The following is a 60948-nucleotide window of genomic DNA, read 5'->3' as shown; positions in this document are numbered from 1 at the left end:
GCACAAGCATTACCTGCATGTCTAAAATCAGTAGCAGCTACTGCACAAGCTATTAGACATAGCGATGCTATTGTATTGGGACATCATCTGATAGTCCAGGTCCCACACGCTGTAGAACTTCTGCTAAACAGAACACAAACACAGCATCTGACAATAGCCAGACTCACCGGATATGAGATGACGCTTTTTAAGCCACATATTGAGATTAGACGATGCAACATTTTAAACCCAGCAACACTGTTGCCACTGACCTCTCCTACTGAACAACTTCACGATTGTATTGACATAATTGATTTAGTGACCAAACCCAGACCAGATTTACAAGATACTCCCCTTTCTAAGGCAGAAATGACACTTTTTGTTGATGGTTCTTGCATGAGACTCCCCACTGGAGAACTAGCAGCAGCCTATGCCGTCACAAATGGTACAAACACTTTGGAAGCACACAAGATAGAGATACTATCGGCACAAGCAGCCAAACTCATAGCACTAACACGAGCATGTCACTTAGCAAAAGGAAAATCAGTTAACATTTACACTAATTCACAGTACACTTTCGGGGTTGTACACAACTTCGGCACATTATGGAAAGAGAGGATTCCTCACATCACACGGGTCTAAAATACAGCATGCTACACTCATCACTGCCCTCTCAGAGGCCAGTCAGTTACCAGCAAAAGTTGCAGTATTAAAGTGTAAAGCGCACACAAAAGGAACTGATGAAATATCAAAAGGAAATGATTCCGCAGACAGTGCAGCCAAATTAGCAGCTGCTACTTATCTCGGCGTAAAAATAACGGCTAAACTACAAGAAATTAACAACATAAACTACAATGAACTAACTAAATCAACCAGCTTACTTTTAAAAAAATGGCATAGACTACCTCTGAATCTAATTGGCAGAATTAATTTAATTAGGATGAAGGTTTTGCCTAAATATCTGTATCTATTCCGCTCCATACCACTAGCGTTAAATAATCAATTTTTTAAAAAACTCGATGGAGTATTCAGTAGTTTTATCTGGGGATATAAAAAGGCAAGAAGATCACTGGCTCTTATGAAAAATAATGCGGATCTCGGCGGGCTAAACTTCCCAGACTTCAAATTGTACTTCTGGTCCGCCTTTGTTATCCGCCTCCGTTCCCTATTAAACGAAAAAAATGCTTTGTTTTTCCATTCTTTTATGTTAAAATCAGACTCGAACTTGTTTCTGTTCAGAACTAATGACCCCAACTACTACAAAAGGGTTAGATTTAAGACTGCAAGAGACCTAATAAAGATCTGGGGTAACATACTTTCTTTTTGCAACACCAGTTTTTTCCACCCTACGCTTCCGCTATGGGGCAATCCCGGCCTCCCAAATATTTTTAACGACAGCATTACTCGCTGTTGGCTAAGATCAGGAATCACAGTTCTAGGGGATCTATATGGCACACAAGGTTTTTTAGATTTCAACACCCTCAAATTATTGTATGACTTACCTGAAAACATGAGGTATAAATACCTACAGATACATGATTATCTGATCAATAAAAAACAAATACTAGAGGTTACTGAATGCGATATCTGGCCTTGTCTATATTCATCCAAAAACAAATCTACAATAAGCGAAGCATACAAGCTTTTCGTTGGATTTAAATCCAATGACTGTATCAAGCTGGCTGACAAATGGAGCAGAATGTTGGGCTCAAACATAACACCTAAACAGATAGAGAACTCTCTTACAAATATTAACAAACAGGTACGGTCATCCAGTCTAAGACTACAACAATTTAGAACAACCTGCATGCTATACTACACCCCGGAAAAAATCTCTAAATGGTCCTCTAATAATATTTACAGCAATCGCACAAAATGCCCTAAATGCTCCACTGAAGCAGCCGACTTGGCACACATTTTATTTTCCTGCCCGAATCTTAAAACTTTTTGGCTAGACATCGAAAAAGTACTGAAACTGAAACGTATTCAGTTGCCCATACTCACGGCCGCCTCTGTCTTGCTAGACATTTATCCCGTATCATTCCCGGAGGCCGCTTTGGTCACGATACTAATGTCCTGTGCTAAGCTAACTTTGGCCAGAGCCTGGATTAGCTTAGAAACACCTAAGGTTTGGGATTGGTGGGCCTTGGTAACTGCGATACACTCTATGGAATTAGCTTTAGCTAACATCAGGGGCACACGAACATTGAACAAGCATGAAAAAATTTGGGGTACTTTTGTAGAAGGTTGATGTTTTAACTATATTTTCGTGTGGAACGGGGGAAGGGGGATGGAAACCGGTTAGTCTATACAATTTGTATCAATGTTGAAAAGTAATTGCTACTGTCTTCTTGTTTGCTTACCCTCTTCTTTTCATTTCTTTCTGTTATTTGCTTGTGTTTAGGCTCTACAAAGAAAGAATATATGTATGCTCAACTATGAACTTATGCTTTAATGTATTTATTCCTCATCTGTCTGCAACAATAAAAACTTATAAAAAAAAAAAAAATTTGCAGCAAACACAGAATTGAATATACTACACCGCCAATACGCAATACGAGACCCCTTTTCTGACATCCAGGACGTCCAAAGTCACGCCACACCACAGGAACTGCTAGAATGGAAGGAAAAAGGAGGGGTCCTTACAGATCAGGGTTGGATGACACCTGAAAGAGCAGTATGGTTTCTGCCGGATGCTATGTTACAGGTTATAATAAACACCATACATTGACCAGCGCATCTGGGAGAAAAAGCAATGTTAGACAGCATACAGAACATATGGCACAACAAACATTTGAGAGCTGCAGCCAAACAAAAAGTTAAAACGTGCATGATTTGTAATCAGTTCAACCCAGGTAAAGGCACAAAGGTGGAGCATGGTGGATTCCAACTCCCTGACCATCCATTTGAAGTTCTCCAAATGGACTATATCCAGATGGAGAGATGTAGAGGTCTCAAGTATGTGCTAGTTGTAGTATGTGCTCTGACCAGATGGATAGAAGCCTATCCCGTCCCAGATTACACTGCAACGACAACTGCTAAGCAACTAGTAAGAGAATATTTCCCAAGATATGGGTTGCCCTGCGTAATCTACTCAGACAACGGCCAGCCCTTCTCCTCTGAACTCATGAAGCAAGTGTCTCTTCTGTTAGGGTACACTTGGAAATTTCACTGTGTAAGACATCCTCAGGCAGCAGGTCTAGTAGAGAGACACAACCAGACTTTGAAGACAAAATTGGCCAAGATATGTACAGACAAAGGCGTGGACTGGATAGTAGCCTTACCGGTTGCCCTCTTCTACATGCGTATGGTAGCACATTCCAGAACCGGAAATATTTTGGACAAAGAGACACTGTTGCCGGCGACACTGCCAACCCTAGTGACATTGTAACAGAACAATCTTTTGTGCCCTTGGAACTGACCCCACAACAAGAATATAAATCAAAGTTGAGGTCTGCCATCCGGACTCCGGCTAATTAAGTCCACTGGGCGCAGGTCCAGTGGTGAAGCGGTTGGAGCATGGGGATGGATTTAAACACCTTGACTATGTGGGAAAAATATAGAATGAAACGCAGAAACAAGAACTTTAAGAAATTGCGTAGTGGTTCTATCATATGTTTAATGATATTGTTTTTCTTCATAACCATTATGACGTGTCTTGGTTGGATCCTCCACACTGTTTTTCCTCCAACACCACACACCTCTCATGCACCCAACAGCACTCAGGAACACACATATCATGACCTACCCCCTCATGAACAAGCCCATAGACTAGCCTTGCAAAACAATACCTTTATACAGATGTTACACTACACTCATCAGGCCAGCAATAGCACAAATTGCTGGATATGTGGCCGCCTCCCACCTCATCAGAAAAAGGGAGGGATGCCTCTTTTCCCCTTTCCATTTTCCTATAATGGGACTTGTGAAGCCTGGTTCGCCCTAATAACAGCTGACGATACTACGCCCACCTCCTGCCCTGACGGAAATAATTCATGCAAGAATGGGTGGCCTTGGGGGGACTTAAACAAGGTACTTAATGCTGCCTGTTACCAAATGAGGATGGAAATCCTCAGGCGACAGGTACAGTCCTAGAAAGTGAAGAATACAAGCAAGGGAACATGACCATGTCCTACAAGATGTTAAATACCAAACCTAAAAAGAATGCTGGTCCCCCTTCCATCTCGGTCTCACCAGTAAAAGGACACCTGTGCATCCAGAAAAATGGCTCTGTTCTATTAGGACACAGTGACTGTCATACCACTATAAGTTTTGAAGACAGAGGAAAGTCCTCATTTCTAGCATCTCGCCATACTTATTTCGTCTGTGGCCAAATGGCCTATGTGCAGCTGCCCTTGAACTGGGGGGGAACTTGCTATATAGCATTCCTGTTACCCCCTGTCTTTGTGGCCCCATCCACTTACCACCGAGACCTCCTAGTGCCCCATGTCAGACATAAAAGAACGATCGATACCTCCTTGGTTGACCAAACAGAAACCTCATGGGAACAGTATACAGATTTTAACAAAGGGTTCTTCTTCTTTGTTGGCCCTGTACAAAACAGCAAGCTTATACGCAGGTTGACAAGGACCTTAGAGGCTGTTGTAAACCAGACAGCGTCTGCCCTGGGGAGCTTAACCCAGGAGCAGTCCGCCATACGATTGGTTACTCTCCAAAATCGCCTTGTCCTTGACATCATCCTGGCTGACAGAGGCGGAGCCTGTAAAATTATAGGCTCTAGCTGCTGTATATTTATTCCTGATAATTCCCCATCTGTATACACGTTCATAACAAAATTAGACAAGATAGCCGTAAGTTTACATCAAGAACCTGGCACTTGGACGTGGTCTGATTGGTTCTGGAAGATAATATCGTCCTGGGGATGGCAACTGCTGTCAGCAGCAGGTGTAATATTCCTGATAATAACTGGATGCTTCCTTTGCATCCAATGTGGTCCTGCCCTGTGCGGACTATGCGCTGCAAACTGCATTCCTAAACCACTTGTCCAGCAGAGAGAAAGGGAAAGAATTATGCTACAAGAATGTATAGATGATCTCATGCAAATTGAGATATAATGTAGGTACACTCTGGGGCAAGGAGGGAATGTGGAAATAAAATTGACAATTGTGCCCCGTCATTTCCCTGTTTCTGCCTGACAGCCATTTTTTTCATTCAGACAAGCACCCATTTTGTGTGTGACATCCATTTTGTCTTCAGACCCACAAGCAAGACACCTTGCCTCTGGCACCCCCGTTCATTGACCACACATTTCTGTGCTTCAGCCAATTCCCAGAACCAGCAGATAGTTCCTGTTTTAAGAAATAGTTCCTGTTCTTGACTGCAAGCCAGAGAGCAGATGGTCTCTGTTTTACACAAGATAGTTCCTCTTTTTGACTCTTGTGGTTCAGCCAATTCCAAGAACCAGCAAGATAGTTCCTGTTTTACACAAGATGGTTCCTGTTCTTGACTCTAAGCCAGAGATAAACCCCCGAATGAGGAAGGGCCTTCAACTGAAAGAGAACACATTCCACACATCGCATGCCCTCTCACGAGACACAAGACACGCCCCTACCTTGACACATCTGTTGGAAATTTCTGCTTGTCACTTCCCTTTTTCTTGTCACTTCTCTTTTCTTCTTTTGCCTATTGACTGAAAACTGTATAAATATTCTGATGTGTGAATAAAGCTGCAGACCACTCCTGTACCCGCTTGGTGCTGGAGCTCTCCCCTTAACTCGAGTTACTGGACCTTTTTTTTGTACTCGAGCACCACGGACTCCTCTCTTTGCTTTGACTGAAATTATGATTATTAAGTATAGAAATTCTGAGGTAATATTGAATTAATTTACCACATTACACATACGACTCTGCTATCAGGGCATTCGGCTTTTGTTGTAAATTCTTGTACCTGTTCCACAAATCCTCATGCACCTGTCATCAGTGCCTGAATTCGGTTAAAATGTTCACAAATTAACCCTTCTGGATCCTAGAAATGCATGTTTACCTAATGGATTCCGCTTCCATTTCTGTGCATCTGTGTTTAGTGCTCGCACAAGCTGAGACCAGCCCTAGATTGCACTGTCCAGGCCACATTTCATGGTCCCAACCCTTTGCAACAGTTTCGAAAAATGTTTTTTCTATTTAGTGTCACAAGAAATATTGGCAGGTACACATATGTAAGAGCCTCGGAGAGTTCCAGGCGCTTAGTTTTGGAGTGACCCCAGCCCCACCATGATGGGTGCACGGACTTAACACTCTCCAGGCAGTCCCAGGATCAAGGGTGAAGATTTATTCCTTCAGAATGACTGTAATGATTTGCATATGGTTTGTACCCTTTTGCAACCTACAGAAACCCTGACTAATTATTACATTTAATGCATTTACAGAGCCATCACAACCATCTTTCAGACAAGCTCACCATCTCTGGTGGGTCTCGGAGCATGCGCAGCCAGGCCACCATCAGACTGCAGAGTAAGAGGTGTAAGAATAACAAGCATTAAAAATGCAATAGGTCTCGCCTTTTATTAAGTTAAAGCCATTTGCTTTGCTATACAATACCATTAGCATCGCAAATGGCTTTAACTTAGTCAATGGCGAGACCTATTGCATTTTTAATGCTTGCAGTATATATCAACGGGGGTCTGCAGACGCTGGGTTGCACTTTATGGGATAATTTGTTAGAATGACACCTTTTAAGGAGGAATTTCTGTTTATTGCCGTCTGTTCACACTTCTGCAGTAAGGATTAGGGAATTATCAATGGATGTACTTGCTGTATTACGCCATGCTGTGCTATGTTATGCTTCGCTGTGAAAGGCTGCACTGAGCTATGTTGTATTTAATTTTCTTTTATACCACACTATCTGCGCAGCATTTTGTGAAGGTTTACTGCGTTGTGCTAGGCTGTGCTATGTCGTACTGTGACATGTTATTTTATACAATGCAATCTAGTGTAAGACTACACCATGCAGCATTACGCTGTTTCTATATGGTAGATTCTGCTGCATTATGTTACACTATGCTGTATTCTGTTTTGCTCTGTTTTAATTATACTACGTAATATAAGGTTTGTAACGTGCCACTTGCATTTTCATCATTATTAACTATATGCTAACGTAATTACACTTCTGCTGTTCAGGTTGTGTTTATTCCCATTTTGGTGAATCGGGCTGATAGTGATTACCCCAGAGATACAGAATGTGGTCAACTGTAGAAGCTGGCATCGGAGATCCGGTTATCTCCAACTTGGACACTAGATAAGATTGCTCCAACAAACGATGATAAAAACAAGCATTGGCATAGCCAATAGGTCTTGCCTTTGGGACCTTAGAAGTATTTAGTTATGCAGTACAATATCCTTGGTGCAACAACATCAACTGTTGCCTGGCTAAACACTTATAAGGCCCCAAAGGCAAGACCTATTGGCTATGCCAATGCTTGTTTTATATGTTGCACAGCATTTCAAACATCAGGGTGGGGAAAAAAGAGGCAACAACAATAGCTGACAACAACGAAGGACAACGTGGAGACACACTGAAAGTACACATAAAACATTAAAAAAAAATAGTAAGTTATAACTCTTTTGAATGTTTTTTTTTAAGATGGCCTAAAGTAAATAAAAAAAAGGACTATATGCATTTCCGATGTTCAGTTTGTGTGGGGCCCTAAACATGTAGATATTTTATAAATAGGTGGTTTTGCGGCATTATCTGGTGTGGAGGTGCTGATGGGTCCGGGAAGCAACTGCTCTGGCGATGTTTGTTCGATGCCTCAAATACCTCGCTGTCTGACTTCATCTCAGCGCTCACGTCTTTGCCGCATCAACGAATCTCTTAACTGTGGCAGGTTCAGGACTATATATAAAAAAAAGCACAGAGCAGCGGTTTCCTAGAAACCAGAAAACATGAGCATGAAAGGCTGTTTCTGCGGTTACGTTAACATTTCAGCATTGTTATGATCAGAGCTGCACTGCAAGAAAAATCAAATGTCATAATTGCTGTTAGTTTGAGAGCGCTTGGAAAAGTGGGGAAGAGATTGATTTAAAAAAAGAGTACCTCCAGAAGCATGTATACAGCGGAAGGACACTGGCCGCCAGAAGCAGTACTTTGTCAAGGCTCCACGGCACGATGACGGAGGCGAGGAGTGGGCACTTAAGTTGAGGAAGGACACACCATAAAGAATTATTGTATGGATCTTCTTTAAGTAAGACGGTGCCACGAAACCCCATCCCCACTCTCTGCATCAATCCAGCTAGGGCTTCCAACTGTCCACCCAAGCAGCTTCAATAATAACATTCCAGGGATGTTGCACGTGTTACAGGTCAGTGCATCATCCCCCAGATACAGAGTTTTGGTAATGAATACAGGATACAACAGAAGCGCTAATCAGAAAGGAAACAAGAGTGGCGTGGAAGCTAGCCAATGGTAAGTAAAGCATCAAGGACCCACGTGGGAGCCAGCCAATGGTAAGTAAAGCATCAAGGACCCACGTGGGAGCCAACCAATGGTAAGTAAAGCATCAAGGACCCACATGGGAGCCAGCCAATGCTAAGTAAAGCGTTGAGGACCCACGTGAGAGCCAGCCAATGGTAAGTAGAGCGTCAAGGACTCAAATGGGAGCCAGCCAACGGTACATAAAGTGATGTGGGAGCCAACCAATGGTAAGTAAAGCATCGAGGACCCACGTGGGAGCCAGCCAACGGTACATAAAGTGATGTGGGATACAACCAATGGTAAGTAAAGCATCAAGGACCCACATGGGAGCCAGCCAATGCTAAGTAAAGCGTTGAGGACCCACGTGAGAGCCAGCCAATGGTAAGTAGAGCGTCAAGGACTCAAATGGGAGCCAGCCAACGGTACATAAAGTGATGTGGGAGCCAACCAATGGTAAGTAAAGCATCGAGGACCCACGTGGGAGCCATCCAATGGTTAGTAAAGCATTGGGGACCCACATGAGAGCCATCCAATGGTAAGTAAAGTGTCGAGGACCAACGTGGGAGCCAACCAACGGTAAGTAAAGCATCGATGACCCACGTGGGAGCCAACCAACGGTAAGTAAAGCATTGAGGACCCACGTGGGAGCCAACCAACGGTAAGTAAAGCGTTGAGGACCGATGTGGGAGCCAGCCAATGGTAAGTAAAGCGTTGAGGACCCACGTGGGAAACAACCAACGGTAAGTAAAGCATCGCAGACCCACATGGGAGCCAGCCAACGGTACCTAAAGTGATGTGGGAGCATACCAATGATAAGTAAAGCTTCGAGGACCCACATGGGAGCCAGCCAATGGTAAGTAAAGCATCGAGGACCCACATGGGAGCCAACCAATGGTAAGTAAAGCATCGAGGACCCACATGGGAGCCAACCAATGTAAGTAAAGCATCGAGGACCCACGTGGGAGCCAACCAATGGTAAGTAAAGCATCGAGGACCCACGTGGGAGCCAACCAACGGTAAGTAAAGGTAAGTAATGGGTGGGTTCTAAGCCCTCTTTAAGATTTAAAAAAATATATAATAGATTTCGCAAGCGCAGTGCAGGTGAAACCTAAAAAAGAATACAGACAATATTTTACATCAGTCTACTTAAGAATTATGCCTGGGTAGAGTGTTAAAACATGAATAGAAGGCCGGTATTTTCCCCTGGGAAAGGTGGCCACCCTAAGTAACATAGAACATGTAAAACCGATGTATGCCACAGCTAACCACATTCTTTCAGCAGAACATACCCAGGTTATTCCCAGCAGCCTATGTTCTAATATCTCCTCTTATGTCGCCACCTTTGTTAAGCACAGTCAAATGACAAATAAGCATTGCATGTCTTCAGTTGTCTGTTGTTCATAAATATGATACACCATTTAGTGAATTATCTTATGCTTACAGGTTTAATATTTCATTTAAGTACAAACTCTTCTTTTTAAAATCACTTACTGGAAAATGTCCGTTAAAATGAGATTTCCATACTGGTTCTTCAATTTCCACTGTCTGTTTGGTCTGTTCCTCTCAGGTTTCTTTTATATCGGTAGGTCAGTCTCTTAAGATGCTGTTTTTAAAGCTTCCAGTATGTTTTCTTTGATGATAAACTAGATGACTTTTCTGTATGAAGCTTTTTTCACATTCTGTACATTTATAGGGTCTCTCCCCTGTGTGAATTCTAATGTGTTCGTTCAAATAATCTTTTCGATTAAATCTTTTGTGACAGAAGGTGCACATGTATGGCTTTTCACCTGAGTGTATTCGACAGTGTACAATAAGGTGAGTTTTCTGAAAAAATCTTTTCTTACATTCAGTACATGCATACGGCCTCTCTCTTGAATGTACTTTTAAATGTCTTGTATAGTCCCCCTTCACACAGTAATTTTTATCAGTAGAAGACATGTATATTTTCTGATCTTGCTCAGTGATTTCTAGATCTTTACACAAGTGTGAGTTCCGCAGATTGCTGTTGCAGTTAACATATTGCTCCGATCCGCCTCTTCCTGGGTCTGATCCCCCTGTTCCTTGGTGGATATTGACATGCCCTGGATAGTTGAGAATACTTTCACAATAAGAAGTGTTCTCTTCGATTCTTTCTGGATAGCTTTCTTCCCATATAAGATTTCTAAGTTGTTCTTCCTTATCACAGCTCGGAAAAACCATCATATTGATTCTCTCTGAAACCGTTTTCTGTGGCAGTCTTTTTGCAGGATCTTTTAAAGCGTCTTCGTCTTTTTTTTTTCTGGTCATCCTTTGATCATCTGTTAATGCAGAACAAAAAGAACAGAGTGCAGTTAGAATCTTACTGGACAGTATACTAATGAGAATGTTACAGCATCAACAGATCTACGGAAAACAATAAATTGGAGTTTAATACAAACAACACTGCAGGTATCATTAAAGAAAAACAACAAACAAAATACACGTCTAAGCTAAAATAAAAACGTACAGGATTGGCTTTAGAGCACAGGTCTCACAAAACGAATTAGTCAATCATGAAAAAAAACAGTAGTTTCTGTTCATCCAATGAATCACTGGAACCCAACGTACACAGAACATTTTGAATTTGATACCTAAGGCCGCTAATGTACAGGATCACATGGGCTCAGGTTTAGACATTCACTGAATACCAGAACACCAGCAGAGCACCCATTCAAAAGGCAAAACCTCACTTTGTATGAGACTTTGAAAAATCCAGAATATTGTGAGTCATCTTGGCAGTGGCTGGTTTTAAGCCGAATGTTTATAGAAGCCTTGCCTTGCTTCACAAGCTTTCTGAAGAGTTTAGGGCCTCTAGCAAAATATTGCATTTTTGCTTGGACTGCCTTACCTGGCTCACGATTCTGGACCGTATCTATGACCTTTCTTGTAACTCTTTGCTTGTACTGTGGCAACACAGTGCCTGAAAAGGAAAAATAAAACAAAATGAAACAAGGCAAAGACTAGAAGTAAATGGAGCCAATATGTCAGGCTTTGGCACCCAACTTTTGGGTCTGTGAATGTTTTAACTAAAACAGTACAAGGGGACTTTTTTGTTTGTAGTAAATTATGCAAGAGTAGAGTCCATACTCACAGAGAGGTGAGCCAGAGACATTCACTGAAAAAAACACAGTTCACTTTACAAAATCCTCAAACTGTAGTCACAGAAAGAAAAGTAAATGTAGGAAGACAAACTGACTTTTGACCTCTAACTGTGAAAGCAGAGAAATGTGTCAAGATAACAAGATTTAAAGGCATCTTTATTGCTCATTCACTTTGTGAGCAAGCAGAACACATGTTGTCAACTCGTCAGAACAGGCGAGTAGGCCCTAAAAACAGCTCTTCCTGATTAAATCTGGCTTGCTATTGCGAATGGGCGAGTGGATTTTTCGAGCCCTGCATCTCCTCTGCAATTCAAAAACGTATTGACTTAATTAGAAACACTTTCGACCACACTATTCAATCTGAAATATACAAAAGGGCATGACAGGCCATCAGTCTCCCTTGTTTAATTCCCACCTACTGTTGCCAAAGAAAGGAATGAAAAAGATTAGAGAGGAAATGGAGAAAGTCTTATGACTCCATGAGTAAGCAGGAGTATAAAAAAGCAATGAAAAAAGCTACCATTCTGAGATTAGAAAGGCCCAGGCCTTCTATTATGCGTCCATGATAGACAAGGGTTTTAATTCAGCAAGAGAAATCTTTCAAATAGTTAAGTCATTCAACCAGCAAAGACCTGCCAGCATGCTTCCTGAACCTATGGTGGAGCGTTGCAATGATCTAGCCAAACTCTTTTTTTTAAAAGAAGGTCACTGACATTTACTTATCATTTTTTGATTAGAACTGGACTCCAGGACATACTACTTCCCCCTGGCAACCTGGGAGTCCTGGGAGTGCATCTTTTGGCGTACCCCCTATTGGTACAGAAGATCGAGCCGCAGTATTTATTTCGGTCAAATCTGACTCTCCACTGGATCCCGCTCCGCCTTACATTATGGAACAGGAGGCAGAGCGTATCTCCCCAGTTTTGCAGGAACTGCTCAATCTTTTTTTAAAGGACGGGTTTGTCCCCTCCCCTTGGAAACATGCAACGGTAAAACCTGTGCTAAAAAAGCTACCTTGGATACGCTACTTTCTGAAATCTACTGACCTATTTCCCTACTAAGAAGTTGGGAGGTTACTGGAGAAGCATGGGAACCAACATCTTTTGCTATTTCTAGAACCCAATGAGATCCTCCACCCCACACAAACTGGTTTTAGACCACAATATAACACTGAAATCCCACTACTAAAATGCTTGTGGGCCAAGGGGGGTCTGCAGCAGTTATACTTTTAGACCTAAGGGCAGCATTCAATACTGTAGCCCACTCAGTCCTCATACAGAGACTTGCAAACGTGGGTGTAAGTGACCGGGTGTTAAACTGGCTTACTTCATTTCTTGAGCATAGGAGTTTCCAAGTCCTAGACAAAAGATGCTACTCGAATATATGTCCCTTGAAATGTGGAGTACCTCAGGGCTTGTCATTGAGCACAACTCTTCCATCTTCATATGCGCACCCTGGCGAAGATTGTACAAGCATTTGCTCTTTCAATAGTCACATATGCAGAGGATACTCAAATAGTTATCTACATATTTCCAGATACTGTCTTAAACTTTATGGTCATAAAACTAAAATCATTATGGTGGGTGATAACGTCAACAACCAGCCTTTGTTAGGCTGGCCTCATTCCTTAGGAAATTCTCCTAGCCCCAAAACACCTAGGTGTCTAACTAGACAACACACGCACCTTGGAAACTCAAGCTAGGAAACTGGATTACTCAGAATGCTTAGGAAAATTCTATATCTTCTTCCTCTTCCATCTACAAGGCTTTCCATACAGGCGCTGGTGAGCTTATGCCTTGACTATGGTGACTATCTCTACCTAGGTTCCCCTTCCTATGTAGTCAGGAGGCTACATGTGGTTCAAAATGCAGCGGCTCGCCTTTTACTGAACATTCCTAGACATCAGCCGGTACAGAGCTCGCTGCCGTGCTGCACTGACTTCCGATAGAAAAACGGGTACAATTTAAGCCCATTTGCATCTTTCAGAGGGCATTTTTCAAAAGACGCTCTCGGCTGTTACAATCCCTGTTGCAGCCTTACACTGCTGGGGGTCGCCTTGAAGTCTGAAAAGCTCCCGACTAATGATTATTCCACAAATCTGTAGGGTGCGGTGTGGAGGGCGCTCTTTTTCTTATCTGGTTCCTAAGCTATGGCATTCCCTACCGATAACTAACCAAGGGGCACATCAGCAAGGCCTGGCGATAATTATCGCTCAGCGCTCTTAGCGCTAGGATAATTATCGCTGGCTAACGCTGGATTGTATCGCTGAGATAGCGTGATAGCGTGCTATCAGCAATGCTTATCTCAAAAGCGATTCAATTCCAAGCGCAAGCTGCCAAAAGTGTGATTATCACTGGAAATCCAGCGATAATCGCACAACGTTTGGTGATAGCTTGATGATAAACATTTTTTATTGAGCATGTTCAAAGCGAGAAAGCGACAGTTACATCTTGAAATCGAGTAAATTGTGCCATAAAGCACAGGTAGATATTACAATGCTTTCTGACGAAAAAGTAAAAGAAGATGCCATTTTCATGCCATTTTCATTTTTGTTTAACAGTTCCAACAACAACATTGGTGTACGTCAGTGCGACCATTAATAAAACATTTCCATCAGAATGCGTGTATAAAAATGCATAATTACATTATTACTCCATTGAAGGTTCGGGATAGCAAGCAGACAGTGCCCTCAACAATGATGACAATGTGAGTGGAGGCGTTGACACAATTTGCAAATCAAATGCTGGATGCCAGGCAGTTAATGTCAGAATATTTAGCGGCCATCGCCGTTTCACAGATCATGAATAGGACAGGCAGATACATTAAAACAGGTATAACAGCCACTCAACAGGCTATGTGTGCATATTCGGGCTACCAGAAGCTGTCCCAGGCGGAGACAGTCTACTACGTGACCATTGCAGGAAGGGTTCCCAGATGTCCCTCGGGCGCGGCAGCCGGCATCAACTCCCAATAGGAACCCAGCTGAGCATGTCCATATGTCACATCAGACAACCAGTCTCTCAATCTCGGTTTGGACTTTCGCCCCCATGTGATAGCCACCCGCCTCTTAGCATATAGCAGTAGGAGCGCGTGGAGCTTTCGGTTCGCAGGCGCAGTATCCGCAACCCAGCCAAGGATTCCCAGCAGTGGCGACGGGGCATCATCCCTCCCAAGTATTTGGTTGATTGCTCCAAATATTTCGATCCAGTACTCAGAAAGTGCTGGACAGGGCCAAGCTACATGTAAAAAGGAAGCCCCCTCCGCCCCACATTTCCAGCATCTGTCGTCTTCCCTGAGGCCCATATGGTGAAGGGAAGTCGGAGTGCGGTAGTATCTGTGTAGGAATTTGAAGTGCACGAGCCTGAGTTTGTAGTTTGGGGATAGTGCCAACAGCTGCCCACAGCAGAACGTCCATTGTTCATCCGTCAGCGGCACCACCAGGTCATCTCCCCACAATTGCTGCGACCTGGGTACCACCAAGGGGGATTGTTCCTGCATAGAGTTGTAGAGCCAGGTCACAAGTTTTTTACGGGATGCTCTGGCGAGTATGTTCTGCAATGCAGTTAATTGCGGCGGTCCTTCTGGGAAACAATCACCCAACACCCTGCACGCAGCCTTGAGTTTGTGGTATGTGAACTTGTCAGTAAATGTCACGGGGCTCTCCGGCGTCTCTGGGGGCAGCTCCAGGAACCTGCCGTCCGGGTATATGTCTGAGAACGTGCGCAGTGTGGTAGCAGCGAGGGATATATCACCACTGTTGGACTCCAAGCATGGAAACATGGGATTCCGCCTGAGGGGCATCGCGGGCGCTAACAATAGGGGAACGGAAGACCGCCTCAACAACTCTCTCCAGGACCAGCGAAGCATATCTGCCGTGTTTATGTCCTGTGTAGGCCTCGGTGCTTTGTGATAGAGTGCCACATTGAGTGGGAGCGGAGAGACCATGTCTGTTTCCACCGCTACGTGTGGTTGGTAAGGTGTGGGGTAGATCCAAAAGTGCAGGTATTGGGCTTGCGCGTAAAGTGCATTTAAATGCATGTCCGGTGCACCCAGACCACCCTGACGCAGTGGAAGTGTCAGCAGTGCCCATGAAACTCTAGCCTGGCCCCCCGCCCAAGCAAGTGCAAGCAGACTGGAGCGCAAGCGCGTGAAAAAGTGTAGTGTCAAGGGGATCGACACATTGGCAAAAAGATAGAGGAATTTAGGCAGTACAATAATTTTTGCTAGTGCAATCCTGCCCGCCAAGGAGAGAGGAAGCTTGGACCAGATCGCCACCTTGCCCTCAAGCCACGTGATTGCCCTGCCAAAATTCAGGTTCCAGATATCTTGCATGTTCCTGCTGACCCAAATCCCCAAATATTTCACTTCCTCCGCTTCCCATCGGAGGGGATAATCCGAGTGCACCTCTGTGGTGTTATCAGTGAGCGGGAATATGACTGATTTAGACCAGTTTATGGAGACGCCGGAGAGGCCACCAAACTTGACGAACTCACGGAGCAGTGGGTTTAGGTTTTCAGTTGGTTTGTTTACATACAGGGTTACATCATCAGCATACAAGGAGATGAGGAGGCTACGGGAACTAAAGGCAATACCCCTCGCCGTATGGTGTTGGCGAATTCGAGCAGCCAGCGGCTCCATAGCGATGGCGAATAAGAGGGGGGACAGTGGACAGCCCTGTCTGGTGCCCCTGGAAATCTGGAAAGGTTCAGAGATCATTCCATTCAGTCGTATTCTGGCTCTAGGGGCGGTATACAGTAAGCAAATAAGGTTTATGAATAGGGGGCTGAATCCCATTCTTGTTAATACGGTAAAAAGAAACGACCACTTCAAAGAGTCAAATGCTTTTGTCGCATCCAGGAACACCACTGCAGCCTGGGTGTCAGGGTGGAGATAGTGTAGTGCAGAAAAGACCGTTCTCAGATTGTGTGTGGTGGCGCGTCCTGGTATGAACCCTGACTGATCCGGCAGAGCCACATATGGTAGCAAAGGCTGCAAACGATCAGCTTTTATCTTAGCATAGATCTTGACATCCACATTTATGAGGGACAAAGGGCGGTAAGAGTCTATGTATTTATCATCTTTGTCAGGTTTAAGTAGCGTGACAATCAAGGCCTCCCTCATCGAATCTGGCAGTATTCCCACCTCCTGCGCCTCCACAAACACGGCGTGCAAGCGGGGGGCCAGCTCCTCCGCGTATGTTTTATAGAAGGCAGCCATCAGTCCATCCAGACCGGGCGCCTTGTTTTGGGGCAGCACTTTAATAGTGGCAGCGATCTCTTTTATCGTCACTGGTTGATCCATGTATTGTCTGTGTGCATTATTGAACCATACTAGCGCTACGGATTCCAAAAAGGCCTCAAGTGTCTCCTCTGAGGGAGTATGGGTGGATTTGTACAGTGTGGCGTAGTAAGTGGTGGATGTCTGCAGTGTCTCCCGCTGATGCGTCAGTGCCCTCCCCGTGTGATCAATTACAGTGTGTACCCTTGTTGGGTGGGGGTGGGATGAATCAACCTGGCAAGCGTGCGGCTTGGTCTGTCCCCTTCGCCATATCTGCGGGCTTCGGCTTGTTTCCCCAGAAATTTGAGTTCTCGCTGTGCTTCTTCATTAAATTCTAGCAACTTGTCCTTAATCTGGCCTGCTAGTGTGGGTGTCGGAGACTCACAAAAGTCGCGTTCTAGGAGCTGCAATTCTCCCTCTATCCTTGCCAGCGTACCTCTGATCGCCTTCAGGACCCCAGCCCTGCGTGCAATACACTGCCCCCGAATGACAACTTTGAATGCTTCCCAGAGGACGGCGTCAGTCTTGACTGTGCCAGTGTTAGTATCGAAGTACTCAACAATGTCCTGCCTGATTGCTTCGGTGAAAGCCGCATCAAGGAATGCATCCGGCGGAAGGCGCCAGGAAAAGGCGCCGCACAGATTTCCTGGAATTGCCAATTCAAGCAGACATGGGGAGTGGTCAGACAGGGACCTGTCCAGTATATCCACTCGCGTGGTCCAAGTGGCGACATCCGCCGATACTAACCAAAAATCCAATCTGGACCAAGCCGCATGATGTGCAGATATATAAGTGCCCACCCGTGCATCCGTGTTTCGAGCCCTCCACACATCCACCAGGGAACCTTCACACATGATATCTGTCAGAGCCTGACGTGCGTTCGGGTGCATGGGTCTCGAAACGCCCTGCCTATCAATCACACCATCTGGCACTACATTGAAGTCGCCTCCCCATATGACAGTGGAACAGCCAGTGACATCAATCTTTGCCCAAACCTCTCTGACAAATTCCGGGTCATCCACATTTGGGCCATATATGGCAACCATTACCACCTCCTTGCCTAGTAGGACCCCATGCAAAACTACATACCTCCCGGCATCATCTAACGTTGTTGAGGTTGCCCCCCAATCCACGGCGCAGAAGGATAGCCACCCCCCTGGCATAGTTAGAGTATATGGCTGAGTATACAGAGCCCCACCTGGAGTGCTTAAGTCTTGGGGAGCAAGAGGAGTTGATATGCGTTTCCTGTAAGAAACAAATGTCTATATTGTGTCTAGTGAGATAGCTGTGCATAAGTCTTGATTTCCTGTGGTCGCCTAGGCCTCTAATGTTCCATGTTAGGAGCCGGGTTACTTCCATTGAGAAAGGTCAACCAGCTCGCGTCCACTCACCACCCGACCTGCCGTGCACATTCTGATAATCAACAGTACATGTCTATTGCAATGCGTCCGACAGTACACCAAGAAACACCCAACCCAACCCCACCCTCCACCCACACCAACCCCCCAAACAGGTTGTGTCAAGACCCCCCCTAACGCGCCAGGTCTAAACACCCAAAAGGCGCACAAACAGTAGGACAATAGCTTTGTGGGAGACACCCCTCGGTGGCATGGCATCCCGAGCATACACCCCTGTTTACACAGGGTGGCTGCAGTAGATGAGCTATTTCTCCAAATAACAAAACAGGAGAAGAAAACATCACACATCTACACTTCTAGGCGCCTACGGCTACATTCAATATCAACATAGGAACACAATGGTGTGTGTGAGTGCCAAATTATACAGGCAGTCAATCAGGCCCTGGCCAGCCATTAACCCGTGACGCTGCAAGTCTACCATTCAATCATTGTCACTTAACTGGCTCGCAGACTCAGTCCGAGTGTCTGACTTCCTCCCCGATCTGGGTTTGCATATGTGCTTTGCAAATTTCAAAGCAGATCCCGCATCCAGGAAATGGTGGGTCGTGCCCTCGTGCACCACCCGAAGCTTGGCTGGGTACATGAGAGAGTAGGGGATCTGCGCTTGGAGCAGAATCCTTTTGGCAGGTAGAAACTCCTTGCGTGCAGCTTGAATCAGAGGCGTGAAGTCGGGGAAGAAGGATATAACGTTTCCCTTGTGTGATATTTTCCCCTTTTCTCTGGCCAGCCTTAATACGAGGTCCCTTTCCTGGTAGTTTAAAAGCTTGGCTAGTATCGTCTCGGCGGGGCCCCCAGGGGCGGCTTTTTCCCCAGTGTTCTATGGGCCCTTTCAACAGTAAAGACGGGGGACAGGTTAGGATCAAAAAGTTCATGCAGTAGATCAGCCACAAATGTCTCCATTTTGCCCATCGATGTCGTCTCTGGAATGCCCGTGATGCGGACGTTACATCTCCGGACCGCGCCTCAAGATCATCTGCTTTGGCACTGAGAGTGTCTATCTTTTTCTCCAGGTTGCTTATATGGGCCTTGGTCTCTTGCTGGAATTCGCAGCATTCCGTGTGCCTATTCTCAAGAACAACAATGCGCGTTTCATGAGTGGCCACCTGCGCTCTCACACCGTCCAGCTGGGCAGCCATGCTGTCGAGTTTCGCGTCAATGCCCTTCAGGCTGGACCGCACCTCCAGAAGCAGTGCAGTCACGTCAATGTCTTGTGGGGATTCTGTAATCTGCCCTCCAGATGCTCCAGCTTCTTGTTCCGCCTGTCTGGACGTTTTCTTCTGCTCAAACGTGAGCCTAGGCTGGCGAGGGTCTCCCTTCCCCATGGCCGACGTGCAGCAGACCGACGTGTCAAAACGGCAGGCAGGGCAGAATAATTCACAAATCACCAGCCCACCGTAGGAGCGGAAACATGGAGGGGGGCTCAAGGCACACGGGCTCCAGATCTGGGGACGCCCAGGTCAGGCCCAGCTCAGGAGGAACCAGCGGGCAGCACGTCCCCCTCAGCAGAGGTGGCGCAGATTCCAAGCCACCATCAGGAAGGACAGCTGACACTCGGTGGTGCGAGGATGCACAATGGCGGGCGGGCTCTGGCGGCCAGCGATTATTACCGCAGCAGTCCCCCGGGGCCACCACCGTAGCAACACAACGGGCAGGGAGTGGTGCCTCCTCTCGGGAGAGCTGAGCTACTGGGCAGGTAATGTTAAAAGAATGTAGCACACCCGGCCAAAGTTCCCTCGTGGCGCAGGATAATGGGGAGGGCTGGCCGCCGACAATTTTCACGAGGGGCTGTGTCTAGCAGGGCCCGGCTGGCAGCGTCCTCTGCAGCGATGCACAGGCCCAGCTCAAGATGGCGGCCGCCCACGCTGACTCTCTGTCCGGCCGAGGTCCCCCTCAATTCCTGGAGTCTCTGCAGGCACTCACCGCGCTATACCAGCAAGTGGTCCGTCCAATGGTACACCGGGGCCCCTCCGCTCCAGTGGAGATGCGAGTGCTGGAGGTCTCGCAGGCCGCAGCGCCGGTCAGCGCGCCGGGCCCTCCGCACCACGCCCTCAGTTAGCGCGCCATCCCCCACACAGGCCTCCAGGGCCGTCGGGCCGCTCAGTGCGCTTTCCACGCGAGAACAGCGGAGGTCCCCTCAGGATCTTTCAGGCGCTGTGCGACGCCGATTTCGCGATCGAGTCTGCCTCAGACCCTCCGCTGCCGTTGCGCACAAGTTGGAAGTGCGTATATCACGAAATAGCAGGATTAGTGAAGGATTTTTGGAAGCAGCCGGCGGAGCTCGCTTTTCAGGCGGCCATCTCGCAGCTCGTTCGGCCACGCCCCCGGGCAGGGCATACTTAGCCATTATATCCACCTTCCATTGGATATAATAGCTAAGGCAGACTGAAAGCAGGCATAAGGAAAGTAGCAATCACCGAGGTTAGCGCTACTTTTCTTATCGCTATGCTGTTCAGCGTGTGGCTTGTTAATTGGAGAAATGACGGTTAGCGACATTTCTCAGGTTATTTAGGTGTGGAACGCCCACTTTGCATTTCATTAGAGATACAAAGGGAGGCGTAGGGAAAAAGGGTGCTAACATGCGATTATGCATGTTAGCACCCTCTTGTTAATAGGTCAATAGCTTTATTTCCGCTTTTGTGGCTTTTAAAGCCAAAAAAGCGGAGATAAAGGCCTTGTTAATATGCCCCCAACTTTCAGGAAGATGATAAAGGCTTGGTTGTTTGTCAATCGAGGCTGACCCAATGGGATTTAAGAACTCAGATTTAGTGATGGATTAGTGCCGGTTGGTCATTTAGTGCTGCGAGTCCTACTGGGCAGCCATGCTCTTTACAAAGTGAATTGAATAGAATACAGATAAATAACTAGAAATACTTCAGTTTTGCCAGAGAATATGGGACTGCAGACAGCAGGAGCAGCAGGCCTAGATGCCACAGAAATTAAAGTAACTACCAAATAGGTGTGTACCGGGGCGTCTTGTACTAAAACCTTCGCTTCACTGTGACCAACCAAATTTAGAGCTCCAATAGGTGGGGTCCTGAGTTCACTTTAATACCTTTTTAATATATTTATCCTTTTAGGAGTTCAGAAGCAACTGTGTTGTGACCAATGAGATATTATTTGTAAAACTTTGGTATTTTACCAACATTAAGGCATATAGTACCATTATGTTATGACGTAGGGCTTCCTTCTGCTCCCTACACACATTTTGATTTAGACACAAACTGGACTTTATGTCTGACTGGGGTCTCCATTTGGTGATGGAGCTCCCCTCACACATTGCACAATCTGCTTCTTGCAGCAAAGAACAGGGGTAGGCATGCAATGTGACAGCCTCTCTCATATTCTGCAGTGTGGAACTCAGAGCGGTGTGGTAACAGTGCACCCACAAAATACTACACACATGGAAGTGGTATTTGCTGGGTGTGGTGTTATCATACCAACATGTGACCTGGGTGGAGGTCACATCTAACATGGGCTTCGATAGGAATTCTATAGAGCATATTATCAAGCCCATTATCACCGCTTTAGAGGCAGTTTCCTGCCGATAAAAGCGGCGATAATGTATCGCCCGTCCTTGATAATATGCCCCTTAGTTCCTTTATGATAGGTCTGGAATGGAGTTTAATTTAAAGGGGAATTACTTACCAGTGTAATAAAGTGACACTTGCAATGCTGGTCTGTGCAGTGGGGTCTTGTATCAACACACTCTCTGGCTTTAAGGTGAAGCTTTATCTACTCACTCATAGGACTCCTGGTGCGTGCAGTGGGGTCTTGTATCAACACACTCTCTTGCTTTAAGGTGCAGCTTTATCTACTCACTCATAGGACTCCTGGTGCGTGCAGTGGGGTCTTGTATCAACACACTCTCTTGCTTTAAGGTGAAGCTTTATCTACTCACTCATAGGACTCCTGGTGTGTGCAGTGGGGTCTTGTATCAACACACTCTCTTGCTTTAAGGTGAAGCTTTATCTACTCACTCATAGGACTCCTGGTGCGTTTTATTCTGCGACTGCCCGGATTCTTCCCGCCTGAGGCCTCCTCCTCTTCTTTTACGCAAAATGAAACAACTTCATATCCTGATATTTAAAAAAGAAAGCAGTAAAGTATAAGACAGCAACAGACTTGAAAATGTGTTGCTGAAATGCACATTAATGAACAGAGAGCATTCTGTTCTTTAAATCAGGGTTGTGCTTGAGAATAAGGGTCTTTTGTGTCACTTGAAGATGATGGCAATAACTCAGGGAAGATATTGCGCCCTCTTTATGACAAACAGAGGGTTGTCTTGGGGATGAGTGACTGAATAAAGAGAGAATTTCACCTTCACAGCTCTAGGACACTCTAGTAATGATTATAAGTCAGAAATATAAGCATGTTACCGTGGTCTGGCTCAGCGTCGCCGTCCCTCAATTCTGCTCCAAGATAATCAATGGAAAAGGAAACGGGCTCTTCTTTCTGTGAACACTGATCAGCTTCTAAAAGTGGCAAATCTGTAGAGCAAGTCCAAAGTCATGTATCTACGCAGTAAAATATTGTAATGTTTACACAACAAATAAATACATTCACTTTTAAAACAAACGAAGGGGCATATTACCAAGGGTGGCGATAGGCAATTATCGCCGGTTTAGAGGCCGTTATCGGCCATTAACTGTGATAATTCTATCGCTCTATTAGCAAGCTGTCACTAACTGATGTTAGCGACAGCTTGTAGGCGATAGTGACTGGTTTGGGGCCCGCTTTGCATGTCAGCGATATTTATCGCTAATGACATGCAAAGTGAGCGTACCCAACCTGTCAGCGACTGAAAGCAGTCGCTAACGTCGCTATCGCCTATTAGCAAGGCAGGCGTAGCGATGGAAATATTCCCGCTATCGCCAAAACCTAACGCATGCTCAGACCAGTTCTTAGCCATGTTATCCAATGGGAGGTGGATAACATGGCAAAGAGCATTTCGTCGCTAATGCGTGAATATCGCTGTATTCTCAGCGATGTTCACGCATTTCGCCGCTATCGCTGGATATTTTAGCACAATGGAGAAAAACGTTGCTAATAGCATGTTTTCTCCGCTAACATATCCAGCGATAAAAAAATCGTTGCTAAGCCTATTTAGCGAAAATTATCGCTACTTGTTGGTAATATGCCCTGAAGTTCTTAACAAGGGTTGCTTGCTGCCATGCCACCCGAAGAACTTCAATCCTTCTCATTCTCTCTTTATAATATTTTCATCTCAGTGACACAGACACAATGTCACAGAGGTTGATGCCAGGCTCCATTCTGGAGGAACTCTGCCTCTGACTGTTTTTTTAAAATTGTAAATTATTTGCATATATTTACATAAATTAAGGTCAGAGTCACTGCTCTTCCCCACGCAGCTCCACCGTTGTGGGATTGCCCTTAGCGCTGCTCGAGCTCCTTGCCAGGTAGGTGTTCGAGGCCCTCCTCCACCCGCAGGCTCCTGCCTGCGCCTAATCCCTGGTGACTAGTGGAAGAGCCAGCTCTTCTGCTAGGCCGCTCTGTACGTGTCATCTTTCTTTCTGCTGGCCGTTGTTTGTTTGCCTTTTTTCTATTTGCCTTTCTTTCCTCTGCTTTTCCTTTTCATTGCCTCTTTCCTTTCCTTTGCCTCCTTTCCCCTTGCGCTACCTGCCGCTGTTGCCCCCGCAGCCCCTCCCCCCCCAGAGTGTTGTTCCCTCTCCAACCACCCGGCTCCCAGCTGTTCACCCTGCCCGACCCCTACTTAATGGCGGCCGTGTGCAGATAAAGGCAAACCCATCTGTGCTCATGCGTGACGCGTCACCCGACCCCCTCACCGCTTCGACCCCAGGACACTCCATGCACTCAACCCCGGACACAACAACAACTGCCAGCCGTCGAAGCCGAGCCACACCCAAGGCCCAATCTCCCGCCGACATTGCCGCTGCACCTTCACCCACCTCTGGACCCAGGGTGGCTACCCCCAACACGCTGGACACCACTGCACACAAGCCACTGAGCTGCATCCTCCTCAACAAACGCTCCCTGCACAGACACGCAAAAATCAGGGACCTCCTCAACACTCACACACCAACATCGCCTTCCTCACAGAGACTTGGACCAATGCCAGCTAAGCACCCAACATCGCAACCGCCATCCCCGACGGATACAAGAACCTGAGTAAAACCCGCCCCAACTGCCCCACTGCACACAAGCACATGCCCCTCCACCCACGCAGAAGCTGGAACAAAGTCTCCGAAGAACACCTCACCTCCGCACTCACCTGCACTTCTCCCCCTACTATGATGGACGCCAACACAGCGGCAAGCAACCTCCCCCAATTGATCGCCAACTGCCCCAACACCCTCGATCCCCTCAAGAACACCACAAGATGACACAACAAGAATGCCAACTGGTTCACCACGGATCACTGTGAATCTAAGCACTCTGCCATCGACTGGAGAAGAAGTGGAGAAACAGCAAAACCCCGGAAGCACACTCTGCCTACAAAGCAGCCATCACAGAACACCTCCACCTTATCAAAACAACAAAGAATAACTAAATCCAAGACAGAATCCTCTCCAATGCCCACAACCCCAAGGAACCGCCATACAGGAATTTGCCAGACCCAACAGCGAAACAACTGATGTCCCCTCCTTAGACCTCTGCAATAATCTCAGCTCATTCTTTCACCTCAAGATCAAGCCGCTCTACTACAACTTCGACGACCACGACATTGCCTCAACCCCCACCCCCAACGATGCCATCCAACAGACCCTTATCACCTGGAGCCCTCTTACCATAGAAGACACCTTAAAGAGAATGAAGAGCATTCACTCCGGAGCACCTACTGACCCCTGCTCTCCGCATATCTTCCACAGGGTAACCACTGCCATCGAACCCGAGCTAAGCCAAGCTATCAACAGCTCCCTCGAGACCGCCACATTCCCCGACCACTGGAAACACCTTGAAGTCAACCCCCTCCTAAAGAAGCCGTCCATAGACCTGACGGATCTCAAGAACTTCAGGCCCATCTCTCTGCTCACTTTTGACACCAAAGTCATCAAAAAGGCCGTCAACACCCAGCTAGCACACTTCATAGAAACCAACAACAGCCTCGACACCTCTCAATCCGCGGTCCTCAGCAACCACAGCGCTAAGACCACCCTCATCGCCGTCACCGACAACATCTGCACCCTCCTCGACCAAGGCCACACGGCAGCCCTCGTCCTTCTGGACCTATCAGAAGCTTTCAACACCGTCTCCCACAGCACACTAGCCTCCAGGTTCCACGATGCCGGCATCCGAGGAATAGCCTTAGACTGGATACAATCTTTCCTCTCAGGCAGAGCACAGAGAATAAGACTCCCGCCCTTCCCCTCAGAACCGACAGAGATCAGAGGTGGAGTACCCCAAGGATCCTCCCTCAGCCCCACACTCTACAGCGTCTTCATGGCCCCCCATCGTCAGAAACTACAGACTCAACATTGTCTCCTACGCTGATGACACCCAGCTCATCCTCTTCCTCACGAAGGTACCCGACATCACCAGGCGCAATTTCCAAGAAGGGATGAAAGCTATCACGACCTGGATGAAGAACAGCTGCCTAAAGCTCAACACGAGAAAACAGAAATCGTCATCCTGTGCTCCACCCCCTGCGCATGGGACCACACCTGGTGGCCACCTGCCCTTGTAAACCCACCCACCCCAGCGGACTTCGCACACAACCTCAGCATCATACTCAATTCTTCACTCACCATGAATCGCCAGATGAACGGCGCATGCTTCAACACCCTCTGCATACTTCGCAAGACGTTCAAGGGGATCCCCGACTCCTAGAAAACCATCACCCACGCACTCGTCACCAGCAGACTGGACTACGGAAATACTCTCTATGCCAGAATCAACAAAAAACTCCTCCGCAAACTCCAGACCATCCAGAAAGCCGCAGCCAGACTTATCCTTGACATGTCATGACAATATCACATCACCCAACACCTCTGCGACCTCCACTGGCTCCCCGTCGAAAGTAGAATAACCTTCAAACTACTCACACATGCCTACATAGCCCTCGACAACACTGGACCCCAATACCTCAACGACCACATCTCCTTCTATGCCCCCAAGAGAAACCTCTGCTCAGCTGAGTACGCCTCAGCCACTGTCCCTCGTTTCTACAGGACCAGAGCAGGTGGAAGATCCCTCTCTGGACTACGGAAACGCCCTCTACGCCGGATCCACAGCCAAGTTACAGAAAAGACTCCAACACATCCAGAACGCCTCCGCCCGACGCATCCTGGACATCCCCCGACGCAGCCACATCTCCGGCCACCTGAGGGACCTGCACTGGCTCCCCGTCAACAAGAGGATCACGTTCCGGCTCCTCACCCACGCACACAAGTCTCTTCACGACCTGGGCCCCAAGTACCTCAATGACCGCCTGACCTTCTACACGCCCACCCGCCAGCTACGATCTACTAGCCTCGCCCTTGCCGCCGTACCACGCATCCGAAGAGCCACCGCCGGAGGCAGATCCTTCTCCTACCTGGCGGCCAAGACATGGAACTCCCTCCCCATCCACCTTCGGCTGACCCAGGACCACCTCGCCTTCCGGATACAACTCAAGACCTGGCTGTTCGAGCAGTAGCGGACCCCTTCCCCCAAGCGCCTTGAGACCCTTCCGGGTGAGTAGTGCGCTATACAAGTGTTATGATTGATTGATTGATTGATTACCTCGCAGCCAAGACCAGGAATGAACTCCCCCTTCACCTCCGACAAAACCCGACACAGCACCAATTCAGAAAGGACCTCAAGACATGGCTCTTCAAATGACCCCAACGGAGCTGCTCACACCCCCTCCTTCAGCGCCTTGAGACCCTCACAGGCGAGGTGTGCGCTCGACAAAACCCTGATTGATCATATATAAACTGTATGGTTGATATGTATGTAGAGCAAACTTTGTACTTCAGTTAGAAAACAACAGCTGTATTCAATGTAACTTATTAATGGATGAAGTTAATACATTTAAAGACGAAAGGGTTAATAGTTTGCAGTAAATGGAGAGTGCTCGTGTTACTCTTGAACTGCAATGCTTCAGAGAACACTCTATGACAAAGAGTAGAAACAATATCCAGTGGTGATAGATTGTGTGAGCAGCACTTACAGTTGCCATGGTCCCCAGGGATACACATGTAAAGAGCTAAAGAAGGTATCTAAATATAAACAGGAAGACAAAGGCAAAGAAACCACATTATGTTGTCTGGGGGTTTAGTGGACTACTGCGTCTACTGTGGGGGCCTGCGCTTGACCTCAAGGTCAAAGGCTCTACTCCTGGTGGGCCCACTCAGCCTTTCATCCTTCTGAGGTTGATACAATGAGTACCTTTGAGTTGGGTAACAATAAACATCTGTAATTCAGCGCCAAGAAGCTCCCGCGCGAACGTGCACTTTACAAATATGCATGTTATGTTATGTGATAAAAACATAATAAAATATAGGTGACGAGTGCTTTAACTGTATAGACTTCGAATTAAAAATGTTTATGTCTCTTGTGTCCAGGTGGCAGTGCAGGGACAGCACCCCTGCGCCACACCCAAGCTACCAGTCAGGCTTAGCAGATTCAGAATCCCCAGGCTTGAGAATGACCCCCCCCCAACATTCCTGAAGATGCTGGGGAGAGACCCCAGCAAGTTCAGGCTGAAGAGGAAGGCTGCCCCGCGGGCTCGAGCCCCTCCCATGGGATCACTTTTGTTATATTTCAAGGTAGGATTCTTTCATGTCACGAACAGTGATTTTGTGTCAGTCGGCTGCACGTGTCGGCCTGAAGTCTCGCTTTCCTCGTCAGCCCAGTGGATGGCGCCACGCGTGCAGCCGTCCACAGCTGACATTTAACTCGCTGTGCTACTGGGGTATTTAATGATGCCAATTAGGAGTTTGTTTTGTCATGGAAGGGTGGCCGGAAGGACGGATGGCGTCAGACGAAGCGCCATGGATAGGTCACAGTTAAGTCATGTCCCACTCACCTGGTGGCTGATTTATCCTGTGCTTGCTCCCAAAGTCCTGGTTCTCCATGTGGCACACCTCATCTCTGTCGTTTGCTCTTAATGAAGAGACGGTGGTGGCAATGAGAGGACCTGTTACCAAAAGTAAACAAAGAAATTTATGCTCATAGACTTTGTAAAATTCTGGGAACTATAAAAGTTTTACCACTGGGCAAGGCGTGGATTGACAGAGCTGAACTGAGGCAAACGCCTTTAGAAGACTAGAAGTGTCAATCTGAGGCCGCGTGTCACACCATCAATGACCACCAGGACCTATGCAGCACCTCACTCTAAGGCCCTCTCTTTCACTGAGATAGTATATACAGAGCCAGCGTCCTACAGACGCCTTTAGAAGACTAGAAGTGTCAATCTGAGGCCGCGTGTCACACCATCAATGACCACCAGGACCTATGCAGTACCTCGCTCTAGGGCCCTCTCTTTCACTGAGATAGTATATACAGAGCCAGCGTCCTACAGACGCCTCTAGAAGACTAGAAGTGTCAATCTGAGGCCGCGTGTCACACCATCAATGACCACCAGGACCTGTGCCGTACCTCGCTCAAGGGCCCTCTCTTTCACTGAGATAGTATATACAGAGCCAGCTTCCTACAGACGCCTTTAGAAGACTAGAAGTGTCAATCTGAGGCCGCGTGTCACACCATCAATGACCACCAGGACCCGTGCAGTACCTCGCTCGAGGGCCCTCTCTTTCTCTGAGATAGTATATACAGAGCCAGCGTCCTACAGACGCCTCTAGAAGACTAGAAGTGTCAATCTGAGGCCGCGCGTCACACCATCAATGCCCCCAGGACCTGTGCAGTACCTCGCTCGAGGGCCCTCTCTTTCACTGAGATAGTATATACAGAGCCAGCGTCCTACAGACGCCTCTAGAAGACTAGAAGGGTCAATCTGAGGCCGCGCGTCACACCATCAATGCCCCCAGGACCTGTGCAGTACCTCGCTCGAGGGCCCTCTCTTTCTCTGAGATAGTATATACAGAGCCAGCGTCCTACAGACGCCTTTAGAAGACTAGAAGTGTCAATCTGAGGCCGCGTGTCACACCATCAATGCCCACCAGGACCTGTGATGTACCTCGCTTTAGGGCCCTCTCTTTCACTGAGATAGTATATACAGAGCCAGCGTCCTACAGACGCCTTTAGAAGACTAGAAGTGTCAATCTGAGGCCGCGCGTCACACCATCAATGCCCCCAGGACCTGTGCAGTACCTCGCTCTAGGGACTCTCTTTCACTGAGATAGTATATACAGAGCCAGCGTCCTACAGACGCCTCTAGAAGACTAGAAGTGTCAATCTGAGGCCGCGTCTTACACCATCAATGACCACCAGGACCCGTGCAGTACCTCGCTCGAGGGCCCTCTCTTTCACGGAGATAGTATATACAGAGCCAGCGTCCTACAGATGCCTTTAGAAGACTAGAAGTGTCAATCTGAGGCCGCGCGTCACACCATCAATGCCCCCAGGACCTGTGCAGTACCTCGCTCGAGGGCCCTCTCTTTCTCTGAGATAGTATTACAGAGCCAGCGTCCTACAGACGCCTTTAGAAGACTAGAAGTGTCAATCTGAGGCCGCGTGTCACACCATCAATGACCACCAGGACCCGTGCAGTACCTCGCTCGAGGGCCCTCTCTTTCACTGAGATAGTATATACAGAGCCAGCGTCCTACAGATGCCTTTAGAAGACTAGAAGTGTCAATCTGAGGCCGCGCGTCACACCATCAATGCCCCCAGGACCTGTGCAGTACCTCGCTCGAGGGCCCTCTCTTTCTCTGAGATAGTATATACAGAGCCAGCGTCCTACAGACGCCTTTAGAAGACTAGAAGTGTCAATCTGAGGCCGCGTGTCACACCATCAATGACCACCAGGACCCGTGCAGTACCTCGCTCGAGGGCCCTCTCTTTCTCTGAGATAGTATATACAGAGCCAGCGTCCTACAGACGCCTTTAGGAGACTAGAAGTGTCAATCTGAGGCCGCGCTTCACACCATCAATGACCACCAGGACCCGTGCAGTACCTCGCTCGAGGGCCCTCTCTTTCTCTGAGATAGTATATACAGAGCCAGCGTCCTACAGACGCCTTTAGAAGACTAGAAGTGTCAATCTGAGGCCGCGTGTCACACCATCAATGACCACCAGGACCCGTGCAGTACCTCGCTCGAGGGCCCTCTCTTTCACTGAGATAGTATATACAGAGCCAGCGTCCTACAGACGCCTTTAGAAGACTAGAAGTGTCAATCTGAGGCCGCGTGTCACACCATCAATGACCACCAGGACCTATGCAGTACCTCGCTCTAGGGCCCTCTCTTTCACTGAGATAGTATATACAGAGCCAGCTTCCTACAGACGCCTTTAGAAGACTAGAAGTGTCAATCTGAGGCCGCGTGTCACACCATCAATGACCACCAGGACCCGTGCAGTACCTCGCTCGAGGGCCCTCTCTTTCTCTGAGATAGTATATACAGAGCCAGCGTCCTACAGACGCCTCTAGAAGACTAGAAGTGTCAATCTGAGGCCGCGTGTCACACCATCAATGCCCCCAGGACCTGTGCAGTACCTCGCTCGAGGGCCCTCTCTTTCTCTGAGATAGTATATACAGAGCCAGCGTCCTACAGACGCCTCTAGAAGACTAGAAGTGTCAATCTGAGGCCGCGTGTTACACCATCAATGACCACCAGGACCCGTGCAGTACCTCGCTCGAGGGCCCTCTCTTTCACGGAGATAGTATATACAGAGCCAGCGTCCTACAGACGCCTTTAGGAGACTAGAAGGGTCAATCTGAGGCCGCGCGTCACACCATCAATGACCACCAGGACCTGTGCAGTACCTCGCTCTAGGGACTCTCTTTCACTGAGATAGTATATACAGAGCCAGCGTCCTACAGATGCCTTTAGAAGACTAGAAGTGTCAATCTGAGGCCGCGTGTCACACCATCAATGCCCCCAGGACCTGTGCAGTACCTCGCTCGAGGGCCCTCTCTTTCACGGAGATAGTATATACAGAGCCAGCGTCCTACAGACGCCTCTAGAAGACTAGAAGTGTCAATCTGAGGCCGCGCGTCACACCATCAATGACCACCAGGACCCGTGCAGTACCTCGCTCTAGGGCCCTCTCTTTCACTGAGATAGTATATACAGAGCCAGCGTCCTACAGACGCCTCTAGAAGACTAGAAGTGTCAATCTGAGGCCGCGTGTCACACCATCAATGCCCCCAGGACCTGTGCAGTAACTCGCTCTAGGGACTCTCTTTCACTGAGATAGTATATACAGAGCCAGCGTCCTACAGACGCCTCTAGAAGACTAGAAGTGTCAATCTGAGGCCGCGTCTTACACCATCAATGACCACCAGGACCCGTGCAGTACCTCGCTCTCGGGCCCTCTCTTTCACCGAGATAGTATATACAGAGCCAGCGTCCTACAGACGCCTTTAGAAGACTAGAAGTGTCAATCTGAGGCCGCGCGTCACACCATCAATGCCCCCAGGACCTGTGCAGTACCTCGCTCGAGGGCCCTCTCTTTCTCTGAGATAGTATATACAGAGCCAGCGTCCTACAGACGCCTCTAGAAGACTAGAAGTGTCAATCTGAGGCCGCGCGTCACACCATCAATGCCCCCAGGACCTGTGCAGTACCTCGCTCGAGGGCCCTCTCTTTCTCTGAGATAGTATATACAGAGCCAGCGTCCTACAGACGCCTTTAGGAGACTAGAAGTGTCAATCTGAGGCCGCGTGTCACACCATCAATGACCACCAGGACCCGTGCAGTACCTCGCTCGAGGGCCCTCTCTTTCTCTGAGATAGTATATACAGAGCCAGCGTCCTACCGACGCCTTTAGAAGACTAGATGTGTCAATCTGAGGCCGCGTGTCACACCATCAAAGACCACCAGGACCTGTGATGTACCTCGCTTTAGGGCCCTCTCTTTCACTGAGATAGTATATACAGAGCCAGCGTCCTACAGACGCCTTTAGAAGACTAGAAGTGTCAACCTGAGGCCGCGTGTCACACCATCAATGCCCACCAGGACCCGTGCAGCACCTCGCTCTCGGGCCCTCTCTTTCACTGAGATAGTATATACAGAGCCAGCGTCCTACAGACGCCTTTAGAAGACTAGAAGTGTCAATCTGAGGCCGCGTGTCACACCATCAATGCCCCCAGGACCTGTGCAGTACCTCGCTCGAGGGCCCTCTCTTTCACGGAGATAGTATATACAGAGCCAGCGTCCTACAGACGCCTCTAGAAGACTAGAAGTGTCAATCTGAGGCCGCGCGTCACACCATCAATGACCACCAGGACCCGTGCAGTACCTCGCTCTAGGGCCCTCTCTTTCACTGAGATAGTATATACAGAGCCAGCGTCCTACAGACGCCTCTAGAAGACTAGATGTGTCAATCTGAGGCCGCGTGTCACACCATCAAAGACCACCAGGACCTGTGATGTACCTCGCTTTAGGGCCCTCTCTTTCACTGAGATAGTATATACAGAGCCAGCGTCCTACAGACGCCTTTAGAAGACTAGAAGTGTCAATCTGAGGCCGCGTGTCACACCATCAATGCCCACCAGGACCCGTGCAGCACCTCGCTCTCGGGCCCTCTCTTTCTCTGAGATAGTATATACAGAGCCAGCTTCCTACAGACGCCTCTAGAAGACTAGAAGTGTCAATCTGAGGCCGCGTGTCACACCATCGATGACCACCAGGACCTGTGCCGTACCTCGCTCGAGGGCCCTCTCTTTCTCTGAGATAGTATATACAGAGCCAGCGTCCTACAGACGCCTTTAGGAGACTAGAAGTGTCAATCTGAGGCCGCGCGTCACACCATCAATGACCACCAGGACCTGTGATGTACCTCGCTTTAGGGCCCTCTCTTTCACTGAGATAGTATGTACAGAGCCAGCTTCCTACAGACGCCTCTAGAAGACTAGAAGTGTCAATCTGAGGCCGCGTGTCACACCATCGATGACCACCAGGACCTGTGCCGTACCTCGCTCGAGGGCCCTCTCTTTCTCTGAGATAGTATATACAGAGCCAGCGTCCTACAGACGCCTTTAGGAGACTAGAAGTGTCAATCTGAGGCCGCGCTTCACACCATCAATGACCACCAGGAGCTGTGCAGTACCTCGCTCTCGGGCCCTCTCTTTCACTGAGATAGTATATACAGAGCCAGCGTCCTACAGACGCCTTTAGAAGACTAGAAGTGTCAATCTGAGGCCGCGTGTCACACCATCAATGACCACCAGGACCTGTGTAGTATCTTCCTCTAGGGACCTGGTTCTTGATATTTTGATATTTGATATTTATTAAAATTTGTATAGCGCAACTATCGCTCCGGAAGGAGCATCTTGGCGCTGAGCACAACAGAGACCCAGCAGTGGAGAGAAAGGATCAGATGGCTGCGAGTACCGACGAGTCAGACTGAGAAAAAATCCGGGTCTTCAGGAGTTTCCTAAAAAGGCTTTCTGAGGGGGCATGCCTAAGGTCGGGGGGGAGACAGTTCCATGCTTTGGCTGCCAAAAAGTTCTATGTACTATCTCCTTCCATTTATCCATTATTGGCCCAGAGCAATTAAATGTATCATTGTCTCTGGCCAGTGATGCATGTACTATATGGTGCCAATAATGTGCTCAACAATTTGGCGTACGGATGAGTATCACAGCCTTTACACAGCTAGTAAAGTGCAGAGACACATATAACAGGCTAGTGTTACGGATACATGTCCTGTGGCAAATGAAGTGTATTATTGTTTTGGGGGACTGATGTGCCTTACTGTCTGGGGTCATAGACACATGTGGTGCCTGGGTCCAGTTGTGCATATCTGTTCCAAGCCTGGGGCCAACTGTTGCATATACTGTCTTGGTCACAGAGGGCCCGATTCACAGAACGAACTTAAGACAAAATCCTAAACTTACTACTTTTGGTATTCACAGAATGGATTTACGACTACTAACTTTACGTCCGCACTTGGGCTGGAAATTCCAGCCCGAAGGTGGAGCTTCTGGCTTGGAGGCGGAGCTTGAGGCCCAGAGGCGGAGCTTTCGGCCAGAGGTGGGGATTCCACCATGGCTAAATCCCCACCTTTGAGCCGTAACCTCTGCCTCCAGGCCGGAAGCTCCACCTCCAGGTCGGAATTTCCGGCCAGAGTGCGGCAGTAAAGTTAGTAGTCGTAAATCCATTCTGTGATTACCAATAGTAGTAAGTGCATTCTGTGAATACCAATAGTAGTACATTTAGGATTTTGTCAAGTTAATTCTGTGAATCGGGCCCCCTGACACTGAAGTTCATGCTGTCTGTGGCCCTTAATGCCTATAATCTTTGGAGTCACTGATCCATGTGTTGCATGAGGCCATTGGTACACTGTATACCATTGATCCATATATTGCTAAAGGCTACTGATGCATATACTATCGGAGATTATATCTATTCGTACTGCCTCAGGTGTGCTCTCATGTGGCGACAGTCAAGTAAGTATTAAACACTCAGGGGCAGATTTACAACTTCTGGCGCATCTCTGCAAATCAGCAGGGTTGCGCCAGAACAGTTGTGACACGCCAAACCACCTGTGCGTCACAACTGATGCGCCGCATTTACAATGCGGTGCACCATGGCGCACGGATGGGCAGATCCGTGTCCCATCCCCCGGCAGAAAAGCAGCGAATTGCTTGAGTCACGTCGCAAGTGCGACGCAGCTCCAGCAAGGCTCGGGGTGCCCCTATGCCTAACATGCTGCGTCAATCCTTACACCTGCTTCAAGCAGGCGCAGGGTTTTGACGCAGCATGGCCGTAAAAGTGGCTGAGTGAAATCTTGTAGATTTCACTCAGCCACAGCAGCGCAAATGTGGCGCACAGGGCTTGTAAGTCTGCCCCTCAGTTTATTTGGTAAGTTTTTACAACTTTCACTAATCATGCTTCCAAGTCATTGGAGCTGGAGGTTGTTCAGAGTCAATTTCTGTGATGTCACCGATTATGCATGTTACCATACACGCCTAAGAATGTTCAAAACTTGGGGTCACTAAAGCACTAAAAAGAAAGTTGGCTGGACCTGGACAGGTGAAAACGTCAGAGATCTCCGGTCCGCCCCTGTTAAGAGCGGACGGCTCCTCTAGGTCTTTTGTGTGCTATGCTTTCAGGGACTTTGCTCTTTCTATTCACAGCACAAAAGCCTAACGTCTGGAACCCAGTTCAAAGAATACAGAAAGACTGGATGTTTCTGCATTGCACCAGGTCTTTTTAACATCTTTACAGTAAAGTGTCTTACATTTCCCGGGCCATGACTATCCATCTCTGCGGTGGTTCTCCTCTGGCATAAGGCCACTATCCCCACAGTGGGCAAACATTCAAATTGGAAGAGGTTGGCATATCTATGCTTATGGCTTGCCCGAGGTTACGTTCCTGCAACAATCATTATTGTCCTGAAAACTGCACACTTTGCAAACCATAATTCATTTTCCACTGTTTTCTGCCTCCTTTGCTACCAGTATGAGCTGACAGGTACTCCTTACATCAACTGTGCACAAACAGCACAGTGCCTGTTCACTATGCCAGTCAGCCATGTTGAGGTCAGGCACATGGACAACTCCCACAATGCCCTCTGCAGTCAATCCGCAGACACTTCCTTCGAGCTACAATGAAAGGATTAATCTTTCAATTGCCCTCCCCACCGCTCTTAAAGACTTGTTCTTCTTCCTCGTTTCTTCTTTGGCAAACAACTCTAAAAATGTGTTTGTCACATTTCAAAATAAAAATAAATGTGAAGAATAACAGGAAAAGTTAATAAACTGCGTGTGAAGGAACATCAATTAAAGCATCACATTTATTTGGAAAATACTAAAGATATTGAAATGTAAGACAAGTCCTCTACTCAAGTCCTCTCCTTTCCTTTTTAGGTCGAGCCTAGCGGCAGCGCGCATGCGCTGCTCGCTCTGCGAGACTGCTGTAGCAGAGCATGGGAGAGAAGCCGCTCCCACTCTTCTCCCATATTTTTCATTGGCTTGTGTCATTGTCTTTCATAAATGCTGCCTACTGATTTGTTAATAGGCGTGTTAGTCCCCCCTCAGTATGGGCTTGTCTTCATTTGTAACCTCCCATGGCGACTGGCCCCTTTACTTCAGTTGTTGCACGGACCTATTATTTAGTCTGTAAGCACTATTTACTTTATTGAGTTTCTCTTTTGCAGGCCGGACATGCGCTGCTTCAGCTGAAACTGCTTGTATTTTTTAAGCAGCACGGCCGCCCCCGTAACTCTGGTGCCTGCTTTCAACCACTTTAACCCGGCATTATCTTGTGTCTGTTTCAATCCGTCAGGTAAAATGGATTTAGAAATTATAAGGGAATTAAGTCATGTGAATTCCAGGTAGCACATACTGTGCTACTGGGATAAAGCTGACAACAGCACATCTGTGTTACATAACATCTGCACTAAAGCCACCTGACAGGTTGTTTTCATAAGCCTGTTTTATTAATAACAACAACAACACCACCACCAATACCACCACCACTAATACCACCACCACCACCAATGCCGCCAATACTACCACCACCAATACCATCACCACCACCAATGGCACCACCAACACCAACACCATCAATACCACCACCAAGACCACCACCTCCACCAATAACACCAGCAATACCACCACCACCGCCAATACCACCACCAACACCATCAACACCAGCAATACCACCACCACCACCAATACTACCACCTCCACCAATAATCTGTGTGTGAGGAAGTTTCACCTATTTGTCCTGTTTCAGTATATTAAAGGTAGAACACATGTGAGTGTTCACCATATCCGTTTGGATGCAGAGAAAACACGGATGTCCTGGCGTGGCTGGTTCCCTCGATGGTCTCCATCTCACGAATAGGTGAAACTTCCTCACACACAGATTATTGGGATACTGTATTGAATAACATGTGCATTCTACTGGCGTTTTGTGCTGTTTAGAACTTACTTCAGATACTCACAAGACTTTGGACTTGCGCACTTTGACCCAGATCGATTTCTGCCAGGTTGGAAGTATCACCGGCATTCCGATCACGCAACATTACGACTCTACATCTCTGGCGTCTTACTTCTTATCACCTTGGATTCAACTGTAGATTTTAACTTGTGCCCAACCGGGTTGGAATTATCACCGGCATAGGGACATTACAGCCTTTTGACAACTTCCCTAAGCCCACAAGAGTTGTGGGATTATCTCTCATCGACGAAACACGTGTCGGCTGGTTGCATTTTCCATCAGAATAAAGAAACTACGACATCACCTAAGAATTCTGTACAAATTGCTTCAAAGGATATTTGTATTTCCTATTGAATTTATGTATGTGTGCACAGGATTTAGCTATATTTGTTAGTTGTAGGGTTTCCCTACACACATTAAGGGGTTACAAGGGTCTCCTCTTCCTAGGTAGCACCATACGCACTATTACGACCCACATATACTGACGTAAATTTGCGGTGCGCCATTACTTCCTGTATACAAAAACCCTTAACCTCCAGTTTTACCACCAATACCACCATCACCACTACCACCACCAATACCACCACCACTAATAACACCACCAATACCACCACCACCAATACTACCACCACCAATGCCACCACCATCAATGACCGCCACCTCCACCACGAATACCACCATCACCAATACCACCAAGACCACCACCATACCAATGCCACCACCAATACCAACACCACCACCAACACCAATATCAATACCACCACCACCAATATCACAACCACCAACATCACCAATAGCACCAATAGCACCAATACCAACACCACCAATAACACCACCACCACCACCACTACCACTACCAATATAATCTCCACCACCAATATCCCCATCACCAATACCACCACCATCAATACCACTACCAATACCACCACCACCAATACCATCACCAATACCAATACCACCACAATCAATACCACTAATACCACCACCACCACCACTAATACCAATACCAATACTACAATTATTACCACCACCACCACCACCAATACCACCAACCCCAATACCACCACCACTAATACCACCACCAAAAATACCACCACTAATACCACCACCACCACCACCACCACCACCAACACCACCACCATCAGTACCAATACCACCACCATCAGTACCAATACCACCACCAATACCACCACCACCAATAGCACCACCAGCAATACCACAAACCAATACCAGTACCACCACGACCAATACCAATATTACCACTAATACCGCCACCTCCAATACCAATATCACCACCACCAATGCCACCAAAGCCACCACCACCACCAATACCAGCACCACCCATACCACCAATACCACCACCACCACCAATACCACCGCCACCACCAATACCAATACCACCACCACCAATACCACCACCACCAATACCACCGCCACCACCAATACCACCACACCAATATCACCACCTCAGCGCCTCTCGCTCACTAGTAATATGAGGGGCTGTGTACGAGGCCAGAGCTGCAGCTGACACCATCCATCCCTCCCTCCATGCCTGCCATAGAGCACAGCCCGTCCTGCACCAGGAGTTGAAGCCAGGGCCCTACTATAGCTGGAGTGTTTTTATTAGCCTAAAGATAGCAATGACATAACGCAATGCCACACTGCACACTCAAATCACGGAGAGGGCAGGAAATTGCACCTCCTCCCGCTCTTCCTCCTGAGTTGTGACAGTGTAATCACAGAGCGAAAGATGTTGGAGCGCCTTGTTAGTGTTTATAGCTCGGATTATATGTAACATTCACTTCATACTTTGTGTCTGTGCAATTTACAACACTTACACATCTTGACTGCACTATTCATCACTACTTTAAAGTGTTTTTTGGCGTCGTTACCGAGACTCGAACCCAGATCCCCAGGTCCGAAGTCGAGCGCCTAAAGACGTCGCAGACCGGTCTCTTCCTCTGATATTCTAAACTATTTTAACTTACGAAGAGATGTGTCAGCATATTGGACACGTGATAATCCTTTGTATATGTTGCACGACAAATTCTCCAATCCATTGAGCGTTTTCTCACACCCTTCACACTACAATAGCTGGGTGATATTTGGGTGGAAGACTAGTCTGTATTTCATACTTTACACCGTAGAGCTTTCTGTCTGGTCCATAGGACAGTTACCACCAGACGCGTCCATAGATTCACTGCTCCTTTATCCTATATATCCCCAGACATCAAGTCGCGGAGCTGTACGAACCTCTGGACTCCGCTCTGCTCTTACACATCCCACTTCTAACCCTCCACATAACCCACCCACCCTGTAAAGTTGGGCTCTAGATCCATATGCACACATTTACGTCAATAGGGTTCGGAGAATGAATTTGTAAGATGAAACAAAATCGATACAACTTCAATATGATTTGGAGAATTCATTTGTAAGATCAAAACAATATCGATACAACTACAATATGGTTTTAGCACAGAGAGGAGGCTTGCCGTAAGGTGCTCTTTGTGAATGTACTCACTGGCTCATTTTGGGGGTTCCGCGACAGCAGAAGATCAAAAACACAGCCTGGTCTCCTGAAACAGAAATCTAACCACCTACCCTCCTAGAGTTCAAACCCTGAGATACAAGTCAATGGAGTATCCTTACCAAGTGAGATCAAGGCCTTGTGGATTTCCTTCATCACGTTCCTGCACAGTTCCTTCTGCCAGTCCTGCAGAAGCTTCCACTCCTCTTCGGAGAAGCAGGCGGACGCATCGTGGAAGGCAGCTGGAACCTGCCAGAGAAAATGGTCAACATAAAGACAATGGTGTCTTTTTATACAGGTTCCACAATACTGCTATATACATTAACTGGCAGAGAGTTAACCACAATTGGTATTTTTTTCTTTTTTAAGGAAAGTGTAATACAGGCTAATATGAAGATAAGAAAAGACATGTTCCCTAAACTGTCAATGTGATCCTGTGAAGCACTTTACTAAGCCTTCTTCTGCCATCAAGTAACAACACCATGGCGACCAAACGGAAGGATTAATTTGCAATATGAGGTCCTTACCCAGTTTGAAAGTTTCGGAATGCCAGTCATGCGGTCTGGCTTGGGTGACCACATCGCAGACCCATGCCGAGAAATCGGTAATCAATATTCCACTGGATACTTCAGAGGATATGTATTTAAGGTATTTTCAGTGCAATGAGGTATTCCTAAGAGGCACTTAGGGGCATATTACCAACAACTAGCGATATTTATCGCTAAATAGGCTTAGCGATATTAGCAACGTTTATCTCTAAAGCAATAAAATATCCGGCGATAGCGCCGAAATGCGTGAATATTGCTGGAAATCCAGCGATATTCAAGCCTTAACGCCAATAGGGTCTTAACCTAAATATCCACCTCCCATTGGATATACAGGTTAAGAACTGGTCTGAGCAGGCGTTAGGTTTTGGCGATATTCGTGCTTAGAGCAAAGTTTTTTATCGCCTCGCCTGCGTTGATAATAGGCGATAGCGATGTTAGCGACTGCTTTCAGTCGCTAACAGGTTGGGTACACCCACTTTGCATGTCATTAGCGATAAATATCGCTGACATGCAAAGCGGGTCCCAAACCTGTCGCTATCGCCTACAAGCTGTCGCTACCTGCTGTTAGCGACAGCTTGCTAATAGGGCGATAGAATTATTGCCGCTTTTCGGCCGAAAACGGCCGGAAAAGCGGCGATAATCTCATATTGCCCACCTTGCTAATATGCCCCACAATGTGGGGCATCTTTCAAAATATGACAATTACCTACATCATAGCGCAGCCGGGAATGCACCAGGCCCAGATGGGGTACCGTTGACAACTTGTAAAGCAGCCAGGGACCTTTAAGGGCCCCATTCTGACACAGGTGTTTTGTTTAACGCGGCTGTGGGGTGTACGATTCCTCCCTCCTGATCTGTCTCAATAATTGTACCCATATTCAAGAAGGGCGATAAATCCAATCCCAAATGCTATCGCATCATATCCCTCCTCGACTCATCAGTGAAATTGATGAGTAAGATATTACTAATCAGATTACAGAAACGGGCACAGGATAACTTTATCTTATCAGAAGCATAGTTTGGATTTAGGAAGGGTCTGGGGACGGTCAAGCAATGTGTGAACCTGGAGTTGCTGATCGGAAAGTATACTAGGGGTAAGCCAGGATCCCATTGCCTTTGCTTTGCTGATTTACGTAGTACATTTGACCTGGTGACCATTCTATTCTCTGTCAACTGTTCTTGGTGCCCCGGAGGAGGTCATTTGCTTCCTCCCACACCTGGATGGAACTTATCATCTAAGGTTGGATGTGGCTCTTATGGTGAATGTCCCCCCCCCTTTTAGAGTAGGGAGGAGAGTTAGACAGGGCTGTGTACTGGCTCCCCTTTTGTTTTCGCTCTTTTTTTAATGGGGTCGATGGTGCTCCGCTGGCTGATGTGCCTAGCGTCGCCTGACGCCCCATTCCTGTGTTATTACACACCAATGCTGTTTTATTACCTAGGACACCCAATGGCCTGCAGAAGCTGATGAATGCATTTGTGGACTTTAGTCCAAGAAAATGGTGATTAACAAAACCAAAACCTATACAATGGAATGAAGGAAAAAAGCACAAAAATGCAGACACTTCCTGTTGGAAATGGGATCCCCGGCTGGCCAGGGCTTTCGCCAAAGTCAGTCAGAGACCACCACCCCCAAGTCAGGGCAAGGGAGTTACACGCCAAGATAACCCCTACTCACCCTCTAGGTAACGTGGCGCGAGCAGCAAGGCTAAACTTGGAGGCGATGTAGGCTAAGTATTTGCGCACGCACCCCAGCAACAACAACCAAAGGCCCACCACAAAGGAAACTCCACACAAGGTTATATAAAAATAGCCTTTGTATTACACCAAAACACATTAGATAAAACACACACTTTACAATGTGCCAGAGGCACGGGCAGAATTTACAAGGGATTATTTACAAGACAGGGCCACCTGGACCACTGTCAGGAATCAGAAGTAGCACTTTCAGAAATAGCACTTAGAACATAGAATGTAGCACAAAATAGCACACCACCAGTAATCACTGGTAACAGGACCTCACTAGCACCACCTGTACTAGGGAGAAAACAACCACCTATGTATCACAATACCTGTAGGGGTGTAAGAACATACACATGATGCAATGCATAACATTCATTCAGAGGTGTAAAGGCACATGACGCATAAACAATACATTCAGAGGTGCATAGAAAGTACAATTGCGCCAAACTCACGTAAGTCACCACCTGTGACTGTCCCTAGGCCAACTGGCCTCTCTAGGGCTAGGACGCCCTGTGTCCAGTGTCCAGGGGCCTAAACGTAGCAGTTGCCCACAAAGTGCTGGGCAACTGGTGCAATTGAGGATGAGCCAATCGTGGGAGCCTCACAGGCTCTGGAATCAAAATGCCCCTTTGAGCCTCGCTGGGCTCTTCACGCTACCAAATGCCTCCTCTGAGCCTCTCTGGGCTCTGAAACACAATGTGGGCACTCAGGAGCCTCTCTGCGCTCGAATTATGCCAAATTGCGCCCGAGCCTCGCAGGCTCTAAAGAACAAGGCAGCCCGTCGTTGGAGTCCCCCCTCTGGGGGCTCGAGATCACTAACAGGCCCCGGGAGCCTCTCAGGGCTCTCCCACAATGGCGGCACTCACGTTGGAGCCTTGACGGGCTCGAGATACCCACAATGCCCCCAGGTAGGTTCCTGCAACCCGGATGGCACAGGGGGGAGGGGCGGGCACCGGCAATGTGCCCCGACGCCCTCCTCCCTTCGTCTGTACCGACGGAGTCCCCCCAGGCCCGGCTCCACTTACCGGGCGACTTCTTCCTGGAGTGCTGGACTCTTCTCCCACACCGGGGAGCTCCACTCTGGTCCCGGTCGTGCTGCGGCGGCTCTTGGGCTGGGAAGGCAGGCGCCGCTCTCCCTCCTCACTCACCGGATCCCGGGGTCGGCTCCCGGCAGCTTCCGGCTTCCTCTGTCCTCTCGGCTGCGGTGGGCGGGACTTCCGGTCGGCCGCGCACCGATTGGCCGGCCGGACAACCACTTCCGGGTCGTCGCGGGCAGCGCGGCGGCCCGGCTCAGGCACTGCAGGCGGGGGATGAATTTACCGAGGGGTCGGCACCCTCGAGGAAAATGCGCAAAACGGGCGGCAAGGTCCCTGGCAGGGTGGGCACCTGCCAGGCGACAATACCCTCAAAAATAAGCGAGGTGGCACTCGCTTGGGGCGGACAATGCCGGGTGGGCACCGGCCTCCGCAGACAAAGCGCTCCCAGCGCTAGAGGCAATTTACAGCGCTCCCTGCGCTAGGCAGACCATCACAGCGCTCCAAGCGCTATAAACAGGATAAAGCGCTCCCAGGCGCCCTCAGCAAGCAGGGCAGAGTCCCAGCAGTCCTTGGGCAGGCAGGGGGGGCAAGGCTGGGCCCAGAGCCAGCTCACTGGGTCTCCAGGCAGGGAGACACCCCAAGTGGCGGTCCTCTGGCCCAGCAGCAGCAACAGCCCCCTCAGGATCCTGGAAAAGAGAACAACTTCTGTGGGGACACAGCCCCATTTTTATACAGTGCATTCCTTTGTTCAAGGGTGCAGAGTGGGGGCGGAACCAGTCGCAGCTGGTTCTTGAGTACTCTGTTTACCTCAACCACCCTCTCTATTCACTGGCAGGGCTTGGGTCATTAGACACACCACAGGGGGGCGGAGCCAGCATTGTGTGGGGAAAACCCAGCCCATCCAGGACACAGGTACACTCCTCCCACACATCACTCATGCTAATCTCCCACTCACCACCGGGCAGACCCATCCAGACTTCCTGGAGCCTGGCATGCCAGCCAGCTCCAGCCAATCACACGCCAGCACCCTCACAGCACACGTACAGCCATGTCTAGAAATGGCGCTTCGCTACTAGACACATACATGCTGCATACACCGTTGCGCAGCATTCACTCACACGAGTTCACACATACCAGACTCAAGCCTGTACACCCCACGCATCAGGAACTACCAGGGACACATACATTCCCCATGCATTCCTATGGGCGGGCAGGCCTAGCTCAGCACATGCACTCAGAGTGCGCACGCACTTTCCACTGGGACACAGTGAAAGTGCGCAGAATCCCTAAAATCACCATTGCCAGGTCACCATTTCTAGCAAAAAGTCTAGGGGTGAACCTGCCCTAAGGGCCAAAGTCCAACATAACCCCCTTCCAGCCAAAACGCAGGGGAGACCAATCACCACCGTGATGGACTTCCCTGCTTGGGGCGATAGAACACGGACGCGGGCCCGCAACTGCAGGGACACCCTCCTGTTCTATGCCACGGTGAACCCATGGGATTCCTTCTAAACACACTGTCTGGACCAACTGGGCTACCCCACTGGTACTCCCAAGTTGTCCGCGGCCAGGACCAGGCCCTGGGCCACCCAGGTGCCACTGGTCCATGCCAATTCGCAGAGCGGGGGGTAGTAACCCCTGGCACATAGGAGCCATTTTCCACTCTTCCTGTCTGCAAGACAGGACTAGACTGCCACTGGTACTCCAGCCTAGGGCCTACAACCTCAGGCGGACCAGGAGTCTCGGGGAAGGCTCTCCTCCCCCTACCTCTTCTCCTAGGGTTCCTCCTCCCTCTGCGAGGGGTACCCCTAGAACGCCATTCCAACCCAGGACTTATCCACTCAGGTTGCACCGGGGTCAGAGGTGGGCTCTCCCACCCTCTGCACCCCCTTCCAGAGGTCTGCCCTCTCCCACCTGGAGAGGTTCCTCTGGAAGAAGAACCGGTCAGGACACTGGTTACAGTCGTCCTACCCTTCAGGTCAGGCTGATCCTGAACCTGGCCTTCCAACCTCTGGTCTAAAACCTTCGGTGGAACAATTGCCTGGCACTCCAGGACTCCTGGGGACTCACACACAATCCCCCTGAGGCTGACACATGGCCCATGTGTCGTGTGACTGTCTGTCTGGCGCAGATCTCCCGCTCCCTGTCCACCTGACAGTGCGCGAAGATCCCCCAGACCAGAAGTGGTGTCACCATGGTCACTACACGGGAACCTAGCCCAACTGGGTAGTCCCTGACCCACTGGTCCAGCCACTGGGGAACTCCCCCAATCACTCCTCACTCTGGACTCCTGTACCCTCCCTATCGGAGCGGTACTGCCAGACTCTAGAACCACAGGAGCTCTGGTTACAGACGCTCCAGGTCCTCTACTCACTAGGAGATCCTCCTCAAATGGGCTAACAGGACAGCCTAGGTCCCCAACCTGGTGTTCCCTCAAGAAACCACCCAGGTTCTGAGACAGGGCTTCGGGCCTCTGGGGGCTCTCAGCCACCCACTGACTCCTGCTCCACTGAGCCAGGCAGTCAGCCCCTACACCCTTCTCACTAACCAGGGACCTAGCTGGGCTACACTGAGCCTCTTCCACCACGCTGGGCTGGAAGATCCCTGACCCACTACTTTTGGAGTCACTCACCAATGACTCTACAGAACCTCTGGTCCTTTCCCAGCGGTCTGCTTCCTCTGCCAGCTCACATGGTTCAGACAATCCACACCCTAACAGGTGTTGGCGCAACCCTGGTGAACAACAACTGAGCAACTGCTCTCTGAGAAGCATATCGAACAATAGGTCCCAATCACATTTCGTGGGCTCCCGTACCCAATCACACAGGGCTTCACAACAGTCATCCTCAAAGTCTTCCCAAGACTGATGAGACGGTTTCCTAAGGTTCCTAAACCTCAACCTATTCTCCTCCTCTGGGGAAACAGGAACCATACTCTGGGAACTGGGACTTTCTAGACTGAGATTTAAATAGCTGCCACCACTGGACCCAACCCTCCCTGGGGGATCCAGACACTCAACACTGCGCGCAGGGGATAGTCTACCCTCCAGAGCTACTTTGCCTCTGGTGGCGGCCCTCTCAGCCTCCTCTATCCTGTCCTGCGCTAAGACCCTCTCGGTCTCCAGCTGTTGCTTCTTAACCTCCAGCTGTTGCTTTCTAATGCCCAGCTGTGCCATAGCCTGGGCATGCTCCAACCTGAGCCTCTCTAAAGCCAGCTGGTGCTCCCTTTCTCTCCTCCTATCTTCCAGCTCCTCTGGGGACAGGGAAAGGGATGAGGCGCTGCCTCCTAAACTGGACCCAGCAAGGGACTCCCTATCTATGGGGTCCTCACTATCTGCTGGCGTCCCTGTGCTATCATCTTCTTCCTCCTCAGACTCTTCAGGGTTCCCCTCTGACCCACCACCCTCATGGTGTGAGACCCGGGCCCTCTCCGCACTGTGCTCACGCTCCCAGTCATCCTTCTGCCATTGGATCAGGTTACCCCTAAGTTGGGACTGGGTGTCTGACTCATTCACTGCAATGTCTCTCTCTTCGCAAAACTCTCTCAGTTCATGCAAAAACAGACCCCAGACATTAAAAGCAGACTCCATCTTGGCAAGATGCTCACAGACACGTGCAACACAGGGGACTGAACAATCTGAAGTAAGAGGACACAATTCCAAAACTTCAACAATCTCCTTATCAAAGAGAACTCATACTCATGCGTCCAGGAAAACACACCATTCATCCACACACACCCTCCCCTCGGATCGGTAAGGCAGTTTCTACCACCCCTGACTTCTCAACCTGACCAAAAGCGACACAGGTACCAAACTCTGGAAGCAGGGCGGGGGACAAATGTACTGAACACAATCAAATGACACTCTTCAGGAGAAGAAACAATGGAATTTCAAAAACAATACAATCCCCAAAAATGTGGTCATCTAAATGCAGAGTTTTGTGGTATGGCCAGTTACTACTAAGGTACAACGCAAACACAAATCCTTATCCCGCCGCTTGCCGCCAATGTTGGAAATGGGATCCCCGGCTGGCCAGGGCTTTCGCCAAAGTCAGTCAGAGACCACCACCCCCAAGTCAGGGCAAGGGAGTTACACGCCAAGATAACCCCTACTCACCCTCTAGGTAACGTGGCGCGAGCAGCAAGGCTAAACTTGGAGGCGATGTAGGCTAAGTATTTGCGCACGCACCCCAGCAACAACAACCAAAGGCCCACCACAAAGGAAACTCCACACAAGGTTATATAAAAATAGCCTTTGTATTACACCAAAACACATTAGATAAAACACACACTTTACAATGTGCCAGAGGCACGGGCAGAATTTACAAGGGATTATTTACAAGACAGGGCCACCTGGACCACTGTCAGGAATCAGAAGTAGCACTTTCAGAAATAGCACTTAGAACATAGAATGTAGCACAAAATAGCACACCACCAGTAATCACTGGTAACAGGACCTCACTAGCACCACCTGTACTAGGGAGAAAACAACCACCTATGTATCACAATACCTGTAGGGGTGTAAGAACATACACATGATGCAATGCATAACATTCATTCAGAGGTGTAAAGGCACATGACGCATAAACAATACATTCAGAGGTGCATAGAAAGTACAATTGCGCCAAACTCACGTAAGTCACCACCTGTGACTGTCCCTAGGCCAACTGGCCTCTCTAGGGCTAGGACGCCCTGTGTCCAGTGTCCAGGGGCCTAAACGTAGCAGTTGCCCACAAAGTGCTGGGCAACTGGTGCAATTGAGGATGAGCCAATCGTGGGAGCCTCACAGGCTCTGGAATCAAAATGCCCCTTTGAGCCTCGCTGGGCTCTTCACGCTACCAAATGCCTCCTCTGAGCCTCTCTGGGCTCTGAAACACAATGTGGGCACTCAGGAGCCTCTCTGCGCTCGAATTATGCCAAATTGCGCCCGAGCCTCGCAGGCTCTAAAGAACAAGGCAGCCCGTCGTTGGAGTCCCCCCTCTGGGGGCTCGAGATCACTAACAGGCCCCGGGAGCCTCTCAGGGCTCTCCCACAATGGCGGCACTCACGTTGGAGCCTTGACGGGCTCGAGATACCCACAATGCCCCCAGGTAGGTTCCTGCAACCCGGATGGCACAGGGGGGAGGGGCGGGCACCGGCAATGTGCCCCGACGCCCTCCTCCCTTCGTCTGTACCGACGGAGTCCCCCCAGGCCCGGCTCCACTTACCGGGCGACTTCTTCCTGGAGTGCTGGACTCTTCTCCCACACCGGGGAGCTCCACTCTGGTCCCGGTCGTGCTGCGGCGGCTCTTGGGCTGGGAAGGCAGGCGCCGCTCTCCCTCCTCACTCACCGGATCCCGGGGTCGGCTCCCGGCAGCTTCCGGCTTCCTCTGTCCTCTCGGCTGCGGTGGGCGGGACTTCCGGTCGGCCGCGCACCGATTGGCCGGCTGGACAACCACTTCCGGGTCGTCGCGGGCAGCGCGGCGGCCCGGCTCAGGCACTGCAGGCGGGGGATGAATTTACCGAGGGGTCGGCACCCTCGAGGAAAATGCGCAAAACGGGCGGCAAGGTCCCTGGCAGGGTGGGCACCTGCCAGGCGACAATACCCTCAAAAATAAGCGAGGTGGCACTCGCTTGGGGCGGACAATGCCGGGTGGGCACCGGCCTCCGCAGACAAAGCGCTCCCAGCGCTAGAGGCAATTTACAGCGCTCCCTGCGCTAGGCAGACCATCACAGCGCTCCAAGCGCTATAAACAGGATAAAGCGCTCCCAGGCGCCCTCAGCAAGCAGGGCAGAGTCCCAGCAGTCCTTGGGCAGGCAGGGGGGGCAAGGCTGGGCCCAGAGCCAGCTCACTGGGTCTCCAGGCAGGGAGACACCCCAAGTGGCGGTCCTCTGGCCCAGCAGCAGCAACAGCCCCCTCAGGATCCTGGAAAAGAGAACAACTTCTGTGGGGACACAGCCCCATTTTTATACAGTGCATTCCTTTGTTCAAGGGTGCAGAGTGGGGGCGGAACCAGTCGCAGCTGGTTCTTGAGTACTCTGTTTACCTCAACCACCCTCTCTATTCACTGGCAGGGCTTGGGTCATTAGACACACCACAGGGGGGCGGAGCCAGCATTGTGTGGGGAAAACCCAGCCGATCCAGGACACAGGTACACTCCTCCCACACATCACTCATGCTAATCTCCCACTCACCACCGGGCAGACCCATCCAGACTTCCTGGAGCCTGGCATGCCAGCCAGCTCCAGCCAATCACACGCCAGCACCCTCACAGCACACGTACAGCCATGTCTAGAAATGGCGCTTCGCTACTAGACACATACATGCTGCATACACCGTTGCGCAGCATTCACTCACACGAGTTCACACATACCAGACTCAAGCCTGTACACCCCACGCATCAGGAACTACCAGGGACACATACATTCCCCATGCATTCCTATGGGCGGGCAGGCCTAGCTCAGCACATGCACTCAGAGTGCGCACGCACTTTCCACTGGGACACAGTGAAAGTGCGCAGAATCCCTAAAATCACCATTGCCAGGTCACCATTTCTAGCAAAAAGTCTAGGGGTGAACCTGCCCTAAGGGCCAAAGTCCAACACTTCCTTAGTGGGGATTCCTTCTGCTACCGATTCTCGAGCAACGGAGCCTGGTCCCAGCAGGTCCTAAACGCCAGATCCAAAATGAGCAGAAACTGTCGCAGGATTTTTGTGTTTTACCATAAATTGGGTAGCCGAGCTGTTAAGGAGATGGTTGATATATACAAGGCTAGAGGGGTGTCCACTGCTAATATGTGGGAGGGATAGTGGGGTTATAGTCCTAGTAACCCCCTCCAGGAAGAGGAAAACAATCTTCTAAAACGTCTGTTTTGTCGACCTATTTTGGCTTCATCCCTGATCGCTCATAAAGAGATTGATTTGCAGGATTTGGAGGAACTGGTTTTATTAAAAACCTTCCTTACTACGGCTTTCCATAGGGTCTAAAGAGGAAACAAGTTTTACGCAATCGATTACTTTAAACTGTCTTACTTTGGATAACGTTTCTTATACTCCTTGGCTCTCATACATGAATGCATCTGTTAGCAGCTTATTTAACATGCCTGCCCTGATCAGATTACGAGCAGGTACAGCTCTTTATTTGGTTGCCTTCCCTAATATGAAGGTACGCGCACTGGACATGATGTCCTGTCCCTGTGATGGTCGGTCCAAGCAAAACACTCAACACTTTGGGCCCGATTCACAGAACTAACTTAAGACAAAATCCTAAACTTACTACCATGTTGGTATTCACAGAAGGCACTCACTCATTTTCAGTGCCGGCTCGTGTAGGGCGATCCACCGGGCGGTGGCGTGGGGCGGGGAAGGGGCAGGGTGAGGGGGTGTAAAATACAGGAAACGGACGATTACAGATAAGTAACGTAAATGGGACATCATCAGGGCTGTAAAGAAAAAAACACAAGGAGTCCAGTGATCATTATCCCCTTGAATTACATTGAATCCGGTGGCCACCATCCTTTCGATTAGAGTGGAATCCAGTGGCCACCATCCGTTCGATTGACATGGAATCCAGTGGCCACCATCCTTTGATTGAAGTGGAATCCGGTGGCCACCATCCTTTTGATTGAAGTGGAATCCGGTGGCCACCATCCTTTTGATTGAAGTGGAATCCGGTGGCCACCATCCTTTTGATTGAAGTGGAATCCGGTGGCCACCATCCATTCGATTGACATGGAATCCGGGGCCACCATCCCTTTGATTGTTGTGGTATCCGGTGGCCACTGTGTCTTTAAATTACTTGGATTATGAGGGTGACCGTCCCCTTGAGTGACACAGAGTCTAGTGGCCTCACCCCTTTGAACAGCTGGGAGTCCAGCGGCCACAACCACAATGACTGACAGGTAGCCCGCTGGCCACCAGCTCTGTGAAGGACATGAAGTGCTGCAGCCCTTGTTACTGTGAATGACAAGGAGCCTGGGGAACATGTCCCTTTGAGTGAGATGGAGTCTGGTAGCCACTGTCCCTCTCAATGAGGGCGAGTACAGTAAAGACCGTCTCTTTTTGGCCACCGTCCCATTGAATGCAACAAAGTTCAGTGGCCACTATCCCTGAGATTGACCAAGAGTCCAGTGGCCTCCTTCACCTTCTTTGACACACAATCAGTGGCCACCGTCCCCTGAGACGCTCCAGCCGCCGCTGCCCGTTGCTCACTGTACAGATGTGGAGCTGTTGTCCTGAGTTGCATCACCACCACACGCAGACGCTCCTCGCTGCTGTGAGGTGTCCACTAGGGCCATCCTGGCCACTCAGTCACCGGGGTGAGGTGGGTCCACCCTGGAGATGCTCACCTTCACAGCCCACCAGAGGCCGTCACACAACAGCTGCATCTCCAAACTGTGGAACCGCAGTCCCACCCGGCCTTACACCATGAGAAGCTGCAAGCCATCCAGATGTTCCTACACGGTGTTGTAAGTCCACCCTGCAGAGGCTCACCTCACAGCCCACCTGAGGCCGCCACACAACAGCTGCGAGCTGCGCCTTCAAACTGTCGAACCGCAGTCCCACCTGGTGACCCGGGACATGCACCATGAGGGCTAGAAGTCATCCAGATGTGCCTACACGGTGAGGTGGGTCCACCCTGCAGAGGCTCACCTTCACAGCCCACCTGAGGCCACCAGGGAACAGCTGCATCTCCAAACTGTCCAACCGCAGCCGTACGCCATGAGAAGCTGCAAGCCATCCAGATGTTCCTACACGGTGTTGTAAGTCCACCCTGCAGAGGCTCACCTCACAGCCCACCAGAGGCCGCCACACAACAGCTGCGTGCTCAAACTGTCCAACCACAGTCCCACCCGGCCGTGCACCATGAGAAGCTGCAAGCCATCCAGATGTGCCTAGAAGCCCACAAGATGCAAGCACAAGGCATGTGACCGAACTGTACTAACAGGTGACCCTACAAGTCCACGATCTATCTGACCAGCTGACCCGCCCACCTCAGCAGGTGACCCCTCAAAGCCACGAGTGACCCTTCACGCCCACCGTACAAGCCCAGCAAGTGATCCTAGAAGCCCACACACGGACTCATACTGGGAGCCCAAGTGCATCCTATGGGGAAGTATCTGCCCCGCCCCCCCCGCCCCCCACATCTGCACCTGCCTCAGGTGAATGAAGACAGCGAAAGACTGAACTCCCGCCCCCCAGAGGCGAAACACCCTCCAATCAACCCCCCCTTTTATGCCTCTCACCTCTCCTATCTCCCCCCCCCCCCCCCCGACCCCTAAACCAGCGAGCACTCACTGAGGAGAAGAGACAGAGGGGGGCAGGACCCCTCATAGACATGGGGGATCCCCACCGCCCCCACAGGTCCTGCTTTGATCCGCACATCTGCCTCTCCCCCGACCCTTCTCCCCACCACACAGAGCGCCCCGAAAACACTTTGATATCATAGAAGCGCTATACAAGCAACACAGACCTGAATGACAGGAAAGGGGGGGGGGCTCACCTCTGGATCCTGCATCCTGCCTCGAGGGGGTGATCCTGGACAGGCTGCTGTCCGGGGGTCTGATTCAAAGATGCAAATTAAAGGGGGGGAGGGGGGCTCAGTCTGTGCCAGAACCGGAGCAGAGGAGCCCCCGAAGCACGAGCAGCGCCAAGATCACGGGTCCGTGCGCTGCGCACATGCGCCGAGAGTCAGACACTTCTCGAGGAGGAACGAGGGAGTGAGATCCCCACACAGAGGGATGAGGGAGTGAGATCCCCACACAGAGGGATGAGGGGGTGAGATCCCCACACAGAGGGATGAGGGAGTGAGATCCCCACACAGAGGGATGAGGGAGTGAGATCCCTACACAGGGGGATGAGGGGGTGAGATCCCTACACAAAGGATGAGGGAGTGAGATCCCCACACAGAGGAACGAGGGAGTGAGATCCCCACACAGAGGGATGAGGGAGTGAGATCCCCACACAGAGGGATGAGGGGGTGAGATCCCCACACAGAGGGATGAGGGAGTGAGATCCCCACACAGAGGGATGAGGGAGTGAGATCCCCACACAGAGGGATGAGGGAGTGAGATCCCTACACAGGGGGATGAGGGGGTGAGATCCCTACACAAAGGATGAGGGAGTGAGATCCCCACACAGAGGAACGAGGGAGTGAGATCCCTACACAGAGGAATGAGTGAGTGAGATCCCCACACAGAGGGATGAGGGAGTGAGATCCCTACACAGGGGGATGAGGGAGTGAGATCCCTACACAGGGGGATGAGGGGGTGAGATCCCTACACAGAGGGATGAGGGAGTGAGATCCCCACACAGAGGGATGAGGGAGTGAGATCCCTACACAGGGGGATGAGGGGGTGAGATCCCCACACAGAGGGATGAGGGAGTGACATCCCTACACAGAGGGATGAGGGAGTGAGATCCCCACACAGAGGGATGAGGGGGTGAGATCCCCACACAGAGGGATGAGGGAGTGAGATCCCCACACAGAGGGATGAGGGAGTGAGATCCCTACACGGAGGGATGAGGGAGTGAGATCCCTACACAGGGGGATGAGGGGGTGAGATCCCCACACAGAGGGATGAGGGAGTGAGATCCCTACACAGGGGGATGAGGGGGTGAGATCCCCACACAGAGGGATGAGGGAGTGAGATCCCCACACAGAGGGATGAGGGGTGAGATCCCCACACAGAGGGATGAGGGGGTGAGATCCCCACACAGAGGGATGAGGGAGTGAGATCCCTACACAGAGGAATGAGTGAGTGAGATCCCCACACGGAGGAATGAGGGAGTGAGATCCCCACACAGAGGAATGAGGGAGTGAGATCCCAACACGGAGGAATGAGGGAGTGAGATCCCCACACAGAGGGATGAGGGAGTGAGATCCCTACACAGAGGAATGAGGGAGTGAGATCCCAACACGGAGGAATGAGGGAGTGAGATCCCCACACAGAGGGATGAGGGAGTGAGATCCCTACACAGGGGGATGAGGGAGTGATATCCCTACACAGGGGGATGAGGGGGTGAGATCCCTACACAGAGGAATGAGGGAGTGAGATCCCTACACAAAGGATGAGGGAGTGAGATCCCCACACAGAGGAACGAGGGAGTGAGATCCCTACACAGAGGAATGAGTGAGTGAGATCCCCACACAGAGGGATGAGGGAGTGAGATCCCTACACAGGGGGATGAGGGAGTGAGATCCCTACACAGGGGGATGAGGGGGTGAGATCCCTACACAGGGGGATGAGGGGGTGAGATCCCCACACAGAGGGATGAGGGAGTGAGATCCCTACACAGGGGGATGAGGGAGTGAGATCCCCACACAGAGGGATGAGGGAGTGAGATCCCTACACAGGGGGATGAGGGAGTGAGATCCCTACACAGGGGGATGAGGGGGTGAGATCCCCACACAGAGGGATGAGGGAGTGAGATCCCCACACAGAGGGATGAGGGAGTGAGATCCCTACACAGGGGGATGAGGGAGTGAGATCCCTACACAGGGGGATGAGGGGGTGAGATCCCCACACAGAGGGATGAGGGGGTGAGATCCCCACACAGAGGGATGAGGGGGTGAGATCCCCACACAGAGGAATGAGGGAGTGAGATCCCTACACAGAGGGATGAGGGAGTGAGATCCCTACACAGGGGGATGAGGGAGTGAGATCCCTACACAGGGGGATGAGGGGGTGAGATCCCCACACAGAGGGATGAGGGGGTGAGATCCCCACACAGAGGGATGAGGGGGTGAGATCCCCACACAGAGGGATGAGGGAGTGAGATCCCTACACAGGGGGATGAGGGAGTGAGATCCCTACACAGGGGGATGAGGGAGTGAGATCCCTACACAGGGGGATGAGGGGGTGAGATCCCTACACAGAGGAACGAGGGAGTGAGATCCCTACACAGGGGGATGAGGGAGTGAGATCCCTACACAGGGGGATGAGGGGGTGAGATCCCTACACAGGGGGATGAGGGGGTGAGATCCCCACACAGAGGGATGAGGGAGTGAGATCCCTACACAGGGGGATGAGGGAGTGAGATCCCCACACAGAGGGATGAGGGAGTGAGATCCCTACACAGGGGGATGAGGGAGTGAGATCCCTACACAGGGGGATGAGGGGGTGAGATCCCCACACAGAGGGATGAGGGAGTGAGATCCCCACACAGAGGGATGAGGGAGTGAGATCCCTACACAGGGGGATGAGGGAGTGAGATCCCTACACAGGGGGATGAGGGGGTGAGATCCCCACACAGAGGAATGAGGGAGTGAGATCCCAACACGGAGGAATGAGGGAGTGAGATCCCCACACAGAGGGATGAGGGAGTGAGATCCCAACACGGAGGAATGAGGGAGTGAGATCCCCACACAGAGGGATGAGGGAGTGAGATCCCTACACAGGGGGATGAGGGAGTGAGATCCCTACACAGGGGGATGAGGGAGTGAGATCCCTACACAGGGGGATGAGGGGGTGAGATCCCTACACAGAGGAATGAGGGAGTGAGATCCCTACACAAAGGATGAAGGAGTGAGATCCCCACACAGAGGAACGAGGGAGTGAGATCCCTACACAGAGGAATGAGTGAGTGAGATCCCCACACAGAGGGATGAGGGAGTGAGATCCCTACACAAGGGGATGAGGGAGTGAGATCCCTACACAGGGGGATGAGGGGGTGAGATCCCTACACAGGGGGATGAGGGGGGTGAGATCCCCACACAGAGGGATGAGGGAGTGAGATCCCCACACAGAGGGATGAGGGAGTGAGATCCCTACACAGGGGGATGAGGGAGTGAGATCCCTACACAGGGGGATGAGGGGGTGAGATCCCCAAACAGGGGGATGAGGGGGTGAGATCCCCAAACAGGGGGATGAGGGGGTGAGATCCCCACACAGAGGGATGAGGGAGTGAGATCCCTACACAGGGGGATGAGGGAGTGAGATCCCTACACAGGGGGATGAGGGGGTGAGATCCCTACACAGGGGGATGAGGGGGTGAAATCCCCACACAGAGGGATGAGGGAGTGAGATCCCCACACAGAGGGATGAGGGAGTGAGATCCCTACACAGGGGGATGAGGGAGTGAGATCCCTACACAGGGGGATGAGGGGGTGAGATCCCCAAACAGGGGGATGAGGGGGTGAGATCCCCACACAGAGGGATGAGGGGGTGAGATCCCCACACAGAGGGACGAGGGAGTGAGATCCCCACACAGAGGGATGAGGGAGTGAGATCCCCACACAGAGGGATGAGGGGGTGAGATCCCCACACAGAGGGATGAGGGGGTGAGATCCCTACACAGAGGAATGAGTGAGTGAGATCCCCACACAGAGGGATGAGGGAGTGAGATCCCTACACAGGGGGATGAGGGAGTGAGATCCCTACACAGGGGGATGAGGGGGTGAGATCCCTACACAGGGGGATGAGGGGGTGAGATCCCCACACAGAGGGATGAGGGAGTGAGATCCCTACACAGAGGGATGAGGGGGTGAGATCCCCACACAGAGGGATGAGGGGTGAGATCCCCACACAGAGGGATGAGGGAGTGAGATCCCCACACAGAGGGATGAGGGAGTGAGATCCCTACAGAGGAACGAGGGGGTGAGATCCCCACACAGAGGGATGAGGGGTGAGATCCCCACACAGAGGGATGAGGGAGTGAGATCCCCACACAGAGGAATGAGGGGGTGAGATCCCCACACAGAGGGATGAGGGGGTGAGATCCCTACAGAGGAACGAGGGGGTGAGATCCCCACACAGAGGGATGAGGGGTGAGATCCCCACACAGAGGGATGAGGGGGTGAGATCCCCACACAGAGGGATGAGGGGTGAGATCCCCACACAGAGGGATGAGGGGGTGAGATCCCCACACAGAGGGATGAGGGGTGAGATCCCCACACAGAGGGATGAGGGAGTGAGATCCCCACACAGAGGTATGAAGGGGTGAGATCCCCACACAGAGGGATGAGGGGTGAGATCCCCACACAGAGGGATGAGGGAGTGAGATCCCCACACAGAGGGATGAGGGAGTGAGATCCGAGGAATGAGGGAGTGAGATCCCTACACAGAGGAACAAGAGAGTGAGATCCCTACACAGAGGAATGAGTGAGTGAGATCCCAACAAAGGGGAATGAGGGAGTGAGATCCCCACACAGAGGGATGAGGGAGTGAGATCCCCACACAGAGGAACGAGGGAGTGAGATCCCTACACAGAGGGATGAGGGGGTGAGATCCCCACACAGAGGAATGAGGGGGTGAGATCCCCACACAAGGGGATGAGTGAGATCCCTACAGAGGAACGAGGGAGTGAGATACCTCCACAGAGGAATGAGGGGTTGAGATCCCCACACAGAGGAATGAGGGAGTGATATCCCCACACAGAGGAATGAGGGAGTGTGATCACCACACAGAGGGATGAGGGGGTGAGATCCCCACACAGAGGGATGAGGGAGTGAGATCCCCACACAGAGGGATGAGGGAGTGAGATCCCCACACAGAGGGATGAGGGGTGAGATCCCCACACAGAGGGATGAGGGAGTGAGATCCCCACACAGAGGGATGAGGGAGTGAGATCCGAGGAATGAGGGAGTGAGATCCCTACACAGAGGAACAAGAGAGTGAGATCCCTACACAGAGGGATGAGGGGGTGAGATCCCCACACAGAGGGATGAGGGGGTGAGATCCCTACACAGAGGAATGAGTGAGTGAGATCCCCACACAGAGGAACGAGGGAGTGAGATCCCTACAGAGGAACGAGGGAGTGAGATCCCTACACAGAGGAACGAGGGAGTGAGATCCCCACACAGAGGAATGAGGGAGTGAGATCCGAGGAATGAGGGAGTGAGATCCGTACACAGAGGAACGAGGGAGTGAGATCCCTACACAGAGGGATGAGGGGGTGAGATCCCAACAAAGGGGAATGAGGGAGTGAGATCCCCACACAGAGGGATGAGGGAGTGAGATCCCCACACAGAGGAACGAGGGAGTGAGATCCCTACACAGAGGGATGAGGGGGTGAGATCCCCACACAGAGGAATGAGGGGGTGAGATCCCCACACAAGGGGATGAGTGAGATCCCTACAGAGGAACGAGGGAGTGAGATACCTCCACAGAGGAATGAGGGGGTGAGATCCCCACACAGAGGAATGAGGGAGTGAGATCCCCACACAGAGGAATGAGGGAGTGTGATCCCCACACAGAGGGATGAGGGGGTGAGATCCCCACACAGAGGGATGAGGGAGTGAGATCCCCACACAGAGGGATGAGGGAGTGAGATCCCCACACAGAGGGATGAGGGGTGAGATCCCCACACAGAGGGATGAGGGAGTGAGATCCCCACACAGAGGGATGAGGGAGTGAGATCCGAGGAATGAGGGAGTGAGATCCCTACACAGAGGAACAAGAGAGTGAGATCCCTACACAGAGGGATGAGGGGGTGAGATCCCCACACACAGGGATGAGGGGGTGAGATCCCTACACAGAGGAATGAGTGAGTGAGATCCCCACACAGAGGAACGAGGGAGTGAGATCCCTACAGAGGAACGAGGGAGTGAGATCCCTACACAGAGGAACGAGGGAGTGAGATCCCCACACAGAGGAATGAGGGAGTGAGATCCGAGGAATGAGGGAGTGAGATCCGTACACACAGGAACGAGGGAGTGAGATCCCTACACAGAGGGATGAGGGGGTGAGATCCCCACACAGAGGGATGAGGGGGTGAGATCCCCACACAGAGGGATGAGGGGTGAGATCCCCACACAGAGGGATGAGGGAGTGAGATCCCCACACAGAGGGATGAGGGGTGAGATCCCCACACAGAGGGATGAGGGAGTGAGATCCGAGGAATGAGGGAGTGAGATCCCTACACAGAGGAACAAGAGAGTGAGATCCCTACACAGAGGAATGAGTGAGTGAGATCCCCACACAGAGGAACGAGGGAGTGAGATCCCTACAGAGGAACGAGAGAGTGAGATCCCTACACAGAGGAACGAGGGAGTGAGATCCCAACAAAGGGGAATGAGGGAGTGAGATCCCTACACAGAGGGATGAAAGGGTGAGATCCCCACACAGAGGGATGAGGGGTGAGATCCCCACACAGAGGGATGAGGGAGTGAGATCCCCACACAGAGGGATGAGGGAGTGAGATCCCCACACAGAGGAACGAGGGAGTGAGATCCCTACAGAGGAACGAGGGAGTGAGATCCCTACACAGAGGAACGAGGGAGTGAGATCCCAACAAAGGGGAATGAGGGAGTGAGATCCCTACACAGAGGGATGAGGGGGTGAGATCCCCACACAGAGGGATGAGGGGTGAGATCCCCACACAGAGGGATGAGGGAGTGAGATCCCCACACAGAGGGATGAGGGAGTGAGATCCCCACACAGAGGGATGAGGGGGTGAGATCCCCACACAGAGGGATGAGGGGGTGAGATACCTACACAGAGGAACAAGAGAGTGAGATCCCAACAAAGGGGAATGAGGGAGTGAGATCCCTACACAGAGGGATGAGGGGGTGAGATCCCCACACAGAGGGATGAGGGGTGAGATCCCCACACAGAGGGATGAGGGAGTGAGATCCCCACACAGAGGGATGAGGGAGTGAGATCCCCACACAGAGGGATGAGGGAGTGAGATCCGAGGAATGAGGGAGTGAGATCCCTACACAGAGGAACAAGAGAGTGAGATCCCTACACAGAGGAATGAGTGAGTGAGATCCCAACAAAGGGGAATGAGGGAGTGAGATCCCCACACAGAGGAACGAGGGAGTGAGATCCCTACAGAGGAACGAGGGAGTGAGATCCCTACACAGAGGAACGAGGGAGTGAGATCCCCACACAGAGGAATGAGGGAGTGAGATCCGTACACAGAGGGATGAGGGGGTGAGATCCGAGGAATGAGGGAGTGAGATCCCTACACAGAGGAACAAGAGAGTGAGATCCCAACAAAGGGGAATGAGGGAGTGAGATCCCTACAGAGGAACGAGGGAGTGAGATCCCTACACAGAGGAATGAAGGAGTGAGATCCGTACACAGAGGAATGAGTGAGTGAGATCCCAACAAAGGGGAATGAGGGAGTGAGATCCCTACAGAGGAACGAGGGAGTGAGATCCCTACACAGAGGAATGAGGGAGTGAGATCCCTACACAGAGGGATGAGGGGGTGAGATCCGAGGAATGAGGGAGTGAGATCCCCACACAGAGGGATGAGGGGATGAGATCCCCACACAGAGGAATGAGTGAGTGAGATCCCTACACAGAGGGATGAGGGAGTGAGATCCCCACACAGAGGGATGAGGGAGTGAGATCCCTACACAGGGGGATGAGGGAGTGAGATCCCCACACAGAGGAATGAGTGAGTGAGATCCCTACACAGAGGAATGAGGGAGTGAGATCCCCACACAGAGGGATGAGGGAGTGAGATCCCCACACAGAGGGATGAGGGGGTGAGATCCCCACACAGAGGAATGAGGGGGGTGAGATCCCCACACAGAGGAATGAGGGAGTGAGATCCCCACACAGAGGAATGAGTGAGTGAGATCCCCACACAGAGGAATGAGGGGGGTGAGATCCCCACACAGAGGGATGAGGGGGTGAGATCCCCACACAGAGGAATGAGTGAGTGAGATCCCCACACAGAGGAATGAGGGAGTGAGATCCCCACACAGAGGAATGAGTGAGTGAGATCCCCACACAGAGGAATGAGGGAGTGAGATCCCCACACAGAGGAATGAGGGAGTGAGATCCCCACACAGAGGAATGAGTGAGTGAGATCCCCACACAAAGGAATGAGTGAGTGAGATCCCCACACAGAGGATGAGGGAGTGAGATCCCTACACAGAGGAATGAGTGAGTGAGATCCCCACACCGAGGATGAGGGAGTGAGATCCCTACACAGAGGAATGAGTGAGTGAGATCCCCACACAG

The 60948-nt window shown here is 50.3% G+C and overlaps 1 protein-coding gene across 2 annotated transcripts; it reads right to left on the bottom strand.

Moving 5' to 3' along the window:
- Positions 1-9836: 9836 nt before the first annotated feature.
- On the bottom strand, positions 9837-52692 carry LOC144782523 (uncharacterized). 2 transcript variants are annotated; one of them, XM_078661930.1, is made up of 7 exons: positions 52531-52692; positions 39851-39977; positions 28213-28323; positions 22601-22711; positions 22202-22300; positions 11277-11348; positions 9837-10707 (listed from the first exon to the last, which is right to left on the bottom strand). In XM_078661930.1, exons 1-7 carry the CDS (start codon positions 52543-52545, stop codon positions 9998-10000), a joined length of 1245 nt encoding a protein of 414 aa, XP_078518056.1. In that variant the 5' UTR covers positions 52546-52692; the 3' UTR covers positions 9837-9997. The 2 variants fall into 2 exon arrangements, with proteins under 2 accessions (XP_078518056.1, XP_078518057.1); XM_078661931.1 differs by lacking the exon at positions 28213-28323.
- Positions 52693-60948: the final 8256 nt, after the last annotated feature.

Source organism: Lissotriton helveticus, chromosome 9 (assembly GCF_964261635.1).
Source record: "Lissotriton helveticus chromosome 9, aLisHel1.1, whole genome shotgun sequence".
Taxonomy (NCBI): Eukaryota; Metazoa; Chordata; class Amphibia; order Caudata; family Salamandridae; genus Lissotriton; species Lissotriton helveticus.
This window is presented reverse-complemented; position numbering and strand designations above follow the sequence as displayed.

Coding starts and splice junctions, on each gene's coding strand:
- LOC144782523 (XM_078661930.1), bottom strand. Junction 22,712..28,212: donor CAGGATAAATCAGCCACCAG/GTGAGTGGGACA, acceptor CTTGCTCTACAG/ATTTGCCACTTTTAGAAGCT. Junction 10,708..11,276: donor GGTCCAGAATCGTGAGCCAG/GTAAGGCAGTCC, acceptor CTGCATTAACAG/ATGATCAAAGGATGACCAGA.